Source organism: Parus major, chromosome 2 (genome assembly GCF_001522545.3).
Source record: "Parus major isolate Abel chromosome 2, Parus_major1.1, whole genome shotgun sequence".
In the NCBI taxonomy this organism is placed as follows: Eukaryota; Metazoa; Chordata; class Aves; order Passeriformes; family Paridae; genus Parus; species Parus major.
Genome location: NC_031769.1, coordinates 115612286 through 115683808, shown reverse-complemented (window position 1 = coordinate 115683808; position 71523 = coordinate 115612286). Strand labels below are relative to the sequence as shown.

The 71523-nt window shown below is 38.8% G+C and overlaps 1 protein-coding gene across 3 annotated transcripts; it reads right to left on the bottom strand.

Moving 5' to 3' along the window:
* Positions 1 to 31635: 31635 nt before the first annotated feature.
* YTHDF3 (YTH N6-methyladenosine RNA binding protein 3) lies at positions 31636 to 58481 on the bottom strand. 3 transcript variants are annotated; one of them, XM_015618375.3, is made up of 5 exons: positions 58106 to 58481; positions 56053 to 56077; positions 50791 to 50876; positions 47898 to 49490; positions 31636 to 36406 (listed from the first exon to the last, which is right to left on the bottom strand). In XM_015618375.3, the coding sequence occupies exons 1-5, from the start codon at positions 58127 to 58129 to the stop codon at positions 36383 to 36385; spliced, it is 1752 nt and encodes a 583-aa protein (XP_015473861.1). In that variant the 5' UTR covers positions 58130 to 58481; the 3' UTR covers positions 31636 to 36382. The 3 variants fall into 3 exon arrangements, with proteins under 3 accessions (XP_015473861.1, XP_033368160.1, XP_033368161.1); XM_033512269.1 differs by lacking the exon at positions 31636 to 36406 and adding an exon at positions 43842 to 44456; XM_033512270.1 differs by lacking the exons at positions 31636 to 36406; positions 58106 to 58481 and adding exons at positions 43844 to 44456; positions 56826 to 57752.
* Between the last annotated feature and the right edge of the window lie 13042 nt (positions 58482 to 71523).

Here is a 71523-nt window from a genome sequence, read left to right as displayed (position 1 = left end):
GCACTGGGGAGCACTGGGAGGATGGGTTGAGGAGCACTGGGGAGCTCTGGGAGGATGGGTTGAGGAGCACTGGGGAGCACTGGGAGGATGGGTTGAGGAGCACTGGGGAGCACTGGGAGGATGGGTTGAGGAGCACTGGGGAGCACTGGGAGGATGGGTTGAGGAGCACTAGCAGGATGGGCTGGGGAGCAGGAGGGGAGCTGTGCCATATGCTCCCTGCACACACCAAGTACCGATTGACGTGGGACAGGCTGCTGGGTCCCAGGGCCTGCTGGAGCCAGCAGCTGACACAAGTTTGTGAATTGCTACCCAGACAAGCCCATGCTGCCAGGCTCCACTGGCATACCACAACTGAGGGAGAGAAAGGAATACCAACCCAGCCAGGCTGTCGACTCTCTTCCCGATTCCTGGCATTTCAAAGGCATTTTGTTCTGCTTGAACCTCCTCACTCACGTCTCTAAGCCCTCAAGCAGACACAGGCTATCTCACCTTTATTTCTAATGTACGTGCCATCCTGGAGCCAGGAGCTGGGAAGTTTGTCCACTTTGCAGACCCTGCAGAGCACAAAAAGCAGCACGTAGGTTTTGCATAGTTTTAACCCAGATGATATCCACTCCAGGCTCAAAAGGTGACAGCTATCCCACAGTTTGCCACAAGCTGCTTGTGTGAAAATTAGAGGTAGAGATAGAAGGCATTCAAAATCATAGCCAAGCTCAAGTTCCCTTAAGATTTGGATGGATACAGAGAGGGACATAGAAGAGGGGTGGGAAGTTTGTCACACAGACAGTTATGAGTCACAAAGAAATGTCTCACAGCTGGCTTGAACCTGCAAAAGGCCCAAATTTTCCCATCCTCAATATATTAACCAAAGACAGAGAGTCTGTCCATCTAGATGGAAGAAGTTGACTGCATCATTCACTGTTAACTGCAATTTCAATGCTTTTGCACTTGCATCAGCCTGGCAACATTCAAAAATCTCTGAACTGACCTGAACACAAGCATGGAAGTGCAGAAGTATGAGCAAGGGGGAGTAGGAAGCCTTGTTGCTTCACAGTTGCTTCTGCCTTCGAAGCATTGCCTTATAATTTGCTGGGGCTTTAAATGTGGGCAGATAATTCTAGTTTCATTTCATGGTCAGTTCATTCCAGCTCAGCCACTAAATACATAAATTTTAACAGCATTATCCCATCCTCCAGCACAAGCACCTTTACCTTACAAGCCACTTGGTTTGTCACCGCTGTACAGAAAGAAAACAAGGAAATTTCTTTTAATAAGAAATATCACAAATTGGATGCCATTCAGGACAAAACTTTCAAAAAATTCAGCTCTGATATAAGACCTGAGCTAAATGAACACATTTTCATATATCCAAGATTTTCTTCAGTTACTGAATATTGGATTTTTTTTTTTCTTTGAAACATGATGACAGTTCCTGAAATAGCATTTACTGGTAGTAAATTCTCCTAAATTATCATACCAGCTATTGCAACTGATCAATTTAATTTTGAATGATATGTTAAAGTGATTATAGAAGGACCAGGCTCCTGAATATAATTGAATTTCAATAGAACTGTGGCACTTAGTTCCTTTCAATATGTAGAAGATTCCAGACCTTAAGACTAATTATTAAAGCTGCTTAAAAAAAAAAAAGCACTAAAAAAAAATTCCAAACTACCCTGCTTTTCCCTTAAGAAAGTATCTCAAATTTACATCATTTTCCACCACCAAAAAAATGACATTTCAAAAAGAAAATCATAAGAAACCAGGGAAAGATTTTATTGAACATGATTCATGAAACATTTGTTTAGCAGAACACATGGGCCACCAATTTTCACATTTTTGATTAAAAATTCTCACCCATTAATGAAAAATTAACAGATACCTGATCTAAATGAATTTAAAGGTAAGATTAAATATTTAATAATTATCATAACATACCATTAGAGGGTTGTAGATGTTTCAGAGCTTTCTTTTTCTATCACATGAGCTGAGGCAGATTAATGTGGGGTTTTTGGCACTTAAGAAAATTGAAAATAATTAATCTGTAATGGCATTGATGGAAAAAGTGTTCAAAATGTCAATAAAAGTGCTGCTTTAACAGTATTTCAAATAGTCTACTTACGCAACTTAAGAGACACATTATCTGCCAGACTACACACTTTTCCATTAAAATCTATGAAAATCTGCAGGTGTTTAATTACCTGCTCTCCCATTGTTCCTTGGCTGCAGCAGGAGTAGTTTGAACACTATGTAAAAATTAATGTACAATTTAACAGTTATTCAGGTTAAAACTTTCCCTAGTTTCTATTTTGTATGAAGAGTCTCAGACAAATAAACCATAAGTTGTTTTTCTTGAGAAAGAGTTGTTTAAATATTTTCACTAATTTCAAAACATTTTGGACTTACGGAAAGAGTTAAGTTAGCACTAATACAATTATCAACATAAGACCATAAAATACCTGGGGAAATACTAGAAGGAAAATTACATCTCATGAGAACAGTTTAAATGCATGCTCCTTTTTCCCCAAAGAAGGAGGCTGTTCAACAGATTTCTTGTTCAGGAGCTCATTTGAGTTTTCACAGAATCAAAGCATGGCTGATATTGGAAGGGATTTCTGGGTGCATTTGGTCTCACTCCTGTGCTTGAGCAGGGCCACACTGCTCAGGCTTCTGTCCAGGTGACTTCTGAATATTCCCATAACTGAAGATCCCACAAACCCTCTTGACAACCTGTGTCAGGGCTTCATCACTCTCACAATGAAAAATTATTTCCTGATGCTCAGAAGGAACCCCCTACATTTCAGTTTGGGCCCATTGCCTCTGGTCCTGGCACTGTGCAGCAGAAAAATAGCCTGGCTCCATCCTCTTTGCACCTTCACCTCAGATGAGATCCCCCTGAGCCTTGTCTTCTCCAGGCTGAGCAGCCATCACTCTCTCAGCCTTTCCTCATTTGAGAAATGCTCCACTCTCTTCACCATCCTTGTGGTCCTTTGTTAGTTCTCTCTGGTGTGTTCATGTCTCTCTCTTGCACTGGGGGAGCCCAAATGTGGGCCTGGCCTTCCAGATCACATCAGTGAGCAGAGGGCAGGATCATCTCCCCTGCTCTGCTGGCATTGCTTGGCCTAGAGCAACCCAGGATATCATTATAACATTCACTTTCTTTGCAGCAAGGGTGCATTCCTGACTCACATTCAGTCTGGTGCCCACCAAGACCATGCCAAGCTGCTTTCCAGCTGGGTAGCCTCCAGCATGTCCCAAATGCATGAGGTTCTTCTTCCCAACATGCAGGAGTTTGTAGCTATGCTTGTTGAACTTCACGAGGCTCCTGTTGGCCCATTTCTCCAGCCTGTCAATGTCCCTCTGGATGTCACCATGATCCTGAGGCCTAGCAGCCAATTTGGTGTCATCAGCAAATTTGCTGAGGGCGTGCCCTGCCCCACTATCCAAAAGAAAATATTAAACAGGACTGGAGCCAGTACATATATATATATATATATATACCCAGTATACCTGGGCATTGCCTCTAGTCACTGGTCTCTAAGCAGACTTCTGATCACACCCCTCTGGGCCCAGATGTTCAGACAGTTTTCAATCCACCTCACCATCCACTCATCCAAGCCATGCAACAACAGCCTGTCTATGAGGACCTTACAGGAGATGGTGTCAAAGGCCTCACTGAGGTCCAGGCAGACAATATGCACCGCCCACCCTTCATCAGACTAGTTGCTTCATCACAGTTTATCAAGCTGATCAAGTCAGAAGTCAGCCATGCTGACTACTCTTGATGATTTTCTGATACTTAATGTGCCTGGAAATGGTTTCCAGTATTAGCTTCTCCATCACCTTCCCAGGGACCAAGGTGAAGTTTGGTCTGTAGTTCCCTGGATCTTCCTTCTTGGCCACCCTTCAGTACTTCTAAGTCTTTTCTGTTAGAGTTTGATCAATGTCAGAAGGACTCACAGTTTGATGTTTTTGGCCAAGAACATCTAGTATCTTTGGTCTGAACAACATACAAAGAAGGTCAAGAAATCCGGCATTTTTCAAGAATCCAACCAACTTTATTTGGCAGGCTTCTTATTTTTCTGTTTCATGCTTCATCCTTTCTAGGCTGGCCCACAAAAGGCATCCAGTATCTAGATGTCTAGTTCATGAATCCTGAATCAAATATACACTTATACTCAATGACCATGAAGGACATTCCACTACATTTTCATTAACTTTGCCCACTGCATGGTACTTTAGTACCATGCTTCACCCACAATCAACAATCCAGGACCCACTTCTGGGACCAGTCATCTGCTGTCTTTCCTTACAGAATGCACCTCTTTTCTATTTCTAACACACTGTAGGGTGAAATGCAGGAAAGAAAACAAGCCATATGTTGTGGAACTGCTCAGTCATGCTAAGAAGCATTCATTTTGCAGGTTTATGTGTTAAATTCAGAGCATCACTCCACAAGCCAACAGGGTTTGAGGCATCCTCCACCCTTACCATAGAAGTTATCCTACACTAGAAAAGAAAAATTAATTAGCAGTGGAACAAAGGAAAGAGGGACCATGGATAACAATATGGAATTGTTTCCAGGATGTACCTAGACCACTTCAAGGATAGTAGTTTTAAGCCTCACTCGCTTGTCCCTTTTCAACATTTTTTTATCTAACCAGGGCACTCCAGGATTTTTCAGTCTCTCTTAGGATCACCAAGCTATCTACTTGTCTCTGAAGTGAACTGGTGGGATGCCTGTCTAAAGGGACACAGCTCATTTCTGTCAGCCCAGGCCCTTGATGCAATGCTGAAGAATCATGTTATGTTGCACCTGCCATGATGCTACAGCACTGGTTCCACAACATCTTGCAAGCCCAGTTCCAAAGTTTATATTCTTCCTGAACGTTTCAGGATAGAGGCTGTGACACCACTGCCTCTGCATTGCAGACAGACAGGCAGGTCCCTGGGCAATCTGTATGTTTTGCAATCCTTCATGAAAACAGCTCATCTTTTTCAAACGTATCCTGGAATATATTTTACAATATTGTTGCCTCTAAATAAAAAGGTACAATCAGACCTTTCACTTGGCAAATGTCCCTTATGTGGGAATTACTGCTCAGCTCTCAAGATGGCCATCAGAGGTAGATCATGCCCAAATCTGTTGCAAAAATGTGAGGTGGATGAGACCAAGTGCTTTGTTATCCATGTAGGCTGTCTGATCAAAGTACTATTTTCCCTGCAAAGAGAGCACAACATGTCCTATCAACACCATTACAGTTAGTGATGCTAACTTTAGTTTCATGCAAGTTATTTATAGCTTTCCACATAACCATTTAGAAAATGTAGAAGTCCTACTTTCCTTGTTTCAAGGCAAATTTCAGCTTTCTCTATGCTGCAATCTAAGCAAAGAAAAAAACCTGGAAGCTGTGTGGTCCTATTAGCAGGGTATTGCACCACAACTAGGAAGCTCTTAAAGAAAAAAAAAAGAAAACTCCAAAAGACAATCCAAATATTCCCCAGTTTAGGTGACAACAAGATTTTTATTAAAGTTCTCGACCTAGAAGTAGCAGTCTTTGCTGTTCAGGACTGAATGCTACCCTGAATCCTGAAAAGTGCTAGTGCCTGGCTTCCCCACAATATGTTTGATAGCACGTGGATACTGCATGAGGCAGTAGTAAACGTCTCACAAAGGGAATTTCCTCCCTCTTTATACCTGCTGCTGTTAACCACCAACCCTGACCAGCTGAAAAGACATCATTTCATGGGAGATTATGAGATTTTGCTGATTTTGCTGAAGCAAATTGCCTTATGTAATTTTGATATTTTCGCAAAGCTAAAAATACCAAAATAGGGAGTGGAAGGGAAATGATGAGGTAATCATGTTGAGAACTTTAAATATATAGAATAGAAATAAGAGAGCAATACTTGTATTTAGTAGCTGGAAGAACCTTTTGGAGCATGAGAAAGAGACAAAGACTTAAATTCAATTCTTTTCTTTTCCTATTATGCAGGACTGCAGCATCAACAACCAGCAATTGAGAGAAGAGATACATCATTAAACTTATTTATAGCATTAACTACTTTGCATTCATCCACACAAGTGAAACTGTAAAAAGAAGAAAAAATTATAAAGGGAGCGTGTGGTTCTTTCATTAGCTTGTCTGTAATGTTGGATTGGTCCATAAATTAATGTGTAAAAGAGGATGGGAAAAAAAAATAATTCAAAGCTTTGCCATTGTAATTATAGCTCTTTAAATATCAAAAGACACAAAGAAAGATTCCTTTTGAAAAGAGTACCGAATCTCTTGGCAAGCCACTATTAAATACTTGCATAAATCTACAGTCTGTATCCTGTAAGTTGAGGTGACATTGCTATCATGGCTTACAGGTCTCTTCACATGACTATTGGAGCACTCCAGTATTATTTAAATATATATATATATGTATGTATATGTATTACCAGGACACCTTGGTGAGATTAGATGCCTTCTGTCTGTCATGAGTGAAGGGCTACTTACTAGCAAATGAGAAATCTAGCAAGTAAAAGGGCCTTGATGAAAGGTTACCTAATTGATTTGGGCTGTTCCAAATACAAACTCTGGAAGTCTCTTTGGTCCAACTCAGACACTCAGACACAGTTTCATTACAGATTTACCAGTGGCTCTTCTATAGCATGCCCCATGTGCAAATACCATGTCACAGCAGCAAGAAATGTGTCTGCATCCCTCTGACTTCCAGTTCTCACACTATTGGAGCCCAGAGAGCCATCAAAGCTAACAAAATATAGTAGTAAAACATCTTCTAATATGCAGAGCAGAGTGGATTGATGGACACTGCAATTTCTAAATTAAATACTACAAAGCTCAATTCTCACCCGCAATTTATTCCCTCACAGGCCACCTTTCCTCACAGTCTCCCAGCGAGGATTTTGAAGGGTGCCAGAGAGAGCAGATCTCATTCTTGACACCTGCCAGCTTAAATAAATGTCTCCTTTGGTCTTTTACATATCACGGATTGCAAGTTTCCTCAGATCCAGTCCCATACCAGAGCAGTAGCTCAAGATATTTTCTAACAGGGCCAAATCCCACACTGCATGGGGTCTAATCATGTACTAATTCTAAAATAAATCAGAAGCAGGTTTTTTATGAAGTTGAACTGCTGCTCCCACAAGGTTGAGATCAGTACCTTTGTGAGGAGCTGCAGCTCCTATGGGTTTTTCAAGGGGCTGGTTGTTTCTTCAGGCTACCCAGAAGTTGCCCTGTTGATGCTCAATAGTCATAGATAGATCCCACATGGAGTGCAGCATCATTAAACCTTGGTTATGGCACAGCCTCTCTTCTAAATTTACACTTTCAAACAAAATCCAAGACACAGCTCATCAAATGCACAAAGGAATGAGAGAGTTCTTTGGTGAAACACAGCAACTTTTCCCCAGATGCTAGAAACATAAGCCAATGCCCAGAAATGGGCACTTGCAGAACATTTTTTACGAAGCCAGGGAACCTGGGTGCTCTTCTCTTCTTGGCCCTCAAGCATGCAATCAGAGGCACTATCCTTTCTCACTTCCAGGTATCAACTTTACTTTAAAGGATAATCCAACTGAAAAGAAGCAGGGTGACTTTGTTGGTCCCCTAATGGGAATGAACTGGACTACAAGAGGGGAATATGAGAATGGACCATCTCAGGCTTCATAACTGGGACATGGCAGAAATGTAGAGCCCAGAGGTACTGCAGGGCACACCACAGAGCTTCTTCCCATAGCTCCCACTGAGGCACTGTGGGTGAAACAGCTGATTCCTAAGTGTAATACATTTACAAAGCCAGATACATGATTTGGGCAGTATCTCTGCTGGTGCTTCATATTTGAAGGAAACTGGATTTAAGATTCAGCAGGAAGAAAAGCAGCTGCTATCCTAACCATCCAAAATACACAGTATTTTTTCCACAGGCTTGCCTGACTGCAAAGAAAAAAATGTTCAAGAGCAGACCCTTGAGGTACAGTGTACTGCTTTCTAAGAGTGACTTGACACCATTTAGCACAACCTATATGCATTCTTCTTCATGAGCTAACAAGCCAATTAATTATGAAATGCAACAGGTTTTGGCCTAAAGCCAAATTACAGTGGTGTCATTAGTCTTTGCTTTGTAGCAAAATCAAGAGTCCTGCCTGGATTACATTCTTTGAACTCTTCAGTTCAAGGATACTGTGCTGTAGAACTCTAAGTAGGTGCTGACACTTACACACACACTTTATAACAACAAGCACTATAATAGCAATAATCATCCGCATTTGTAAAGGATTTTTCACTTTTAAATGTTCAGAATCTCTTGGTAAAACCTGTGACCTCAAACAAACACTTTCCTGTGCACCTATCCACCTGAAGATGAAGAAATACTTGCTATATTAATACATAAAGTTTATCCTGGAGGAGCTGATCCACCAGCAACACTCCTATCCTATCTACAGATTGTCCCTGCTCTCAGTACTGCCCCTACTTCTGACTGCCTACACCTTGGGTTGCAGAATATCCCTACAGACTGCTTACAAATTTAATTTCAAAGAACACTATTTTTTAAAAAACAGATGAAGGATGTATATTTGAAATATATTTTGTTTCAATGAAGATACATTAAATTAGAATAATACATTAAAAAGCATAACTGCTGGATCTACAATATACATTTTAAAACTATACACTCAGAGAAAAAAAAATGTTAAGCTCTAAAGCAATAATTTTAAGCAAGATGGTGATCCCCTAAAGATTTTGCCCAATTAGGCTGCACCTCTACCGCAACACTTTAAGGTCTTCCTCCTGAGGTATCTTCACTTTCCACCTCATTTCATCACCCAACACTGCTGTGCTACCGCCCCTGGAGTCACTCTCTGAATTGCTGAGCAGGCTGGAGAAGCTGCCATGAGCCTCCCAGCCCATCAATGCAGCATGCATGGCTCAGTGATGCGAGCAGGGAGCTGCAGCCAGCCAAAAAACTCTCTGTTCAGAGATTGTGAAGGCTTGGTCTGAATCCCATTCAGCGTTATTTATTATAAAGCGTCATATTTAAGCTAGCAGGATCAATGGCTTATCTCATCAGATTCCTGTATAATGTGAAACAATGAGAAGTCACCCTGTGACTTCTGTGTTGCTGTTTCTGATAAAACATTATACAAACACATTAAGGAAAACAATAGAAAACACCTGAGATGTCTATCTACGTTAAAGTTTTATTACTTCTGGGATCCCAAAAGGCTTAGGAAACATCACTGAACATTGTTTCATACATACTCATGAAAGGGTAACGTAATAAAACCAGGTCAAACAACACTGAATATTAAATTTAATATAAAGTATGCAAAAGAGTGAAATACAGGAGGTGTTGGAAGAATTATTAAAAAAGAAGGAACTGTACTTGTGAATGGGGGGGGAGTTTCTTGGTGAGGATTTTCTGAGGTAGTTTGATGGGTTTTTAAATGGCACACAAAATTATTTTATATCCATAGAAAGATGCAATTAATTTTTTACTTTTTATTTTCTGACTAAATTTGGAGCAGCTGAGAGGTTGGTTGTTTCTATCTTTAAAAATGGACTAATAATGTTGCCATCTGTTGGCATATGACAGATATAGCATCCCAAAATTCCAGACAGAGTCACAAAAATGCAGAAAATTAAAGGGACAGATGTTAGAAATAGATGCTATAATTTGGTTCCAGTCTTCACATCTGTTCTCCTCAAATATTTTTCGGTCATATAAATCTATCCACAGAAGCTAGTACCTTGAAATGTTATGGCATTTCTGGTAATCATAAAAATCATATTCTACTAGAGTTTACTGCATTCCAAAACATCACTGGATTCATAAAAATCTGGTTTCCATCAAGAGGACACAAAGTACATAGCGACATTACCTGTCTGCTTAAGTTCCCTCTCCTTCACAAACCATGAACATGTCTCACACAGTTATAACATTATTGCAAGAGCACAATTTCAAAAGGTAGCTGCAGATACTGTGTATTTGCACAACACCTAGAAAGGGAACTGGCATCTCTTTCTGACAGTGCCTGTACACTGCCCTGTCCCTGTGGGATCCCAGAGACCATCATCACCCCTGTGCTGCTGGTGTGAGGGCTCTTCTTCTCACTGAAATGGTTGCCTGCCATGGCAAGCACATCTGCCTTTATTCACAATGTCACCCATTTCTTTTCCCCATGCTTTTGACAGGCTGCTTGCTAACGCTTCCAACAGCAACCAAGGTTTTTCCCTCTCCCTGCTTCCCTGTCCCAGCCCCTCTAGTCACACAGCACCAGCCCCTTCACTGGCTTGGATAGCCTAAGACCTCACTGCTCCCCCCAGGCAGAGATGAAGTAACCACAAAACCACTCACACAGGTTATTACTCTTCCCTCTGGTACCCCAATTTATACACCTGTTAGCTGTTTTCCTTTGGATTTTAACTTTGCATATAGTTTTCATCCAAGAAGACTGAAAAAGTACAATCCCTACTCCCCCTGCCCCTATTCTCTTCATGAGAGCGAGAACTAAGCATGCTTGCATATTTGCGAGATACACATACTCTTCCATGGGGAAATTTCTACCTCCTTTTTTATTCAGGGACAGGTTTTAATAGGGAATAGTGAAATAATGCTCAAATTCTTATTTCATTTTTGGATACGGTGAGCCCATTTTCACCTTAAGTACAACAAGCCTCCTCTGTAATACACTACATTAATTCTCTCTCAAAATGGCAGCATCATCAAAAATTAAAAGGTATAGTACAAAGCAAACAATATTGGAACTACATAAGCATGTTGATTATTCACATGAACAGGTTTTGGTATTTACAGAAAGCATTGACTGATGCAGCTCACTGGCCCTGTGAGCACTATGTTAAATCATTAAGGTGCGAGAAGTCTTTATTTGTATTGCAGTAATACTCTGTATTCCCATCCCAGAACCCCAGTGTGCTCAGTGCTTGAAAACAACAACCAAATCACGATGTGTATTTGAGAATTATTTTTTTTCTTGAAGAACTAATTTAATCTTTGACAACTCCTCATTCTTCTACCTATTTTCAATTATTTTGAAGCATAAAATAACCTGCAGGCTACCAAGTGGAAGACAGAATTCCTCCACACACCTCCTAGATGTAACATCAAAATAAGTAGAAAATCCTAATTACTGCATATTCCAGAAAGGTCAGTGACCTATATGAAATTCACTATACATAAGCAATTACATGCTCGGCTTTAGCTGACAAGTGATAATTGACAATAAACTTTCTGTTCCCTCGTGCTCCTCAGGTAAATGAATAAAAATGCAAAGAAAAAAATATTTTTCCAAAAAAGATTCTGAATTTAAGGCAAAAGCAATTTTTGTGTCAGCAGGTACTTAGAACTGCCTACCTAAACATGATACAAGTTTAAAAAAAATAAGTAACCATAGATTCTTAAGTTTCAGAGGCCAGGAAGCAGTAGGGCCGGTGGTTCAATATCCCCTCCATGGGTTGCCCTTTGCTTAGGTCTTGTGGCCACATAGCAGGGCCTTGATTTGTATTGGCACAAGAAGCTAACCCAGGGAATAAGGAAAGTACAACAAAATTAAATCAAATTAGGGTTGTCATTGCTAATATGGAATCTCTCAAAAGCATTTTGTCTCATAATTAATTACACCTAAAAGTAAATTACACTTATATACTTACTGCAATTCAGTCAGAAGACAGGTTAAGACTAGGATTTATTGCAGAGAAATATGTGCTTGCACAGTGTTGATCTACAGTTATCAGTTTCTCCACTGTTTTCATGATTTTCTCCAGACCAATAATTCTGTGCAAGACATCCCACTTCAGACAATTGCTTTTATAACTGCTTGACCCTCAAATTCCTTCTCTAATGAGCTGGGTTTTGTTTGGTGCTTTTTTAATTCTAGAACGATGGGAAATAGCTACACAAGTCAATTTTCTGCACTCAAAATCCTTGCTGTGCTAGAGATCTGCATCATCTAAATTTAGTCATCTGACCAAAAAGCTTATACCAAAAGTCTAGAGACTTGTAGTTTTAAACCTCTTTGCACAACAAAACTGCAAAAGCCTCTGGGAGTTGTTTTGATGTTCTTACGACCCTGGTCATGACTGGAGACAGCCTGCCTCTTTCCTCCACCCACGGGGAAGCCAGCTCCCGACCAGGTGTAGTGAAGCTGAGCTGCTGACTTCAGGAGCTTCTGAGAAACACTTGGTGCACTTATGAAATAAGGTGTTACATAAAAGAGAGTCACCATGATATCAGACTTCAACTCTTCAGTAAAAAGAAGAGCAAAAGCAACAGCCAAATTTGTGAGGCACCCTATTCTGTCAGTCTTGCATCTCGCCCACTGTCAGGGACATAAGCAGAGAAACAGTCAATTTTCTGAATCCTGAAAAGGCTCAAGCACAAAAAAAGGCAGTGGGATGCCTGACACTTGCAAAATGAAAACAATGCTGGCCTTGCACTGAACGCATTTTAATGTTTTTTAATTTACATACAAAAATCAGTAAACTTGTAGAGCACAGGTATATTCAGATTTAGAGAGCAGTTGAGCGGGGGGGGGTTGAGTGTGAGACCAAAACACACACTTACCTCTGCATCTGTGCATTGGCTCATCAGCAGAGCATACTGTGCAAACCCCTCCAGCCCTGACCTGAGCAGGAGGAGGCTCTGGAGTCAGGACTGCAGATGGAAGAAAGACCCATATCCACTCTTGCAAGCAAGGGGTTAACAGCTGGTTATATCTCCCTCCAATAAAGCCACTGCTGATAAACGCAGCGCGACACTTGCTTAGAAATTAAAAGTTACCAAAACAAGTCGATTTCAAATCCTGCATTGTGATGCAAACAGATTTTTTTTTTTTTTAAAGACAAATACACGGATCAGAAAATGTTCACCTGGACATTTGTAAGAGGAAAAAATGCTTGAAGATGCCCAATGCTCCTGTGTCTCTAGGGAAAGGCCATGTAAAAAGTGCTTCTGTTTATTTCATTAGCATCCATTTTCATCAATACCCAAGATGATATCATTTCACACACTAGAAAGCAATTGCCAAAAACTCGCTTTCAAAAATGTATCAATTGATCAGAAAGTGCTGATGAGATGAATCAACTTATGCAGACCAAGGAGAAATATGCTCATAATCCCCTCGCAGCTGGAAGAGACTGAGCACACAGCAGCCTGGAAACAGCCGCAGCAAAGCCCTTGGGTTTTTGCTTAACACTCCTACACCACTGCCACCTGCCGGCAAACAGAAAGGTACATTGCATCCTAAGCAAGATAAATAAATCATTGGTGGTATTTTTAACCATGAAGTGCTAAGGCTGGAAGCAAGGCTTTCACAAGGTCCAGAGCTGCGGCTAGGTACTTGTTTTCACTTGGAGACACCGCAAACTTGGAATGCACATTGCCTTCCACCAGCAGCATCAGCAGCACTCATGGATATTACTGCTCCCTTTTTGAAAGGATTCTCCTTTCCACAAGAAAATTCAAGTCTTAAATGTTCCTTCATTAAACACAGCGAAAAAACTTCCATTGACTGGTGGGAATCTACAGGTAACATTTAAAAAGCACGTTAAAAAAGTTGGATAATACTTTTTTGTTGTTTTTGACAGTTTATCTATGCAATCAAAAGAAGAAACAAAAAGAAAAGTACCATGCAAAGTCAATACACCACAACATTTTCTTCCTCTCACTAGTCAGTTTAAGTTTTCCATGAGATCCGGAGAAGTCTTTGGTGAAAGGCACAGAAGCACAAGCACACACTCCTGGCACCCTCCTGGCACCTCTTTGAGTGCCAAACCTTTTGTTTACACAAAGAGAGCACAGTGTGAGTGCTTTTTCATTTTCCCTGGCCAAAGGGTGGGTTAGCTGATCAATACAGATTGAAACATCAGCAGTGAGTTTTCCTGTGCATTTCTTTGGGATTAACTGATGAGAAGGAAAAATGTTCAGTTCTGAAAACTCAGGTATCAACCCCAAAAGCAGAATATCTTTCACAATTTTAGAACTGGTTAAAATTTTTCAATTAAAAATCCAGCTTTGTAGATAGAACAAAATAATAATAATAGTAAGAGTAACAAACAATTTACTCCCAATACTGTGATATTCTCTTAGGAAAGAATGTAGATTTTGTGATTTAATGAGTCTTCAGAATTTTTCAGTGGAACAAGACTGTGCCTTAGGAAACAAACAAACAACAAAACAAACAAACAAAAAAAAAAAAATCCCCAAATCTTTGTTCTGTAATCATTAATCTGTAAACTGTAACTCCATAAACCTTAACCTATAAATTGACACATCTATATTATTCACAGCAGGCACTACTTAGGGATGACTCCTTCAAACCAGACAGCAGTATAAAAACCAGCTGAACCTCACCTCCTGGTGGGGGTAGCACAAGATCTAGGTTATGGAGCTTCTTTTAGCTGTAGGACAATATAGGAACCTACAAAGTTTCTGAGATAACAGAAGAAGAAATCACAAATGGAGGATTTCATCCATCAGTTGGCCAGGGAATCAGCCTGGCAGCAATACCAGAAGTTCCTCTGAGCTGCCTGTGTGATTCACATCACAGAATGCAGCGAGCTGCCCCCATTCCCTGCCATGGACAGCAGGCACTACTTAGGGATGACTCCTTCAAACCAGGCAGCAGTATAAAAACCAGCTGAACCTCACCTCCTGGTGGGGGTAGCACAAAGACTTGAGCTGCCTGCCTCTGGTCAGCATCAGCCTTTCTGGTCACATCACCTAACAATACTGCAAAAAGGCAGAGAGAAGATAAAGATTTTTGAAGGAGGGCACAGAGATAAGATGGTACTATGAAAAGAGAGTGATGGTATTTTCAAGAAAACTAAATCAAAAGATAGAAAGAAATTGGCACCTTAGGTTACTTCAGAGGAAGAAGTTGGTACAGACACACTGGAAGAAGTGGTGGGTAGGCTGGGAAGAAGCTGTGAAATAGAGTTTGTGTACAACGTGCTAAAGAAGTGATAAAGTCTTAGCAATGGCCTAGGGGAAGAAAAAAATCTTGACAAAGTTGGAAACTCCTTTGAAGAAAGTAAGGCAGCAATTCCAATGCTAAAATAGATGTTATAATACACAACAACAAAAAACAAAAAAAAAATAGAAAAAAGCTACCTGTGCAACTGGACTGGAAATATCAGAAAATACGAGAAAAACAGCAACAAAAACTATAGGCTGTAATGTGCAGGAGAGGAGAAGACAATACTCAAAAATACAGTGTCCTTTACAGGTCTGAAGAAAGTAAGAAAGCAGAGTTGCCTTAAAGATAAAAACACATTGTGGATCTGTGGATATATAACAGAAAGGATAGTTTGTCCTCTTTTAATATATTACCCATATCTTTATATATATATATGTAAATGCATAATTTTTTTATTATTTATATAAATGCAAAGATTAAAAATATAGACTTTTGGGGACTTCAATGGCTTAATTTGTTTCTGGAAGGTTGGCCATTTTAGCTTAATGGCTGGCCATTCTTGAAGAGCTATCACACAGGTGAGATAGGGGTGATTGGGGAGAAGAAAGTAATTTGACAACAGAGAATAAGTTTACAATTATAGAAATAAAACCAGCCTCTGAAAAAATGACAAAAAAAAAAAAAAAGAGAGAAAAGAAGGGACAGAGGAATAGAAGCTGAAACTAGTCTGGATTTCCAAAGGATGTGTAGTCAAAGGCAGTATTATCACTGCTAGGAACTAGAAAGAAATTATCAGCTCATGGGAGTTGTTTGAAGGGAGTACAAGTGAAAGATGCAGGAAATGGCCTAGCACAGAACCGGAAAATAAAGTGACAGCAGGTAGGATTTCCAGTGATTTTGGAGAAGTGAAAGTGAAGAGGAAAGGGGAAAACCCAAGTGCTGAAATCAACACTGATAGATCTACAGCCAGAGAGTGAGCAAGGAAAAGAGAGCGTGCAGCATGTAGAGTTGGTAGTTGATGCCAAAATGAAATTTGAAGTATTAATTCACATTCAAGTCAGAGGAAAGCATGGCTTTAGTTTCTTGGCCTATGATCTAAGCAACCTCAAGAGATGAAACCTTCTATTTGCCCAGGAGCCCAGCTTCCACAATAAAATATTAAAGCATGTGTGTTATAGAACATAACTAGATAAATGGAGCATCATAGAGAAGTAAACAAGCAATATGGCATTGAGCAGAGATCTTGCAAATGAAGGGGGAAAAAAAATACCAGAGTTTTCTTTCAGTTTGAGTCTGGAATCTATCCTGAATTTGAATTAAGTGTGAAGATCAAAAGTAAGTGTAGTTAATATTTAAAGATATGCTTTGGGGGAAAGCCTTGTTTTTCTGATTATTTGTGACTAACTTTTAATCTTTAATTTTTTTATCACACTTTCTGTTGAATAAAATTTTAAGCAGTGTATCTTCTGAAGTTCCCCTGAGCTCCAAGTTGAGTGTGATAAATAACATGCTTTGGAACTCAGAAATTATCTTCCATATTCAAAAGTGAATACTTGAAAATGTTAGATTTTGTTTTTTCCTCCTCTTTTGCACAGTTTCTTTTTCTTCTTATAACTTTGAAGGACTTTTTTTTGGTGTAATGGAGAATACCATCTCACTTGCTCCCCATGCAGGCTCCTAAGCTCTATATCTAATAGAAAAAAAGACTCAAAAGTGCAATAATTGCTAAAAAGGCTTATCTAGATTAAGGATATTATTCTTTAACCCCCTTATCAGCATCAGAACAAGTGTTGATTATTTATTTCTAGCACCTTTCATTCCAAAGCATCAGCTCATTCCTCAAACTGGGGTGTTGCCATTCCCATTCAGAAAGGAGCTAATCTAAGGCCTAAAACAGTGAAGTAACAATGTTAAATCTAATGTAAAAACAGCATCTCATGACACTTCAAATCCCACTCTGTCCATTGGACCAACCTGATATCTAACATGATACAATTTACTAGAGGAGATCTTCTATCCCACTTTTTGGAAAGTATTGTTTTACTATACTAGTAAAAGGTCCCTGCATCAAGTATTTAGGAAGCAGCCATCCTAATTGCATATTATCCATATCCTTTTTCAAGCAAATAATATCAGATATCTCTTGCGACAAGTGGAACAGCAATAATTAATATGAAGTGCGTGAAAAACTCCTCAATAGTTACTGGTTTAGATCTATTGTTTGTCATTAATCAGAGAAAGAAAACTAATTTCCGAAGGTAGATAGCATCATATCATGCTTGGCCAATGGAGAGCCGTTTAACTGAGGACTTCATTCCCACACATTGTTTTATATCTATAAATGGTCCTAAAATTATACAGTTGAAAAAAAAATTCAAGTGTTTTGAAGCCAAAATTAATTAAATTAGTACAAACTTGGTACAAGCAAATATTTCAACAATGAACTAATAGACTCTGGGAGAGTGAACAGATCCAGACTTCATTCAGCTGCCCCTGAAGTAAGTCAGCCTCTTTTAATAGCATTAAGGATTCAGGATATAAAAAATTACATGGCCTGAGTAATAACCTCTGAAAAATTTGGTTGCAGGCATCAGTAACCTTTGATATCACTGGCACAGGGGAGCACTCAGCCTTCCTGAGGAGCAGCACAGGTCTCCAGTCATCAGAGGAACATTCTATTTCAGGCTTGAAGATGTATCTCACACACCTGACAGCCAGCCACAGCTCCATATCCACAAGTGGCCATGGTTTTCAGACCAGAGATTACTGCCACACAGGACCATGCTGTGGAGTGGACTGGCACTTCTGTGCGTGACACCAAACAGAATTATCCCAAACACAGCCACAAGCCGGTTTGCTCAGTTGTTTGTTCGGTGTGTCGTTTCTTTTTAATGCTTTCCTAATAAGCAGTTAAGTTGTCAGGGTTCATAGAGTGACTTCAACCTGATGATCTCATGAGTGTGCATCTGCCCACAGGAACAGAAGTGCCAACGAGATGAGTTGTTTATCTCTGGTCCCCAGTGGCAGAGTACAGCTATGAAGGTCAGACATTACATTTGCAAGAAGTGACAGAGCTTCTGCATCTACTTCATCATTTCAGCACCCCTAACTGAGAACTCCCCAGACATGCAAATGGCAATCAGGAAGGACAAGTACATATGGGAAGCTGAAGGTTGCTGTAGCATATAATACTATGTTGTCATGTGCATTTCTACATGATATCTGGAATTTCAGAAGGTCAACCCATCACTAAAACAAAAAAAAAAACCTTAAGAAAGTAATTACAATGGACAGACATGCCAGGGTGCGCCTGCTTTCATTTGATGCTGTGTCTAGGAACTAAGAATGTCATTATTAGATTGCAGAATATAAAGAATGATAGAAACAAAACTGAAGTGAAAGAGAGGTTAATATACTGCATACTGGAAATGTGTATATTAACCCAAATGTTTTTAAAAACAGTAATTCAAAATCCTTGGCCTTCTTTTCTCCTCATTTTTTTCTTTTTTAACTTACATGTTTAAATAAATTGTAAGCTCCTATTACATCAGATTAATAGGTATCTGCATTTTAAACTCAGGAGCTGTTTCAAATCAACTGTAAGGATCCATAAACAAAAAATGATGGCCATAATTTTTCTAGGAAGGCACTAAAATGGCCAACCTTCCAGAAACAAATGGATAATTTGAATGAATGAGTGGGAACAAGAGTGAAAAACAAACCAGAAGGATTACACGAAGGTTGTTTTAGTTTAAAACACTCTCCTCACACCATAAACATGCAATATAAGATTAAAGAAAGAAAAAAAGAAGATCTTTTCTTTTGCAAACCTCATTTTATTAACATTAGAAAAACTTCAAAATAAAAACATTAAGGAGATTAAGAATATCTGTAATGACTCATAAAAGGTCTCAGTGACCTTCTGAAAAAATAAAATACACTTCTGAAATGATACTTTAATTCAGGCATTATACATTTAAGTAAAACATTGATAATCTCAGCTAAAGAATTAGCTGGTATAACAGGATTTGAAATGTAATTACTGTACATAATGCAAATTTTTAATTTTGATTCAAACAGTATCTTAGGGTGCAGTTAAAAAAATTTTTTTTTAAACCTAAAATCTAAAGTCCCCAGACTTTTGCACATCCGTTTGAATGAACAACAGTGGAAAATCTGGTAAGGCAGATAATTTGTTGCTATTAGATTTCAGAAGGATCAGTCTTTAAAAGGATAGGAGCTTACTGTTCCTTCCTTGCTGTCCAATGCAAAAATCCCATCAAGTTACAGCTCTAGCAGTTAATGAATTAAAAAATTAAGAGAATACTCATTCTGTTTTACTCTGAATTTTGATAAGCCTAAATCCCAAGATATCAGTTATAAATTCAATTTTTTAAAAAATTCAAAAGCAATAACAAGTCCATGTTTTGATGTTTCAATTTCAGAGGGAATACCCAAATCCAGGTAAAAATGTAGATTGTGTTTTCATTTTTAAGTCAGTGCCATACTTATAGTAACCTAAGATTCTATAAATGCCAAGAATCTTGATTTTAATTGTGGTTTCTTTACAGAGCTCTATCTAAGTATACACATTTCTTCCTGGGAGCTTCATTTTGTTGTTTAGACCAGGAACTAATAGATCCACCAAAATAAGAATTTCTATTATTTCTGTCTAAAGAAAGCAGTCATTTTTTTGTGAGTACAGAAATATTGCAGGATCATACCATACAGCACCTCATTAATTGATTGTAATCCTGTTTCACATATTAATTTCTTCTCTTCTTGCAGATCTTTTAGCTCTGTTAGCAGCTATCAAACAGCCTTATCAAGGGAAGAGATAAGAGGCAGAATGCACCTCAGAAGCTGGTATAAGCAGGACCCTGGCTGCCCAGGTGCAGATGCAACACACCACAGCACCACAGAGGCACAGGTTACTCTAAGAACAACCCAGGCATAGGGACTCTCTAAGACTAGAGACCAGAAAGGAGAGAAGGACTAAGACTTCAAAACTCTCCTGTTTTCACACCACCTCTGTGCAGCAGCTCATGTCATCTGCTCCACAAAGGCTTCCCATGGACCTGGAAGTTGCAAACAGCAGATGTGAATACACAATGCACTTCAAAGAGCTGACATTATGTATAATACCTCTGGAAGCTTAGTTTACCATCTGATTTTCTATGTTTTGGGACGAGTTGTCAGCACTGACATACAGGGAGGTGTATCACTAGGTATAAGTGATGGGGTCAGCAAATCCTTTTGGATGAGTCCCTGCTCATGATACATTTAGTTCTACAGGTGGTACAGAAGCAGCAGTGCTAGCATGAAAACAATTTGAAGTTGTCTGGCTGCAGTTAGATGTCTATTGAGGCTCACTTCAATTTGCATTTAGTCTCTGGACTCTCATTTTTGTTTGTGTGTGTAAGAGTCTAGGTTTGCTAAACTGAGAACACAGCCTTTGGTTCCAAGTGCCTTTTTGTCTTCAGCTAAATCTCTTTCCACAGATGCCTAACAACCTCCAGTTAAATCTGTTATTATTAAAGAAGTAAACTGCACTGAAGTCTGACAGATCTAAGAATTCCGTGCACCAAAAAAATGGCTATGAACCATAATTTAAAGGAGATAGCAGTTTCCACTCTTCATATCCAAAAGTGAAAACCTTCAGCATCCTTTGATAAGAGGACAAATCTGCTTGCTCTCTGCCCACATAGGCAAATGTTAAAAAAAGAAGTGTGCTGAGGTCCAACAACACTGTTGAGTTCCAAGGTCCATTTCAATATCCATGCTCCAACATCAATGCTTGTTCAACAACAAGCATTCAGTGGCTTTAGAAGGTACACCAGAACAATTGTGAAGGTGAGATAGCAAGATAAGCTTGAAATTAAAATCTCCCCTCAAGTACATGTGGAGGGTTTAAACATTGAATCAGCATTGTGTCTTAGATATTTTCACCAGAAAAAAGGAAGAAAAAAAAAAGAAGGAAAAAACAAACAGAAAAAGACCCCCCTCCCAAAAAACCCCCAATCAAACAAGAACCTCCAAAACACAAAAACCCCACCACACCTGTGAACTGAAGAAGAATAGCTGCAATTAAAGACTGACGTGCATTCAGGATGTAACTACATGGGAATCATCATAAAGAGTAATGTGAAACTCCTACTGCTGCTATTCAACATTAGGTAACAGGTATTGCATGATAGCAGAGTCCTGATGCAAAATAAATGCAGTAGGCATGGCAAAACCAGGTGCTAATGCAAACATTATCACCTAGCTGTGGTTTAAAGCAGCTATGATGCCTGGAATAAAATCTAAACTGGCATTGATCTGCTGTAGGCAGCTCATTTCATCTTCCCCCCTCCACTTTCTCCTCCCACACCACAGTTTGTGCTGCACAATTGATTCAGGGACCACGTGCTTCAGTGTTTTGTGGAGACAGCGTGTAGCACTGTGTGCTATCATTTCATTGTTGTGCTTTCTAGCAGGTAATAGGGAGAGTCAATAGGAATTTAAACTTATTTTTCTTCTTAGCCAATTGCCACAGCCTATCAGTTAACAAGATTTCTGAAAATACAGGAAAACATTTTGAGCACACATAGCTTGCTTTTGGGAACTTCTGTTAACATTCTTGCAAAACCCACACAGCTCCAGGCACTGTGCAAACATATGGGAGTATACAGACTGAAGTAAACACAAAACAGTAGAAAGAAATATCAGTAGACGTAAAAAAATGAGGCCAGTAATAAAAAGTGATTAAAAATAACACGGATTTATGGTACAGATTTTAATAAATAACACTGCATTTTCCAGTGGAGGCTTCATGCATTTGACACACTCATGTTATTGCTTGCTGCATGGTTGTGTTCCCAGAATTTTTTTAGGAAAGTGTCCAGAACACTAATATAATCAAATATCTGGAAACATCTCAATACCGCAGGTGGCACTAGTGTAAAATGTATTGAACTAGCATGGATTTCTAGTCCCTCCACCGCCCCTCCCCATTCTAATTCAATCAAATCTGAAGGGGAAAAGTGCTCTATAACTTGGAAGTCCCTTTTTTTCCTTTAAAACAAAACCAAACAAACCAAATCTCAATGGCTCCCTCTGCTGTCATGTCTTAGAAGTTTCATTACAGTTGTAAATTCTTTTAAAAAACAGTTTTTTCCTTCCCCAGTCAGTGAATATCTGCTATTTTCACAACATCACACAGTGTGCCAGTTCTAAAGAGTCAAAGACACCTTTATCCAAAAGCAAATTTCTCAAAGTGTGATTCAATGCTTGCATATCAAGGCTGGAATAGTAGCATCCCTTCATGTTTGCATGGCAGCTACATGTAGCATCATGAAAAAATGCTTATGAATGGTTTATCACCTTTGTAATCAGCTTTGGGTTGATCTGGATTCAACCGCATAGATGTAGATTTTGACTCTAACAATACCAGACTTCTGCTAAAACAAAAAATACTCCAAAACACATTAAGCAAGCTGGGAGCTGTACTTCCTCTGGCAAGCATTCTGGAATGTTCTACGCCTGGCCCCATGGACAGATAATGGTCATTACCTGGCACAGGTGAGCAGCAAAGCAGCAGTATCAGGGTGTCTTGTCACACAGCTGACCATGACTTGTCTGCCTCTCAGCATCCTGGTAGGAAGCTTAGCAACAAATACTCCATCAGGGACCTAACTCCAAGCCACAGAAGTCAACAGGTTGCTCCAAAGAAGCAAAACCAGACCCCACAATCTGCCTTCCCACACTTAAATAATAAAGAACTCTGGAGGATAAAATTTATTCTCAGCAATGTACAAAGAGAGAGGATAATAAAAATCTGCAGTGCTCAGTCAAAACACAGAGTGTAAATTTAATAGAAAAGCAAAAGGCTTCAGTACTTCACTTTGCAGCCTGTGGAAGCACCTCCCAGGCACACAGCATGTGGTGGGAGGCAGCTGAGGAGGGATGTCCCCCAGCAGCGCTCCCCTCTCCTGGCAGAAGCGCACACTGCCGAGTGACGGTCCCTCAGCGCCCCCTGAAAGTAGATTTGGTGCCTGAGGTTAATGGAATGACAGCAGAGAATAATTCCATACTAGTCACAGAATTTGTCTCAATTGCCTCCGTCTTCTTTCCACCCCGAACCCGATGCCTCCCAGACCGGGAGCTATATTTATCCCTCGCACACAGGGATGTTCTCACGGTTCTAAATTAAGCAGCTTCTGTCATGCCCAGGACCAGCCATAACCCTTCCCTATTGGCTCTCCACATCAGAATCCTTGGTGCCTTTGCGTTGCCCTGTCTAAACCAAGCGCAGATGTACACACCGAAATAGTCCCCTCACTCATCTGGCGGTGGAAGCTGAGACAGCTGATGTCCCACACCACACATGTCCACTTTCCACACAGGATGCAGTTCAACTGCTGAGAGACAGCCTCTCCTCGAGCTGCCAGGGGGTCACTGACACCTACAGCCTAACTCTGCCTGAAGATTACACCCACTGCATCCCCCTCAGTCACCTTCCTCCAGGAAACACGCTGAAACCCATCACATCTCCAGTCTTCCCATACTCTTGCCAGCATAAAAACATCCTCTAGAATTCAACTGTTCTTTTCTTTTTTACTTTTACCCAGCACCTTTTTACAGTGATGGTAGGCTAATTCATTGATGAGAGGGAAGATTAGTTTATTTTTTCTAAAGACATACAAACACTCTAATTTATTACTAGCAACCACGTAGCACAAAATTGCTTTGCTCTCGATTTGCTAGGCTAGGCTCACACATTAAATTCTACCTATCCAAATACTGAAAATACTTATAACATCCCAGAATTAGCTTGGAAATACACCATCCTAATCTGACAAAAGAAAATCTGAAAGGGCTTTTGAAATATTCCAGTTGAAATCTGCCCAAATAATATTAGGACAGCTCCACATTTCAAACCTTTCCAATGCCTTCAGCTTACAACAATGGTAATATATATATAATATATATATATAATATATATAAAAGTCCATACCCACTGAATGTCAGACTGGTCTTATTCACCTAGACTGCAAGTATAAATTATTTAATCAGCTTCTTACAGGCAGATACTACATACCAGTATCAGGAAAAAAAGTTTAGCAGAATGTCCAAAAAAACAAATTAAAGAATGACTCCTTGTAAGGAATTTTGTGTTACCAAATACACAGTTATAGCAGTGATCTATCTACTACATACCCTCCAAATTAAATCTTTTTACACTCATGTTTGTAAGAAGTTGCATCTTCCTTTCCTTGAGCTGGGCCCAACTACTACAAGCTTTCTGGTTTACTGGCATTACTTGTGGTACTTTCCTGACTGGCAGGCTTGGAAGGAGCAATTTTCATACAAGAATTGCTGATATTACAGAGCAAAAACAAAAAAAAAACCCAAAAAAATCAAAAACATTTGGCACATTTAAACCTGTCACTTCAATGTATTTGATGTTGGAAAGCAAGGGGGTAGAAGACAAATGCAATTAGTTAATGGGAGCAGTGATCAACCCCATTCTCTGTGCTTTTTTAGACAGGGAACACAGCCTCCCAAAGCTCCTCTTGCATCTATTCCAGACTGCCTACAGAGCTGGAATAATTATCCTGACTTGGGATCAACTAAGTGTCAGAAAGCCTAAAACAAAAGTTTGTTAAAATTAACTGTATTTGCATGCTCAATTAATTTATTCCCTAACCCCTTCATGATAAAGGAGAGCCCACATTACTGACATGAAACCATGGCATGAAGGTTGAATAATGTTTGCTGTTCTACAGAAAGTCTAAGGCACCAAAAACCCTGTCCCCTCCTTTTCTGTAATGCTACTAATCCATGAATTTAAAGCAAATCTCATTTCAACCCCATGGCAGACCCACTCACTATGTCTGATGTATCTGTTTGCTCACCCCGTGGATTTGAACTGATCCTTCTTTGAACTTCCCAGATGTGATCCAGCTGTGAGTCAGAAACCTGCAGCAGCAGTCCAGGGGTACTGCTGAGCTGGTTAAATCTGACTGAGAACAATCCAAGTGGCAAAGCTCTGGGTCAGAACTGTGCTGCAGAGGTTGGCACACAGAGCAGAGGTGCCCAACACAGCTGACAACTAGATGAGCACCTGCACAGCTAACAACCAATGACCACAATGTAGGAAAAGGACTTTTTCCATTTCACAAATTAGAAACTCTCTATAGTGGAAGTAAAATAATCTCAGCTCTGTGCAAATTACAGTACACTTGAAATTCAATCTCTTATGAAGGGGCTCTATTTCAGAAAGTATTTTCTCAAGTAATTACTTGAGAAAGCAAAGGACCCAACTTGCACCTGGGAGTAGGTTTTCCTATGACAACACACAGAGGGGGCCCTACCTGAGCATGAGGGAAGAAATCTATAGGGAAGAAGAAACCCAAACCAGTAACCAACCTCACATCAAGTACATTTTGTCTTTGTAAAGGGACAGAAGCACTTGATTCAGTGGGAGTGCAGCACCTGCCCCCATCTAACTCCTATATTTAGTTCTCCTGTAGGTTGCTTTAGAATGCTTCCTCTGTAATACCAAATGCAATAAAGATGGAAACTTTGACCAAATGCTCCAAAGGTAACATTGCTGGAGCTGTGAGATATTTTTCCAAGGGAAAGCAGTGTGAAAAGTCTGTGGATAGCCCTTCTAGACACACCTAGAAACAGAAACTTTCCAACCACATTTCTATCAAGTGCAGCCCAGATTTAATTTTGCAAAGTAAATGCCATTTTGCCTGTAGAATAACATTCCATTTATCACCTTGATAATTTTTTTATTTGGTTAAAGTTTCTATTTAACAGAGAAAATCCATGCTTAACTTTGTCCTTTTGAGAGTTCTCAGTGGACTTTTTTGTTCTTGGCTCTCAAGTGAATCATATTGGTACTGCAGATGATATAACAATTTTTTAAAAAAATTACATTTTGCTACAGAATCTTCCTTCATTTAAAGGTTTTCTGAGCCTGTTCAAGTTGTGTTGAGCAACTACTTATGTAATCCATAAACCATAACGCAACTGAAATAATTCAGTGAACTAAAAATCCAGGAAGAGTCTTGATTCAGAAAGTTTCAGCAAACTGGATGTTAGGTGAGCTTGCTGGAGGCAGCTTCTGCTTTCCTTGCTCTCACACTGCTCTTCTTGTTGTCATGATTGGTTGTGGTCAGAGGCAGAGTATCAGATTAGCCAGACTTGGTCCAACTCTCATATCCATTCCTATTACTTGCAAAAAAAATGGCAAAAAAGGGCTGAGTGAAAGTTTTGAAAATATTTTTGCAATAAACTCCATGAATTTGTTAAAACCTAGGACTGAAGTATCTTTTCATACCTTCTCAACCCCAGTTCAGAAAAAAGAAAAAAAAGGAAACTCAGTTTTATTTACATATTTCACGCATCTATTTTTATAATCGTTTTTGAGCACAATGTTATGAACATGAAACAAAGTGTTTAAAGTAATTTGATTTAGAAAGAATCATGAAAAAATTTAGACTGTGATTTAATACATCTTTTCATCCAGTGTTTTGGTGCATTTCTTTAGCTATTGGGGTAGAAGACTCTGAGACAGGCATGCTTTTTTTGTGCTAACATTACAGGAAGATTTTAATTTTATCTGTATTGGATATTAATCTTTGTGACATTACTGGCCAAGGACTTTGGGCTCATCATAAGTCTGTGAAGCTTGGTGATTAAAAAGAACACGGCCCCAAAACTCTCTGCAGTATTAGAGCATTCCACATAGACTGACTGTAAGGAGACCTACAAAAGTGGATCCAAATCAGCCAACAATGAGACTTATTATTCATGTGAACTAGATGACAGGGGAAGGCTGAAACTTTATCTTAAACCTCTCCTGAAAAATTTCATACTCAAAGGTTTAGTCTCCCTTAAGACTCAGCAGTTCTTCTCTTTGAAAAGCTGCACAGACCTCATCCTTCTTTAAATTTTGCTAGCAGATTAGAGGGTAAATTACTTACCAACCTGGATGTTTCCCTCTTGACTTCCTTCCTCAGGCAGAAGTGATTCAAGGTCAAGCTCTTACCTCTGGGAGGAAAGTTGCAGCCGGCAGAGAACTGCAGCCATCCTGGGAGCTCTGGTATATGTCCACCTCTTCCCTCCTACTAGTGTGGTGGAATACTTGTACTACAATTATTTCTCCCAGATCAAGCCATAGACTCAAAAATCCTTAATTATTATCAATGATTTTATTTCAAGACCCATTTGCAGCCATTTCTGCACATTCTCTATCATTGGCACAATCTGTAGCTCCTCATTAAACCCTTTTCAGTCTGTAATACGCCTCTATTTTCATGGTCCTTTCCCTAGGATTTCCATGTATCCTACTGCTACCAACTTATATTTAACCCTTTTCCCACTACACACACAAATAAAAAAATATTTGCTGTCAGCACATTCTTCTTCCAACTATCCCCATCTCCTCAGTCCTACTTAGAAGCGTTTAAGTCTAGTTTAAGACATCCATTTGTGAAGTCTGAAGTGTCTCACTCTTTGCATGTCCTTCAACTCTCTTGTAGAAAAGGTCATTTATTGTAATAGGATTATTACATTATCAGTTAAATATAGATGAGTTTATGCCTGCTGGTGATTGAATAAGTATAAATATAAGAATTACTGTATTACATTTGTGCATTCTAGTTGAGGATCTGTTTCTCAAAAAACACAAAGTGGAGAAATTTGTGCACACCAATGTTTGCAGAAATAAAGATTTAAATATTACATGCAAGATTATCTTTGACTGCCAAGTGAACATAAATTCCTCTTTCTCTAGCAGTGTTTTGATGCCAGCATATAAGAAAAATTAGCTCATTTATATAAATAAATCTTATCATGCTGAATGACTTAAAAGTGCAGTACAGTATGCAGCTATTCTGTTTTGGGCACACCATTATCTCAGTGCTTCATCAAATCATTAATTGCCAGTCTGTAGTCAGAGGGTGTTTTTTTTCTCCCATTGCTCAGGGAAAGTAAATACTCTGCAGCAGGGATGGTCTGACCTGGGGTCCCTAGGGTCTGTGCCTCAGTGGTACTTTAACTTTTGAGAAAAAAAAATGTAAAAAATAGCAAGTTATTTGATCAGAGATCTGACATGGGCTTAACCTGTTTCAAATCTCCTTTCACAGGCTTAACTTGCAAAGTGAGCTGTGTTATCTCCCAGGGTCGTGCAGGCAGCAGTGCCTCAGCCGGACACTTCTCTTCGTGCACCCCTTTGTGGGCTGGGAGATTTGCCCCTGAGCTCATGAACTCACAGCCAATTGTTCACTTGTCTTCATTACACAAACTTTTTCATGCACTGCTGGTAGGTCTTTCTGAGGGATTTGAAGATGGAGAGGTAGGGAAGGAAAAGTACCTTCCAATTTTAAAAATAAAATAAAATTTCAACTTCTCCCCACCACAAAAAAAAATCACCTCAGATTTTTATTCTTAGACATCATTGTAACTGTAGGTTTAAGGTCAGAAACTCCTTCAATTATGAAAAGACCCCAACAAGCACCAAATATACCCAAAAATGCTAAGAGAAACTTAGCTCCATACTGAACCCACATTCAAATGTGTAGCAGAACTGCACATCTGGACAGCATTTCCTCCACTTCCTTTTACCTTAGGCTTTGCTGGTGTATTTGCTCCCTGTAGTTGAAAATACCACACATTTCATCTGTTTCCAATTTTTTGGCAAGATTTCCCGTAAACCCTCCCACTTGTTTCAACCAAATATACCAACAGCTCATTGTTCTTTCACATACCATAGGTATGATTAATTGAATTGCAAGGAATGGGAGAAAAAGAGCACAAGAAGGCAGAAAGTCATGGCGTCCTTCCATGTGAAATGTCTGTTGCAGACAAAAGCAGGCAGGTTCATTGAATGAGATTTAAGTTCCTCAGCTGCAACCTTGCTCTTAGATACAAAGACAGACACTAAGTGAGAAACTCCATCATGGTGTAATGCTGCAGAAAAGCAGTGTTTAACAAACTTTTTCAGTCAACCTAAAAAAATCTTGAACACCATTAAGACAGATTTGACACAGGGAAAACAAAACAGAATGTGCAAGAAAGTTAAGATACAAAGTGTTCAAAACACAGATTGTGTGGGAAAACGGCAGTATTTTTTTAATGTAAAGCTCCTATTTCACTGTCATTTAATCAGTATGAGAATAAAAATGATGCAACTGATCACTATAGCCTGCTCCAAGTATTATTCTCAGAAATAAACTAGTAACTGAGTAACTTCTTCAGATAACCAGCATTAAGTAGGAATAGAAATGTCACTGACTGTGAATCAGCTGACTAAGCCTTGCGCAGCAGCAATGACCTGGGCATGGCCAATGCTCTGAACACAACCAACATTCCAAGCCTTGCAAAAGGTATTGCTTACTAAAAGAAAGGGTGAAACAGGGAACTTTTTACTGGAAAGCAAATTAAGACTGTAAACTGATGGAAGACCAAGAGCAAAATGATAATGGGAAGCGAAAAGCAGAAGAAAGATTAAATAAATGGGGGGAGAAAAAAACCAAAACAAAGAACCCACCGCATGAAGACCAATTTAGTTCAGCTGGACTGTGTGAACATATTTAATTCTTTGTTTGAAAGATTCTTCCAGCATCTGAAAAGCTACACTGAAATGAGAATGAAGACCCAACTTCACAACAGTCCCTTGGCTGTTTAATCCTTTATCTCATACAGCTGTGAGTTCTCTTCAGTATCCCAGCATTTCATCTACTTCCCAGGACAAGTATTCCTGTCTCCATCTTTGACTCTCAGTTTTCAAAAAAACCATCAATACTCACTAGCAACCCAAAAAGCAGATAATGATAGTTATTTATTAACATTTAAAGTAAGCATAAATTTCAGTAACTAAAAAAAATTCTCTGAATTGTTCTGCCTGTGATATTCTTGAAATTAAAGATCAATACAACTGAAAGACCAAGCATTATCATCAAATATGAAGTTGAATGGAACACAGATCAAGTTAATAGCAATTACATTACATTAACTTGAAGAAATTAAATACAGTTTCACACATTTTTCTGATGAAGCACCACACTCACAAGACCCAGTGAAGCATCTCATGAGAACTGAGCTGCAAATCAGTTAAGCAGCTGAAAACAAACAGACAGCTATATCAAGTTTAAAAACAAAAAATTATGCAAAGAATTTATTATTCATGTTTTCCAGATAACTATCAGAAGAGGGACAGATTTAACATCCAACGTTTTCCAGGAACACATCGCAAACATCTGAATTTTAACCAATTTAACAATTCTTTATTTCTCAAGAAGAGAATCCCAGTCCTCTCACCACCTATTTCATAGAGCTGCTAATCTGAATTGATGCAAATATCGGTAGGATTCTTGGGAAACACTGAACAGCAGCTGCATCTATTAATGCTTGCAAAATAAAATTTCAGCTTTTTTTTTATTATTTTTTAACATTAGATATACAATTATAGTAGGTAATGAATAATCCACAACCTTTAATCTCAACCCTTTGTTGAAATGTAAAAGCTTAGCTCAAACTAAAGCTAAACCTCCATTTAACTTGCTCAAATGCTTAGGCTGGAAATTTTTATTCCTGGACTAAGCATAAAGGGAGGATTTCTTTTTTTAACATCTGAGGTTCTTTCAGATATTTGCAGCACAGGAAAGAAAGGATGTGTAAATTCAGAGCTCAAGTAGAAAGTGTAATGCTTCACATAAGAGGGCACAAATCAAGACAGCTTGTGCATTTGGAAGTCCATAAGCTCAACTTAAATACAATTATCAATCTAGAGTATCTTGTTTCATTTTACATGAACATCCACTTCATTCTCAAGATGCATATAAACTTGGGCAGGCAGATGAAAAGTTACGGTATCCCAGAGTGGATGAAATTCAAAGCAACATTAAAAAAAAATTAAGTTTCTCAAGAGTTACAAACTAATTTTACAGGCAAAGGATGTTAATCAGTACTAAGATGACAAGTGCAAAAGCACACAAGATAGGCAACCAACTTATAAACTCTCACTGTTAACACTTTGGTTATCACCAGCATTAAAATTCAGAAGAACACTTAGAAATGGACCCTTGTATTTTAATTACTGTGTCCTTAAATTCCAATAAAATGCTGCTTCTGTTTCCACCTTCTGAATGAAAATGCTGCAGAAGTAACTTTAAAAATGGCATACACCACATAGGAGACCGAATTAATCCAGTTATAAAATCAGTATTTCTCTATTTACATTGTGGCAAACAAGGCAGACTGAGACAAGCTAAACTCAGTCAGAAGAATTCCTCTCTCCAGAGAAGGAAGTAAGAACATTTTTGTAGATTGTGAAAGCAGCATCCAAAGCCAGGCTTCCCTTATGGGCATCCAAAGGAAACAGCTGACAGACAAAGCCAGTGGAGTTTTCACAGAAAGGGTAGGAAAGCAGAAAGGAATGCTTACTTAGATGGGAGCAGGAAACTCACTGTCTCTTAAGCATTACCTAAGAACAGACTTCTGGAGGAAGATATGTGAAGACCCACCCATCTGCACTCTGCCTGCAGCGTGGCAGAACAAGTTTATTATGAAATGCATAGGTAAATTGATTGGAGAAGACATCCAACAGGTCGTAGACTCCCGTTTGTTGCATTTTCACTTGCAGGAAGGACAATGTCAGAAAAGAACAGATAACGCAAACATTAGGCATCTCCTAATATTAATAAGCAGCAAATTTTATTATTATTATTTTGCTTAGAGAACCCTGGACACTGACAGCATCATTAATAAGAATGCTTCATGATTGTTATGAGACGAGAAATACTGTTGAAAACCTGGACTAGATACAAATTTAAATTTGTGAACTGAAAGGTTCATATTCATTATATTAAAATGCACTTTATTAAAATATGTAAAGTAGAACAGACAGTACAGAACAGATGCTTTGAGGACAGGCTGCCAGCTGTACACTAGTATTTGTATATGAGACCAAACTAATTTATTTAAAATTCCTATGACCCATAGAGAAATTCATTCCTCTCCAACGCTGAACTACAATGAATGTGTCAGGTGGAAAACAGAACTAAGGATGTGAACAGGAGGTTGCTTTTGAGGAAACTTTCAAACATATTAAATAAGATCCAATGGTCAACTTTCATGTTAAAGAATTCTCACCTAAGTCACCACTCTGTAATGATACAAACAAAGCAAAACAACCCACAAAATTGAAACCAAGTTTTGCTACACCTAGATGGAAAAGAACCAACCACTCTCTTAAGGATAAACAAGACACTAAAAATCTTTGTGCATTTCCTTAAATAGTAGGGAAAAATTAGTAGAAATGGCTTTGGAAAGCTATTCCTAAAGGGTGGTTTGCATTTGAATGCCTAGAATTATTCATTTAAAAAAACAGTGCTGGAAAAAATTCAAAGACTGTCTCCGCTGTATTTTCACTGAACTAGAATCAAATGAAGTAGATTACAAAAAAAAAAAAAAAAAAAAAAAAAACCACCACAAAAAAAAAACCAAGAAAAAAAACTGCACACTAAAAAAAGCTTTCTGGTGAAAGAGTCACCAGTAATTTTGAAAAATTAAGGTAACTGCTACTTATAGAATTCAAAACACTGTTGCTTCAACTCAGGTTCAGCTAAGAAAAACGCACGGATTTGATTACAAATTTTCTAGGATGACCCTGCTTGGGCAGGGAGGTTGGACCAGATGACCCCACTGTGGTCCCTTCCACTGCAACCCATTCTGTAAATACATTTCAAGTGTGCAAATTCTCCTATGGAATAGAAAGCAACTTCAAAATAGAACTTGGACCAAACAGCGAAAAAATATTTAAGATGCTTCCTCCTAAATATTACATTTTTTGCACTTGACCTCATCATTATCTTTCGCTGGCTGCCAAAGATTTGTCTGGAATAAGAATGATTTTGGCAACAGGCTTTTGCATCTAAATTTTGCAGACAGTGAACATTGAAAATACCAGAGTAGTCAAAAAGAAAAAACCAGAAAGAATGTAGAAAGCACTTCATAAATTAAGCACAGAATAACAATACCTGAAGAAGTGAAATTTGTCTATTTGTGAATATAGACTTTCTCTCAACCCAAGTTCTTCAAAATAAAGCAGTGCTCAGGTTTTTCTTAAGCCAGCAATGTGGGTGTTCAGTTGACAGAAATTATTCCTGTCAAATAGCAAAAAAACTACTACTGATGTTAAAAAGTCAAAGACACTCAAAGGTGAGCAAAACTCTTACAATCTTAGTTTGTCCCACCTGTGTTGGTAGGACAAGCTTTTCCACAGCAACTTTCCATGACAATTCTTAGGCCTCCTCAGACTGGAAGAAGAAACCAAAATGGAGAACACTCAGCATTTCCTCCCTCCTCCTCATATCACTAAATGTGTGACAACATTGTATCTCAGTTGTGCACTATCAAAATCTTACACTGGAAGAAGAATTGGTTTGATTTTTCCTCCCCTGGGGAGCCTTTCCCACTTTTAAATATTCTGCTACATCTCTGGCTCACCAACCCCAGTTGTGGTGCAGCTATGTGCAACAGTGGGTACCTGCTTCTGAAAGAACAAATCTTTCTTACCCTCCCACCATCTCCCTTCTACACATTTAACATCACAGAGAACTGGCCAGCTGTTAAAGCAACAGAAAACTGCTTCAACTGGCTCAGTTTGGACCACAGGAAAACAAAAGCTGGCACAAAGGAGGAGGCATCAGGAACAGAAACTGGGTTCCAATGATTCCTCCATTAGCAAGTTAGAAAGCAACCATTGTAACACCTTCACCATATTGAAAAATCAGACCAAAAAAAGGCATTTCTACATTTATTTGAGATAATAAGCACCATTCCTTCTCTTTCTGGAGGAAAAGAACTTGTGCACAAGGAAGCTGAAGGCTAGAAGCTTCACATGTCCATTAACTAATACAGCACTCCACAGCTGATTTTACAATGTAATATACTATTTGTACAGTACTTTATATGCACATAAAATTCCTTTTCGTTTCAGCTGCACATACTAAACTCTCAGCAGTCAGCAAATCGGTCGCAACATGACTAACACCATCAGCAATCAAACTCTTCTATTTGTAGATTTGCTAACAATCCTGGAACAGTGCAAGAACTGTCACAGCTCTCTAAATGTGATCACCTCCTTCTCTCACAATCCTGTCTCATCTTCCCAGCTTTCAAAGCCTGCAACAGAGTGATGAACCCACTTGATACTAAACCTGATTCATTATAAGAGCAATGCTCATGCTATTAGAATAAAAAAGGCATGGGGTAAGGCAGGAAATACTAACAAAGCCTGCAAAAATATGAATACTGCAGTGAAAGCAAACTAGGGTTGCACATGCAATCAATTCCTGAATGCTTGACTCCAACATTAGCTTTCTGGTAACTGGAAACTTCTGGGAATTTTCTTAAGATATTTTTGAAACAGAGTCAGAAACATGCGAATACCTTGAGGGATCACAGACAAACTACATTCCTTGGACTCACAACACTGACCTTTGCCACTTCAGCTGATCAATGACAGTTGGAATAAATCAGCCCACAGAGGGAAACAAATAGCTATAAAACCTGTTAGCAAGAAACAGATATGCATGGAAGCAGTAATTTTTGGGCTGAAGCCAAATTTCATAGGGATTAGGGCTTGAAACCTTTGTCTCCCAGTCTCCTCTTACAATATGCACTTTGCTTAACCCTCCCTTATCCCACTTGCTATTTGTTACACATCTAACATTTAAGTGACATTGCTTCTTTACTCCAAAATACAGGAGCAGCTTCCCTTTTGAGCTTCCAGATAACTGGCAGTAAAAATTAAGATTCATATCTGCTACTCTGCACTCTCGAACAATATTTAAAATAATGAGCAAGAAGTGTGCATTGAACTTCTTGTGTTTGCATGTCTGTAAGAGTGCAAAGGGCTTAAGAACAGAGAAAGCAAAAGTCAGCAAAATCGTCTGCATTCAAAACAAACCTTTGCTACTTAAGCTCCAGAACTTTGACTGCCAAAATCTGTCAATGAAGGACTTGAAACACAATATAAACATCTGTGTTGGACAGTAAGACATGAAACATGTTCAAATAATATGTGCCACTGCTATTTTGAGCTATAAGATATCTGACTTCTACATTGCTGTTCTAAAAAGGGAAAGCTATCCCTGGAGTTTGGTACAGGTTGTTCAGTAAATTTGTACAGTCAATACACCCGCTTAACAGTTTTTCAATATTCTTTTCCAGCGGACAGAATGTGTTGCTGTATGAGCTGAAACCGAAGATATAATCTCTAGAGGTTAAAAACTAGTATAGAACTGGCCTGTTTAATATGTATTCTAAGATTTGTATTGCATGGTTCTAACAAAAGTCATCTTAACATGGTTATGAATATGTCAACTCCATAGACCAAAGTATTTTTCTCAAAATGTTTTCAAATGCGGGGAAAAACACCTCGACGTTGGCACAATGAAACAAAAAAATTTGAGAAACAGAGTATATGCTTGCTAAACAAGAATTATGTTTATTTAGCTAGTGAATCACCTAGAGGAGTAAATTTTCACTTTCATGATAGCAATCTGTCAGGCTTGCAAACACCCAGAAATAGGAATTAAAGATTATTTTAAATGTAGTTATAAAGGTCATAAAAAGTCTGATTTAGACTGAGGTACATTTACTCAAAACTGAGATTCATTGAGTGGTAGCAAACAAACAGTTCCTCAGACAAATGCACTTTTTTTCAGTATACATGTTACAGAAAAAAAATAAAGAAATGTGCATTAACTGGTGGTGTCCACCAAGCTGCATATTAATATTCTCTTACACCAAACAGTTTGAAACAAGGGAAATGTCATTCTATTATAATTTCATGTTACGATTCATTTGGCTAAACTGCAGCTTAAAGTTGCTTTGCCATATTAAAAGATTACTACAATAATTTTCACATGAACATTTAGACTTGAGTTTTACTCCAGGACTAAATATGGCATGATTTGCTTTTAATCTGTTGAATAGCTAAAAACTGACAATTAAAAAAACTACAACAAAGAAAAAAATTAAGTTGAAGCAATGTGAATCTCACATCATTGAACCACTTCTAATGGTTAAATGTTAGTATTTAACAAATTCAAAGAGTTAATGAATCCTTGCATTCGTTCGGTCTCCTGTGCCTTAGCTAGGATGCATAAATACAAAAGACAGCAGATACTGGTAAAAGCTTCAGGACAGAAAGTGCTTGACGAAGGTACAGTTCTCAAGTGTGTTTGGTGAGAGAGTATAAGGGCAGATGCACTGATGAGAACCATTACAAGAAGAGTCAATTTCGTGTTAAAGTGTTCAAAGATGTCACCTTAAGCAGAAAAAAGCTTTAATAACGTCTTCTTAGACATATTAGGCATTTCCAGAGTCTACATCATTAGTGTTGTATTCTAGCAGGACATCTCCATATAGTTATTGTTTGTTTCTATTTCTCTCCTGAAAAAAAACAAAAACAAAAAAGGACAATCATGTTAATACACACCAATCATCATTATCTGCTTTTCTTTCATTACAGCATTTTCATTGCTTGCAATTTAGCTAAATCAGGCAACATGCTTGCAAGGAAAAAGCTTCAATTATTTCCAGGAATATGAAATTATACAATTTAAGTCAACTTCTTAAAGAGAAACACAGAAGTATATGTCAAACTAAAAGGCAAACATGTTCCAAAATCTGCTATCCAAACAAGGACTTATAATGTCAGTTTTAATTCACTTGCAGAAAAATACATTGTACAAAATGAACTGAGCAAGGAGACCAAGGGACCTACAAACAAGGCAACATGTCTAAATCTTTGGCTTAGCTTGTCAAAAAATGCTCTACTCTCTATCCATTACACCCCTGAAAAAATATCGTATTCCCAGGTATCTCCCTCAAAGCCCCATATAATAAAATGTTCCAAAGTGCTAAAGATCAAAAAGTAAACTAGCTGGCCCAACACCTCCATACAAATGCTCAAATGGCAACAAAAGTACTTTTTTTAAGAAGGCCATACATTAGAAATTACTTTCAATTACAAAATGAAAAGCCAGTGAAATAGGAATGGCTACAAAGAAACCTGACTTCAGTGTGAGCCTGAGCCACAGTGAGGACCATATTAACTAGCCAGCCCTCACAGCTCTGTGAGATGCCACATTTGGCATTTAGGGCTAAAATACTAAAGGCACTGTAACTATCAGGGACTAGAAAGTCTGTACTCTGTAGTACAGGTTTAACAGAATAAATGACACTTTCAGGGCTTTATCATCATCCTCCATTTTCTCTACTTTGTTCAAGATAAACACATACTTAGGCATTATGACTACCTCTAGGAAAAAAATAAAAACTGATCAACAAACTATATACTGTTGCCTTCATAATACATCTTCTAGCCTGTAAAAAGACACCAGTCAGTGTAAAACACTGAAGACATTATCTTTCCATAAAATTTTCCTTTCTTTATATGTACAACTGGGCACATTAAAGAAATATACAAACCTGCATGGAAGAGGGGTAGGCTCCCATCCCCATTAAAAGAGATAAAAATATATAGAAAGTATAGAATACCTTTCCATATTTTTATTCTTATTGCATACTATAAATGGAACAATAACATAGCAGGGAAAACAAAATAATCCAGGAGGCATTTGAACAACAACTGCAAAACCACTCTTCTCCAACACCACATTGAAACTTTATTATTCCAGAAACTATTTAAGAAAATTGCAAATGGGCATATGGCCCCACAGAGATTCTCCCAACAAGACAGTCTATTGAAAGAAGAAGGTATGTAACATTTATATTGGTTATTACTGGTGATCCAGCAATGACCCTTTCTAAGACAGATCTCCAAGCTGCTTCAAGATGAAAACCAAAACAATAAAGCCCAGTGCTGGTCAAAATGAGCAGCTCATGGTCCCAGCAGCTGTGTGTCTAAGACTGGACATGTACTACAGCAGAATTTCAGTATATTTAAAGTGAAAGCAATACTTGCACTATCCTCCTAGAAAATTATGTTTCCTAGATCAAAAATACAAAATTATTTTCATAGTGAGATACTGCTTTTTAGGATTGATAGTAACAGTCATTAAAACAAGCTGATATCTTAACAATGCACTCCTGGCAGAAAACAGACGATGACTGGCCTCATGCCTCACTATGCATGTAAGGCATGCAAAAATAGCCTGCTCAGGCACATCTCAGATTATTCCTCTAATATTAGCAGACTTCAACTGCAAGAACTACATAAAGTGTTGAAAAACCCTCCTGTGGTATCAAGTAGGAGCCTATGAAACTGCAATGTTAAAACATGTAACAATTTTAAGTACAAAAAACTTATATAACAAAAATCATCAGTTCCTTTTCATTTGCAGGTATTACATACATAAGCACTGACTCAGGCCATCTAAAGACTCTCTGCATTTCAAGCTGCTGTACTACAAACTGACCAACACTATGCTTTGTGAAGCCCTCAACTCAAAATATATTTAAATTAATAAAAATTCAAAGTAGCAAAGGAATGATACCCTGACTACCTTCTTCCACTTAATGAAATAAAGGTGATTCAAATTTTACATCCACTTTGAATTCTACAGAGAAAAAAAAGGCTTCAAAACATCAACACATCTTTCCTGTAGTCTCAAAATGACATATTACTACATTTATATTTAAATACTTCAAGCAGACATGCAAACATGACATTCTTCAATGCAAGTGAACAGCGCATTCTTCAAATACTAGTATCAGAGACATTTGGCACTCTGTACTGCAAAACAGAGAGAAAAAAGACCTCATTTACTCAGAACACAGGCAGTGGTATTCCTCTCAAAACCAAACCCCTCCCCAGCTCGAAGTCAGATCACACTCCTGGACCACTGTCTTCCCCTATCTCAAAAAGTAATTTTCCTGGTTTTTTGTTTTTTTGTTTTTTTTGTGTCTCGGGTTTTGTTTGGGTTTTTTTGGGTTCTTTATTTGTGGTTATAGACAAACTAACAGAAAACTTTACCTCCAGAAGGTTTCCAGCACCACAGTGGAAGTTTCCAGCATAGCCACTTCTCTTCAACCCTATTAATTCCATTTCTTATATTCAGATAAGCAAAACTTTTGTCACATCTCTTGGATGAAAACTTTCTCCTGTGTATTTAAATTCCCTAAAAAAGGGTCAACTTCACTTCAGAACTCACCCTGGTCAGGTTACCCAGCTTTAGGGGGAGTTTATGAGCAGGACATGGAAATTAAGTACCATGCAATCAGGACCATGTGGGAACATATTGGTTGGTTAAAGGTACTGTCAGCTGCAGACCATATGCCGAGCAGGTTTCACACATGCAAACAACTTTCTACACAAACCAAGTAAAGGTGAATCTAAAAACTGCTCAGGCCTTAGAAATGTGCATCAATCTAGTACAAACAAAACTATGAAATTAACTTGGTCTGAACAGCAAAGCTGACTTACTTCCCAGTTTTAGTTGTCTGAATTCAGAGCATTAACTGAATGATCCCATGCTGAGAAGTAGCTGCAATGTAATTTATTCTCAGATATAATGAAATCTCTGTGCTAACAAAATTTCAAAATTCAAAGCAACAAACATTGTCTGATCTGATTTGAAAGAAACTACTGAGATGCAGACAACCCTGACTCTGGGATTTCTTTGCCAAAGAAAAAAGAAGGTAAATGAAAACTCCTTTTAAGTAGTCTACACGTAAATGCAAATGTAGCCTAACAAGAACAAGAAGCTACTACAGTCTTAGGCTGTACTTTTTTTTTTCCCAAAAGTCCCACAAACTGAAGTTCAAGGTCAGGAAAAGCAGATCTTTAAAGAATGACTTTGGCTGATTTTTACAGCAGTTGCAAGTGCAAGCATTTCAAGGTGTCCATCTGGAAGCTATCCAGGGTTGCAAACTTACACAGGCCTATTGCAGAGTTCCCACACACCCTCCAGCACTATCAGCTATACCTGTAAAAAAAAAAAACCAACAAAAAACAAAAAACCCTAGAATTTTGCCAAACCTCTGCCTCTTACTGCAATGTTTAAAGCATTTATGCCTGGAGCTGTCTACTCTGCCCCTCTCCCAAGAGGGAGCATTCTAACAACAGCTTCAGAAGCTGCCTTACTGCAAACTGTGATTTAACTAAGAAGCCCTGCTCATCTGCAATGTAAGCTAACATGTCACACTGCATTCTGTGAAATGAGGCGCGGGCACTCATCTGCTCTGCCAACTGTGCTGCGTGGGCAGAAACACCTGGCAGAGGCTGAGCAGGCAGCTGTAGAGGTGGTGAAAAGAAGCCACAGCAAAGTTCATGAAATCTCATTTACTAGTGGCATCAGCCATCATCTGCAATTTATTTCGCTCCAGTGTACCATTAAAGCTAGGACAGTGTAAGCATTGACCTAAATGCTTGAGAATCACAATGAAAAACCCATTACTAGAAAAGTGAAAAATGCCAGAAATTATTTATTCCCTTTATATCACTGACTGTTAATGTAAACTAGATTACTGAAACTTTAAGGTTGTCTAAAATATCAGTCCTTTTTAACATCTCACTCTTGAACTTGCAACTAAAGAGAGCACATCTCCTCAACACAGAAACTATCTCAGAAACAGATAAATATGTTTACATACATTTCTCTGAGAAGCACTTCTGGGAGTTCTGGGAAGAAGTGAGGGAAGGAATAGATGAGAAGAGTCTCTAGAAGTCTTAAACGAACCTAGAATTTTTTTCAGAGCAGATGCCATTCCCTCTCTAAACACTAATTTTCTTCTGCTCCTCAACCCAACATGAAAACCACAAGGCAGAAATTAAAAATCAAAGTTAACATACAAAGTCAAATAAGGTTCTACAACTTCAGACTAGCTCCTTTCCCAGTCAGCTTTATGAATTAATACCCATCTGAGATCCTGCTGCTGCAGATCAGTTGAACTACAAACAGTATAAAAGGTTCTCAAGCACACAAATATTAAGAAATTCTGCAAAAGCCAGAAGACCTAGACTTCTAATTTATTTATTTTTCCTACTAGTTTTGATGGCATTTTACTTAGTCACTGAAACATACTTCTAAGTATATTGTCCTCTTACAGGAAAAATGTGAAAAAAATTATCATAAAAAGAGAAATAAATTTAAATTTGATCCAACTCGGGCACTGTTAGTAGAACATGAATAGGCCATATTATTTTACTATGGTAATGCTAAAGGCAGGAAGAAGTTAATCCCCATCTGAAATTCCACATTCAGAAGGCAGAGGTGGAAAAAGAAACCCAACCACTTCAAGACACCATATGACAACACACAACAAGGAAAGGCTCTGCAGAAACCAAGCTTGAACTCCATGAGCCAGAAAAGCCCTTCCAGTCTTGTCTTCCCAGGTGGGTACTTTCAGTGACAGATCAGCCAATTCTAACTGCAAGTATCAAGTGCTTTGCTGCAGCGCTGTACATCTCATACACTGAAATATCAGACTTTAATTATCTGCAAGACAGCCATTTCAGCAAGATGATTAAAAAGAAAAAGAACACTAAGCCTCCAGATCCTCACGATTATTTGTTAACAATGCTCAGAGCATAACATTGGCTTTTCAAGACTGACAAGAGATAGCTTCTTACCAAATCTATAGAAATTGCATTTAGTGATGACCTCTGTCCCAGCAAAACAAGCAGGAAGATGACTCTGGCACTTGGTTAATTTTTCTCAGATGCCCATGGGCAACAAGAACACATTATTTAATTGCTCTGCTAAGGAATTTATGATAGTCTTGGAAGGGAAATAACATTCACTGTAGGGCTTACAAAATAAACTGCCTGGAAAATTCTTCCTCAATGTTTCTCTAAGCCTCACCACTCGTACTCTTTGAATTGGTGTAACTCAAATTCCAATCTATCATGAGAAAAAATGAACTTACTTTATCTTGGCTTCCTTTTTATATGAAAATGCAGTGAACATTGACGTTTACATTTAATTTTTACAACTGACTATAATATGTAAGGTACAGAAGAAAACAGTAATTACTCATCAATATTAACAACCTATCAAACCTCTGAAAAATTGACAAAACAGGGCTCAAAAAACCTATCACCTGCTAAGTTTTGTAATGTTTCATTCCACCTAGAATACAAGATTTTAAGCAAATCAGTTTTGATATAAAACAATCCTAGTTCAACTGACTGCAGGAATAGTTATAATAGACATGCAAGACCTGTATGTTTTAAAGTCCCATTTTTTCCAGCAAACCATTTCCAGGAATCTCTACTCAGTTTCTGCTAGCTAGCCCATCTGCAATATGAATCAATGAAGCAAGGCTGTGAACAGTCATATAGGCTGGGACTTTCTTGCAATACACAGACATATTTCTTTCCAGCAAACTGCAGGAAAAGCATCACTGTTCTAGACAATTTGTCCTTAATAGAGCACTGAAATCTGCGGAGATGAAGCAGGACACAGAAGGCTGCCTCATGAATTTTTACAGCTATCTGTGTATACTTAAGATTCTGCTTCTGCTCTTGAACAGAGATTTAGGATTTCTCCTTTGCTTTAAAAAATCACAACTTGAAAGACATAGCATTTAGAACAGGTACAGCTGTTACAGATCCAGCTCAATTACAGTCCTCAGTCTTGTCTTAGGTAGCTGCCTTGATATTCCTAGCTTTTCCAATAGGGGTCCCTATTTTACAGGGGAAATTGGTCTTTCCACTCTCAGAATAAGAGTTGAATCCACTCTGTAAAAAGGACTTTGTAGGTTTCATCTTCAGGTAGGGATTTCAAACAAACAAAAACGAAAACATGACAAGATCCATACAGGTGTTGCTATGAACTAAGACTGCCTGCGAGTTTAATTACTTTCCACCTCTTTTATTCAACAGTCCAATATTGTGTTTTCCTTCTTGCATCATCACAGAAGAAACAGAAGCAACATCACTGCTCAAACTCTTACATGGTCACTCTGTAGGAGACCACAATATAACATCTATCCCCATCCTCAAATGAATTCTAAACTATACCTTGCAACAGAAACAACTGACTCTACCAAATGCACAGAAAACAGGCACATTTGAAATCCCTGTGTCTGCATGAAGGTAATTTTCAAGTTTTTCCAAAAGACTAAAGATGCAAAAGCAAATAAAGACACTGCAAATAAGCACACCATCATGGAAAGGAAATTCTGGAGCAGAATGTTTAAAATTATCCTAGCTCCAAATAATCTTCTCCCATGACCCATAATCATCTCACAACTATCAAGGGAGGGGAAAAAAAGTGTTTCCTGTTTCTACTTTCTCACTTCCAATTATGAAGATGACACTCTTGATAAATATGAAGTTCAAGGAAATTGCAAAATAATGTCCCTTGAAACTTCATCAAAAGCATACAGGAAATGAACATGTTTCTCAGAAGATATTAATTACGTAACGCTCTTTTAGATAGTTTCATTCTTATTACATAAATGTCTTTCAGATGTAAATATACAAACTTAAAAGTTGTTCAGAACAAATATCATTTAAGTGCATTAAAATTTTTTTGCCAATCACTTGTTTTCCTTAACTAAATGGATCTGTATCTGATTTTGACATTATAATATAGTAATTGAGGGTTGGGGATTAAGAAGAGGAAGAAGCAGCTACAGTTCACTTTTAATAGATGTTTTCTCCAAGATATTTTTAAGAAATATCAATTCAAGTACAATGTCAGCAATGTCCTAGAAAGGAAAGAAGATACACTGCAGCCTGATAATGACCCAATTATCACAGAAACAAAAGTTACATTGGTATCTGAATGAAGGGGAAAAAAATCACTCCTTTTGAGAATCAAGAAGTTCTAGCTACGTCAGCATTTCTATTACAAGATACATAATACAACAGAAGAAAGCAAAAATTTTTAATTGCTTATTTATTTGCCATTTAAAGGCTGCCTGAAAAGTAAAAAAATCCAAATGCAAATTAGATAAACACAAATATATACTAAATTCTTCTATCTTACCTCATGAATAAAAATCAATTACTTTTCTGGACTATGGCACTAAGAAAACCTCCTAAAGCACTCTGCAATTACATGAAACTGACTTTTTCCCCACTGTATGCTATAAAACTAGAATTCTCCATCAAAAAGCACCAAAGAGTCCTAGGACAACAGGTAATAAACCACCTTCTGAAGGCAAGGAAGTTGTAATCTGCCAACAACTGCCTCTTTAATCAGAGCCACATTTTATTTTCACCCGTATTCTTACCGAAGACCAGATGCTAAGCTACTACAAATGATGATTTTCTTTATTTTCAATACTTTTTTTTTTTCTAAAATTAATTATGTCATCTTAAAAAGCAAAAAACACCTTTTTAAATAACATGCACACAAATCAGCACATTTACACCACAAAGCAGCAGTTAACAAAGGACAAATTGAATTCCAGATTATTTCAGTGTATGTCTGACAGAACTCATGAAAAGCATCACTCATTTCTCTGATCCTTTGGTAAAAGATCACAGCATTAGTATGTTTAAAATAGGAGTCTGGAACCTGAGCTGTAAGAGAAAGGGAATGATTACTGCACAAGCCCAGCTGTAGATACCTTACCCACAAGCAGGGTTACATCAAACAGTGCTAGACACTACAGTTCTAATATTTATGCTTAAAGAGACTATTCTTTGTCATTTTCAAGTAATCTTTATCAAATGGCAAAGTTACTGAAGCTTTATGTTTATCAGAGACAATTCCTTGCACTTTCAGAAGTATACTGCCATATTTTAATAAAACACACTGCTAGGCCATATTGGAAATTAATTATTGATCCCCCTGAGTTGTCAAGATTAAACTTTTACAACCAATTATTGTAAGATAAATTAGCTGTAATGATGAACAGTTATAAAGTAAATTAAATCCCTAAATCATTTGCTGTTTATGATATTTAGATAGCTGGCTGTATGAAAGTTTGTAACCACCTATGTAATAACAAAACAAACTGAATTTCAAGGAACATGGAAGGACTACTGCTGCCTGATGCATTTAATACTTTATTAACATTTATAAGCATATTTTTCATGACCAAAACACTGGAAACAAAGTGATTGCCACAGCTGCCAAAGAAAATTAACACAAATTTAATTTACACAGTTCTACTGGCAGTAGAAAGAGCACATATTTAAATACAGCTCCATGAGAGCTTAGCTGGCACTACGTAATAAAGTTATTCAATTTACCATAAACCAGAGCTTACAATACTAATTGGTGCATTTACAAACTTGAATCATAAGAGTTAACAATTGTATGTTTACAATTTAAAGACAGATTGTTTGTACACTGTGTGATAAAAGAAAAAACAGATTTTTTAAATCAACATTTAGTCATAAGAGAATGCTAAAGATAAACTCTCAGTAGATGTCATTAGTTTAATTTAAACTCCCTATATTTTAAGTCTATTTTAATTTGCTTAAGGCACACCTCAAGCCCATCTACAAAGAGAAAACCTCATGACTAACCTACACAGTTCCAAAGCCATTTTTCATAATTGGTTGTAAAACCAATTTGTAAGATGCTGTAAAAGAGCCAATGGCCACTATTGCAAGTGTCTTGACAAGTATGTTTTCTATCAATAGTGTTGGAAAAGGTAACTATTTACAACGAAATGATTCATACAAATACTGTATGTTTCTCTGAAGATATTATTCAAATAGCAATGTTACTTTTTTACTCAAATACCCATCATCAGAGTTACCTAGTTCAAGACCTACTAAATGCTAAAGTCAGTACTTTGAATTTTAAGTTTAGCACACACAGAAACACTTCCACTTATCTACATTGCTCCTCTTCACTACATTTTGTGGCTTTTACCTATTACTGAAGAAACAAAACCACAAATAAAACTATCTTCCTGAGTTGCTAGGGCATGTCTGAATTATGACTTGTTTGTGAAGATGCTTTTTTTTAAAAAAAAGATCTTTTTGAAAGAAGCCAGCTATTTGTGAAATATCTCAAAATTAAGAAAATACTGAAACATAAAGGCTACAGAGATACATTATAATCTTAGTACTTTTGAAACATTACAAAATCACAAAGAATCACAGAATCGAAATGTCTGGAAAGAGCCCTTGAAGATCACAAAAGTACAACTCCTAGTTCTGCGCAGGACAGCCCAAGAGTTGCACCATCTACCTGAAAGTATTGGCCTAACACTTCTTGAACTCTCTCAGGGTTGGAGCTGTGACCACTTCCCTGGGAAGCCCATTCCAGTGCCCAATCACCCTTTTTACTTCTATCTGATCTACATGTTCCCTAATACAGCCTCAGGCCATTCCCTCGAAACCTGTCACTCATCACAAGAGTGAAGAGATCATGCCTGCCTCTCCACTTCCCCTCATGAGACCACAGTGAGGTCTCCCCCTCAGTCTCCTCCAGGCTGAACAAACCAAGTGCCCACAGGTTCTTCTCACAGAGCTTCCCCTCCAGACCCTTCATCATCTTTGTGACCCTTCTGGATGTGCTCATATTGAGACACTGAAAACTGCACACAGGACTCAAGGTAAGGCTCCACTAGCACACGGTAGAGTGGAACAATCACTTCCCTTGACTGGCTGGTGATTCTGCACTTGATTAAATTGTACCAAATCCTCAAAAAGTCAAAGTTTGCCCCTTACACTGAATACTATTTAAGAAAGCAGCCCATCACCTCATCATCAAGATACCATGAAAGTAACGATACTCATTTAGGGCATAATCTATTTTCTTTTCTGGAAAAAAATCCAAAAGGCATTACACACCCAACTGGGATACTGAGCTAGCCTCCCTACAACAGAAAACTTTCAACATAACAATTTACCGCAGAGTCCTGCAATAGAACTGCAAAATTGATTTAGGGTACGCCTGACACGTACAACAGGGGTGAAACCACCCAGGACTAGACACCTAAGAGAAGTAAACATTTCACCTGCTTTGCAGCTTCTTTACGTGTCAGCTTCAAGTGAACAAATTCTCAGCTTCACATGTCTCAAGGCTCCTAGCTGGCACAAACCCTAAACTTTTGGGTGTTTTTATTCAGTGAGTGGTGTGATAAGATGAACAGGTCATTAGCAACAAGCCGTACTGATGGCAACTCCCATTTTTGAATATTTCCTATCATCTAACTGGTAAAAATAGCTCCTGAAACGTTTCTAACCATGAGACAAATCATACATTTACAGTTACTGTCAAGTCTGGAGAAAAAGCAAATAGAGGAAAAGTAAATATTGTGGCCAATGGTGAGCACAAGTGTTATGATTAGGGAGGGTACACAAGACAAAGTAGACCATGCTTGATTTAAATGCTTTTCCCTTGTCCGGTTTCCTGAAATGCCTCCAAAACTAAAAGTTTCTTTTCAGAGTTATCACATTTACTCTTCCTTGCAGAAACAAACTATAAATTACTTTTTTTAGGAAATGCACTATCAGAAAGGTCAAAAAAAATTATTTAGACACTATACAAGCCATCACTGTATTACTTCTGTGTTTCACAGTTTCACAAAAGATAAATGGAATCGAGGAAAAAACCTGCTTTTCACACTAATCATGCTGTTAACATTTCATTAAAGCAGAATTTGAATTGAAATGTTATGTAAAATACTGTACACTTCTTCTCTAATTTCTCGTCCTTTTTTGTAATAGCCAGAAACTGTAAAAATCTAAGCAAGAAGACTTCAGTTATGGATAACAGACTCAATTCAGTTTTCATTTGCATTGAAGAAGTAGAACATGTCAGATGTCTGCTTATTCAGGCCTACCTTAGAATTGTGATTAAACAGATGACTGAACTAACAAAAAAATTACAGGAACTTAAATTATTTTCATTAAGAACCAGTTATATCAAGTAGACACTAAGTAAGAAGTACCACTTTCTGATTTACCACTTGAAGACAGAAATTCCAGATGAATGAAAAACAAGGTTTCTAAAAACAGAAAAAAAAAAGAGCTACTGTAACAACACTGATTTCTTACCCTACGCATGGCTTCCTCCTCCTCTTGACGCTTCTCATAATGTGCAAAGTCATCAAAGATTGAGGTGGTATGCTTGAAAGTAGCAATTATTTTAAGCACTTGCTTGGCTTTTTCTAGGGGTACCTCTTGAGTGTCCCTCGAATTGGTAACCGGTTTGTTGTCATTGTTTTCCAAGCGAATATGTCGCAGTTGGTTATTGGGAACGTCTTTGACAAAGATCCATTTGACATCAAACTTCCCCTTCCACTTATCCTGAGACCAGACACCAGCATATGCATTGTAGTCCACAACAGACTTCATCTCAGCCACTCCACAAAAGTGTCCACTGCCATTCACACTGAAGAGTAAATAGAGTGGGCCTTTTCCATTCAGGGACCGGTAAGCAGCATCCAAGCGCTTATTCCCATGCTCAGTACTACACCAGATAGAGTACTTAATGGAGCGATGAATATCGTCCTCTGAATAACTTTTGATTATAAACACACGTCCATTCTTCAGATTCCAATCGAAGTCTTTGGGATTGTAGTTGTTTATGGCCTTTAGTTTCTCCAGCACTGGGTGCACTTCCACACCAGAAGGTGAGGAGCTGACGGATACAACACCTAAACCAAAGTTCTCGCTACCAGCTCCATTGTTCTGGCTGAAGCCCACACCCCTATTACGTGGAGCTACCCAGCGGTTTTGAAGCTGTTGCTGCTGCAACTGGTGAGGCTGGGCCTGCTGCTGAGGTCCTTGTTGCTGTTGTGGTTGCTGTGGCTGAGGCTGCTGTTGAGGCAGTTGGCTTTGCACCAGTGGTGGTGGTTGAATTAATGGCTGAGGCTGCTGGATTATAGTCTGAGGAGGCAGTACTGGTTGAGCTGGGGGTGCTTTTACCACTGACCCTTTGTCATCCCAAGTTCCAATATTCATGTTGTGTTTTATAGGTGGTGGCGGTACAGCAGGGCCCCCAATGCCCACATTACCTTTAGGCTTGAGTTTCGGCTGAGGTTTAGCAGGTTTCCTTGCAATTGCAGCCCATGAGGTTGGTTTAGGTGCTGAACTGCTAACTGGGGGCACGCTGTTAGCTGCAATGCTTGTCATACCTGTACTGCTCAGAGCTGAACCTACTGTCTTAGTTACAGCAGCCGTCATATCTCCACCAATTTTCAGTCCAGTCATGCCTTGCTCAATGCTGCTAATCCCAGGCACCTTGCTCAGAGTGTCACTGCCAAATCCAGCCTGTCCATCTGCTATGGCTCTCCCAAGAGAACTAGGTGGATAGCCATAGCTGCTGCTGTAAGCAGAGCTTTGCGTTGATTGTCCCTGAGATCCACTTGTACCCCATGTAGAGAAGTCTGCATTCCCAGGAAAAAAATTAAATCCATGCTGCCCAAGAAATGGAGGGGTATTTCCTAATGCCCCAGGTTGACTAAAGACACCATCAGGTATGTAATGGTGTTCACCATTGCTCATCTGTCCATAAGTTGTCAAATATGGCATTGGAGGGTCACCTGCAGTTGACCATGCTGCTTCACCTAAAGAGTATGGAAATCCAATGGATGGAGCATAATAGCTAGGCATATATGGGTCTGACATTGGTGGATAGCTGTTACTCTGCAAGAAAATAGAATTTAAAAAAATCAGCAATATTGACAATTATGCTCAGGGGGAAAAAAGAAAACTGTAATACAATCCAAAACATTTTTAAGGCTTATATGAATGCATTTGTAACTTCCACCATTCCTCACAACATAAAAGATGAGCGAGGTAACTGTCAGATATAGCCATTTCTTCAAGACACCTTCTCAAAGCATGAAAGGGCCCCTTTTTTTTCTAGAACATTATCTTAATTTTTAGCTACTAAGCTAGGTTTGAAATGCCTCCATGCCAACAGTATCAAGAAAAAAACAAGCTATTCTAAAACAAGTCATAACTGTAACTTTGCAACTAAAGAAAAATAGCCACAACTATGATTTAAAGTTGCGGTATTTCTAGATTTTGTCATATTTCTAAATTCTAACTGGACACTCCAACAGACTATTACAGTGAAATGGATGTAAGGATGCCTGTTTGTTTCAGGAGTAGCAACAAAAAAAAAGGTAACATATCCATGCTATAGAGAATGGGCATTAAATCAGTACTACACCAGACAGGCCCCTGGGAAATCACACAATTTACTCCTTGAGACATTTGAAGGACTACCCCCATATGATTTCTGGTGTTGTTTTGTAGATAAAAATTACACATATCATCCTCTAGCTGATGCTTCCTTAATGTTGTATTATTAGGGAAAAAAAAAAGTGAAGGAAAGCAAAATTCTTAGTCTTTTACTAAATTGCACTCTTTCAAGAACACTCCAATTTACAAACTTAACATAACTCATTAACTTTCAACTACAGAGGCAATTCATAGCTCTGGAAGTCAAGCCATTAGTTTCTTGGCAGAAGAGTTGTACCAAGCTGTAGGGATATTAAGCTTCCATCTATTATGCTATCAGCTGTGAGCTACTTCTACCACCTTTAAAGGAAATCATGTCCAAGCAGTTAATATATTCTCAGAGCCAATAAAACTGTTGTTTTGGACTGCATCCAAAATGATGATTCTGTTTTAAATGTAAGGGTTTGGGGTTTGTTTTTTAGCTCAAGTTTCTTGTAACTGCATCTTTCTGAAACTAAAACAGAAGCACAAGAGCAAGAGACATCAAAGCAGGCTCTTTAACTGAAGCTTTCCCAGAATTCCTAAGAATACTTCATCTCCTTAAGGTATCATATGATGAGACACAATACAATATAAAATTATATTTCTATGTATATTCAGGCAAGTCAGCAATGTTAAGAAATATCCAAAAATTAAGTCTGGAAGTCAGCTGAATGTCAAAGTTAACTTTTTAAGGTAGTAACCAATGTTCACTTACCTGATTTGTCTGACTACTTAGATATGGCTCAAAATCATCATCATTTACTGCATCCTTTTGATGAATCGAACCGTTTTGTACTGAAACTAAAAATAAATCTGTATTAGAATACTCTCTGGAAAATCTATGCTGCACTTTCAATCTAGTTAACACTTCTTAATCACCTGTACATTGAAATACATACTATTGTTAAGCACCATTCCAATTTAAACAAAACAGCTCATTCTACTGATCATGAGGATCAATCTCAGGAGAAGTCTGCAAAGATGGCAGCTAGGACAGACTACTCCTGACTCTTTCCCGAGATCCCCAGACAGATGAAGAACTACAGGCACACCTTATTTGCACAGGCAGTAAATCCAGCATTTCCGGAAGTACCAGACCAAGTGCAAATGTGCAGACCAACCTGATCTATAGACATATTCAATAGGTGTACGGAAAGTTTCAACATACAGCTTTCTCCTGCCAGGAGGAAAGGCAGTTACCCACCAAGACAACCATGAAGGACACCACTATTCAGCTATTTAATCCTGTATTTCCTACATAACTGTACTGCATTAGTGACATCTCTGAAGCTCTGAGGTGACAAAGCAAGACCGAAATAAAAGCTTAAGTCCCAAAGGGTGATTACAAGCCTTTCACAACACACATGCCACTATAGGCTGGAATCTCTTCCTACCTGCTCTTCTTGGTCTTCTATTACCTTTCATTTCATCTAAGGCATTACACCTACCTGGGATTCTCCAGCTGCCCAAATTACTTGAAGTGTCTCTCTACCATCCCCCAGGCTACTATTCAAACAAAGCCACACTGTGCAAATTTCTGCTAAGTTCCACTGTTTCCCATGGTGCAAAGAAGAACAGGGACTTAAACCAGCACTTTCAATTACATAACCTGAAGATGAAGATCTGTTCTCAAAAATAAATTACTGGTTATCCAAATGCATTTTTTCTTTTTTTTTTTTGGTCAAGGAGGTTCAGTGGGGGAAAAAAAAGTCTCAGGACGATCAGTAAGATGCACTGAAAAACCACAACGGCACAAGCAACAATAAAACATCAGATTTTCTGAAACTTAAAAAAATGAGTTAGGAGCCAACTTTAAATCTTCCCTCTTTTAGAAAAAGCTTCTGAAAAGCATATACAACCATGTAATTAAATATTCAACTTTGCTGAAATTAGTGTTTAAGAGTCAGGGTTTTTTCCTTGCTTCATTGGGGGTAGGGGGGTTGCCACCCAAAATTCACATTGTAAGCCAAATAAGAGGTGTTTGAGGTTTTTTTTCACATTTGACTTCAACACCCCTAAAACAAAACTGCCTTCAGTGAATTAAACTAGTTGAAAGAAATGAAAAAGTAATAGATATAATCATAAGGAACAATCAAAATCCTGGAAAATTTTATTAACTTCAGACAGTAATAAAAAGAGGTAAAAATTCATAATTTAACACAGAAGGTTGTTTTTTTTTTTCAAAGCAATTATCTGGGAAGGAAGCAACCTGTGTTTTGAATACCTTCTCGAAGTTTTAGAAGAACACCAGACACTTCAGTTATTGCAAACTGCCACACTGCATTTCAATACTAGCAATTGTCAAATATGACCAGCAATGCTAGCACAAAGTAGCTTAGAACTGGACAGAACAATATTCCTAATTAAACACCACATTTAAATTAAACATTAGGTGTTGGAGGTTCTTTTCTCCAATAAATGCTTTCAGTTAAGGTCATGTATCTTCCTGAATTTACTCACAATGGTAACATATTAATGAACTGGTATTCCTCTTTAGAATTGGCCCAGGTACACACAGGATAAGCCTCAAAACATTTTGTCTATGTCATGTCCACTGCTCAGACTCAATCAAATAGTACAGAGAACACAACTCTCAAATACAATTCTGTTATAAGGAAAAACATGGGTAGCGGCATATTAATTTCTTAAAAGCATACCACCACAAGGAATAAACAGATATAAGTCAAGACTAGAGTCCCATCAAAATTAATCTCCTCATACTGACAGTTAATCTTCAGAAAAAGTACATCTGCTGTGTTTACTGTTCCACAGGTATCTAAAGGTCACTGAACACTGAATTATTTTTGGTATGACATTACAACTAACATAGAAAATACATTGACAAGAATATTTTTCTTATTCATTCTGTAGAATGCTGAGATATTAAGTCAGTGACACAAAATATTTCTAACGCTGATCTTTTTCCTAGTGAAATATATACATTTCCCAGTGAAATAGCATAATTGGAAGCACATCCCTTTAGCTTTTCATTCTAACTTTACATAACATGTTAATAGTGAAGAATGTAGCCCACACAGACATTTAACAAGAGCAAATGAATGCCTCATTCCCAAAATCTCATGTTAAGTGCTCCAACTGAACAGGGCAGTGATGAAGAATACTAATTGAAACTAATCTACAGATACTAAAAATATCTGTATCAATACAATGCTATAAATACCATATGTTTCTGCAAACACTGTGAAAACATACAGCATAATTAGATATTGGAAAGAAGCAACTCATCCAATAGAGGAATTTAAAGCTAATATTCTTTTAACTGCTACTACCCTTGGAATAGCCACTTATAAAAAATGATGGGCAAAGGCACGAGAATAACTTTTTTCATTAAAAGTCATCATACACTAATGTGACGAATAAACACTACAAGAAACATGAAACATTTCATTCTTGTTTTAAACCTAATAACTACATTTAAGCCTCCTACAAAACTAAAAATTGTTATACACCTAAGTGTAAAAACAAGTCAGCGCCTTCCTAAGACAGATTTGATACAATGGCACAAAAAACAAAAGAGGGGGGAGAAAAAGTTCCAGGAATGCCTTTTTTCTCCATGCCCCTGTAAGACATAATTTGATGGATGTCAGCTCTGATGTTTTATGTCAACTGTTCAGTACAGTAGTTGACAACTAGAGCAAGAAAACTTTCATGACAGGATCATTTACTCATTCAAGTCTCTGAAACACCAACATGAATATCTGACACAACAGAGACAATACTGCTCTACGAACTGTAACTTCAGTCCCACAAATTATGGTCAAAGGAAATAGCACAGTACACCAGTTTATAATCAATTAGAATAAAGCATCCAAGGCATTTTACTAGACAATAAAAATCAGCTACCTACCAATATTATTTGCAGGTCTGGTATTTTTCATTTCAATATGAAGTATGTATACACTCCTTTTATTGCTCACTCATTCTCTCATATGCTCTCTACCAGACATGTGGGCAGCTTCTACCATCCTCCTTAACATTACTACTCTTATGCACAGAACCAACTTCAGAATGGTCTGTTAACTCAGTATCACATCTTCCCTCAAAGCTCCTCTAAGCTGACACCTATCACGACAACTGAAAGATCACTGTCAGCTAACATGTGGTAAGGACTGCTGACACTGACTTAATTCAGCCACTTGAAAAAGCCTCTAGCCCAAAGCCAACAACTTGTGCTGCACTGAAGATGGTAGCACAACCTCCTAGACCTTTAATCTAATGCTAACTCATAACTTATTTTTACTAAACAGACATTATGCCAAATAATTTAACAGAACAGAGATTAATTGTTCTGTTTCACTATAGTTTTAATTTAGGTCATACTCTCACCAAGCGACTACATCATAAGTATTCATTATTTAAAAGGATGCATTCCATAAAAAAATCCAAGTTCAGAAATGCAAAAATCTCTTCCTTACATAGCAAACAGAGATGTGTTTTGATTCAAACATTCCACAGCAGTGACAAATTATAGAACACAAAAATATGCTAACATAAATAAGCCAAAGTAAAGCTGACTAGTGCATTTTCACACACTGCAACATAGCACCCAAATAGAAACGCTTAATACTTCCAGTCTAATTCACATATATAGAGTATAGCTCAAAAACTACCTGTGTGAGTCTCTAACAGATCCATCTAATTAACCTCACTTAAACTGAGAAATGATAATTTAAAGACTGTGAAGACAAAAACTATTTGATATAACGAGTCTGACTTCTTTTCTCATTTAAGGGTAACATGAAAGTTGTAACCACAAACTATTTCAAAAACATGGAGTAGTTAGTAAGTGCACTGTGGGCAAAAAAAAAAAAAATGCAGAAGTATTAGAATATGAGAGAACAAGTATTCAAGAATGACCAAACTAGGAATGTCTGAGGAGCTAAACACATTCTTTTTCTCTCTGAATACAGAGAAATTAAAAAGAACAGGCCAAATTCGATGAGTTCTGGGAACCTCACAAGCAATATATGTAACAAGAAGCAGATAATCTGCACGCAGACAGAGTAACAGAATAAGTATGCTGTGGATAACATTAAATGACAGCTCAGAGAGAACAATTAGATTAGTACAGATAATGAACTAAGAGGGGCAAAGAGTACCTGAGCTCAAACAAAAAAAAAAAAAGTTTCTTATCTGCATAAGTATAATAAGCATATTAACACAGAGAGGTAGCTGTGTGCATGCTATTCTATAGCTCAGTTTGCTGAGCAGCTAAGAATTAAATGGCCACAAGTGCACTGTTTAGGCAGAAAGAAATTCCAAATAGAATATTAGTGAGAAAACAAATTCCAGACAGAATACTGCAAGATATAATCTGAAATGCTGTTTACAACTGACTTGCCAAGAATTTTAGAGAGAAGAATATCAAGTAGTTAGTAGTTCCTTCCTTCTGTGGGAAAGAAATCCCACTGAGTATGGTATTTAAAAACTAAAGACCTTGACAGAAACATTAAAAAAGCAGAAGGCCTACACACACTAACAAAAGATCAGTAACTGGTGCTAAAATGAAGCAAGACTACAAAAATTCTGAAAATAAGGAAGGTGATGTTTTCTGCTCACAGATATGAGTAACTAGTCACATGGCTGTTGTCTAGCAAACTAAGGAAGCTGTTCAAAAGATTCTTACTGATGATTCTACTCACTACACAGAAATGCCCAAGGTGTACTGTTAAGGAGAGATTATACAAGCATATCACAAAGGCAGCTAAAAAGAAATAACTATTTCACTGTCTGACTTCTGACATTAACCTTTTGCAAAATAACACATTGTAAACTGATGTACTGCTGTGCCATAGTAAAAGTGCTGGGAAGTAACATTTTGGCACACCATTTGCTGTCATCCTGCTCTAAAATAAAAGACATCCTATAGCTACAACTTCTTGCTATGACAGTCAGACATTATCCTCCATAAAAGCAGTATTACAGAATTATACAGAAATATGAGGTATTAACTTACCTTTATTTCCCTGTCCTTTAGGTCTCTGTATATAGGAAAGTGGGGGGAGAGGGGGGAAGCAAAACAAGTTCAGTTAGAATCCTCTAATAGCAACTTCAGTTTAATTCTATTTATTTGCCAATTCTGCCCTTTTCAACTTAAATATCATTTCAAAATATTACTAAACCATGCTAAATGAAAATGTTGTGACATTACTTAAAGTAACATTATAAAATACTACAAAACCAAAACCAGATAGAATTTTATTAAAACATTGAAATAATCTATGATTTAACAGCATGTGAAACTTAGATGGTACTGAAAAGCTGAACAAGTGAATTTCAATTGCCCCGGGCCTGAAAAAAACATAAGCAATAATCAAAAGTAACAGAGAATTAAAAAAAAACCCCTAAGATTACTGCCAATACACAAATTTCATTATGATGGGTCATCTTTTAAATTGACTGACAGGTACTTGTCAGAGAAAAACAATGCCTTGCTTTTTAGATATACAAAGCAATAGGGAGTTGTATCATATGCTGAACTTCAAGTTGTGCACTCCTCACCTAGGCAATTATACTGAGAAAATTATACAGCCTGTACAAAGCTTTCACACAAGGAAATAATTCCTTAAGGATTTTTTTTTTTTTTAGGATTAGTCATTACAAAACACTGTTAATCTGTCATGCACTAAGAATCAATGTAACATTATAAATTACAGTATCCTTAAAGCCTCTACAGCAAGATAAAATAACTTAGAAAAACAAATGCTAGTCCATGAAAATCTAATTCACCTTCTCATATTACTTTCAACTAAGCAGGAGTGGGTCTCCAGGTTCCACCACTCTCTTAACAATTTTTAGTCTTAAAGAGCTCAGTATTCAGAGGTTTGAAAGTTTGTGAGGTAATCAGCTCCAAGTTACTTCCATGTGCATTTGTCTCAGTTACCATAACACTGCTCAACACTGCTTGATCTAGAGATGCACTGGTTAGACACTGCCCTCTCCCAAAACGGGAAAAATCTCTGTAACCTGAAAAACCTCAACCACCTCATCTTTTGGGATAAATCTAATCCAGACACAAAGGCATGCAAAGGCCAGCAAGAGACACAGAATTAGAAAAAGTTGGGAAGAAGCAGCCTTCATGAAAGACAGAACAATAAAAGGCTAAGAGATCACTGAGCTAGAAATAAATGCTTAAAAGAAACTGGAGAGCATGCACAGAGACAAAAGAAACAAAACATTAAAGGCACAGAGAGAAAATAAAAGGAAGCAAGAGACTGCAGGACTAAAACTTTTGGGGAGTGGCAGAAACCCACGGACGAAGCAGAGATCAAGACAGAATAGCTTCCAGCCAGAAAGGACAAGCAGAGGCCTAGCAAAGGTAAAAAAATAACAGATTCTAAGCTCCGTGAAGGACCAAGTTTTAAAAAGTGCTGTACAGCGCAAGGAGAAAAACTGAGAACTGCTGGAAAAAGCGAAGGCCGGGAGAAAAGGAGAAGCCAGAGGCCCGAAGGGAGAAACGGTGGGCGAGAAGAGCGAAAGGCAGGAAGAGAAAGGATGCGGTAACGAGGAGCCTGGGGGAGTTTGGGGTGCGCAAGGAGAGGAGACGGCGCTAGGCGCCGCGGGGAGCGCGGCTCTACGGCGCTCCCGGAGCGAAGAACCGGGAGCCCGGGGGCCGGGAAGGGCCGGCTCCCGAGTAGGTCACACACAAAGGGGGCCGCGGGCGGGGGCCGGGCCGGCAGCCCTCGGGCTGAGGGCGGCGGGCGCTGCGGGCGGGCGGGGAGGCGGAGCGCTCCGGCGCGGATCAGCGGTTATAAATAGGGGCGGCCGGGCCGGGAAAGAGGCCCGCCATCCCGGCTGCGACGGACAGCCGCTCCTCATGGCGGCGGCGAGGGAAGGAGGGAGGGAAGGAAGAAGGGAAGGAGGAGGCCGCGAACCGCGCCGCCCCGGCGGCGAGGGAAGGTGCAGGTGGCCGCCCTGCCGCCGCCCTCCCCCGCCGGGGGTAACGACGGGGCCGGGAAGAGGGAAGAGGAGAGAGCGGGCGGCCGCCCCCCCCGCCCCGCGGGCGGTACCTGGTCGACGCTGGTGGCTGACATTCTTCACGGGGAGCCGCGATCCCCTCGCTTCGCTCCGCCTGGGCCTCGAGTGATTCCGCACGCCGGGGCCGCTCGCTCGCCTCCGCCTCCTCCTCCCCACCGCCGCCGCCGCCTGATTGTCGCCGCCGCCGCCTGGGCTCGCTGCCGCCGCCGATCGGGTTCCCGCTGGAAGGAGCCGGCCGGCCGGACGCAGCGCCGCTTCCCCCCCCTTGCTCTGGGCTCCGCTTCCCCACAATGGCGGACGAGGCTCCGGCTCCCACTTCCGCTCCGCGCCGCCCTGACCTTCCGCTCCCCCCGCCGCCGGCGTCGCCGCTGACCTTTCCCTTCCCGTCCCCGCCTCCTCCATGTCACGTGGGGCGCCAAGCCGCGCCGCGCGCGCGCGCCCTCCCGCCGCCCAGCGGCTCCAGTGGCGCGGGGGGGCGGGGCCTGCGGCGGGGGCGCGAGTGCGCGTGCGCGCGGCGGGAGGCGGCAGGCGGAAGGAGCCGCGGCTGTTCCCGCTCCTGGCGTCCTGGGAGCGCGTGTGCGGCTCGGGAATGCCCGGGAACGGGGCGATGGAAAACGTGGAGGATTCTCTCCGCTCCACCGCGCCTGTGCCGGGGACCTGCTGGGGCAGGGCGGTGTGGCGAGGGCGACGGGCAGCCGGCCGCGGGGCCGTGAGGCGACCCGGCCTTGGCTGCCCAGAGCGGCTGTTGCTGCCTGCGGAGGGCTCGGGCGGCCTTCCCGCGGCCGCTCCTGTCGCCCATCCTCTCCTGGGTCACAGAATCACTGGACAGGTCAGGTCGGAAGGGACCACAATGAGCATGTGTTCCAACCTCCCTGCTCAGGCAGGGTCATCTCAGTGCACATGGCACAGCATTGTATCCATACTGTTCTGCAATGTCGTCAGGGAGAGCAGTCTGTTTTAGCGCATGGTCACCCACACAGTAAAGAGATTGATATTCAAGTGGAACTTCTGTGTCTCGGTTCCTGTCGGTTGCCTCGTGTCCTGTTACTTGGCATTGCCTTGAAGAGCCTGTGGATCCATCCTCTTGACACCCTCCCTTGAGTTACTTGTACACATTGATGAGGCCCATCTCAGACATCTGAACAGGCCCAGCCTCCTCAGCCTTTCCTCATGAGAAAGATGCTCCAGACCCTTGAAGCAACTCTGGAGCTCTCCACTGGAGCTGCTCCAGGAGCTCTGTGGCTCTCTGGCCCTGTGCAGCCCAGAACAGCACACAGCACTCCCGGGGCTGCTGGCACCTCCACAGCAGGCTGTAAGCAGGGTTCAGGGCACTGGGCTGTCTGCACTGGCTGAGCTCATGGGTGACAATGCTTGCTCACAGCCCTTACAAGCTCACCCAGGCTGCTCTGCTCCTGCCCGCCCACCTTGTCTGTAGTGTAGGTTTGGTGCCAGAACTAACGGTGCTTCAACAAATCCAGGTTTTTTTACCCAGCTGGTTTCAACTCTATTGCTAATGAATTACTTACTATATTACTTATTATATTACTTAATTGATGGGAAACGTTCAGCAGTTGTGTAGGGGCTTCCTGCAGCAGCCACCAGTAAATTCCAAGACCACTTCAGCAATGTTCCAGGGGGGAATTAAGTATTTATAAACTTGAATCAGAAAAGTCAGCATTGTAATTAATATGCTGCTTTGAGTCTGAAGGCGAGAATGCCTTAAATCCAATACGATTGTCAGGGCAATGGGGACAGCATCCCTCGTGACACTGAGTCAAAGTCCCTTTTAAAACTTGGTGCATGTGTTTTTTTCTTCTCAAATTAAAGTGTTCTTGTTCTGTTTTGGGATTTTTTTTTTAATAATTGCACAAAGTGATCTTGGGGAAATAATACTTCTGGATGAAGAGTCAGTTTATAGTGGCAAATCATTTCTTAAAATTTTCAGAAAGTGAACATTATACTGGAAGTTAATGTGTTTGTAGGAGTTGTAGAATGCTTGTTTACTCCGTTGCAGCACACTATGTAATTTTACCCACTACCCATGAAGGAACACCTGGCAGTACAGAGGGAAGCAACAAGGATGGTGTAGGTCTGGATGTGGGAAATAGGTTCTAAAAGAAAAGACTGAAAGAAATGGCCTTGGCCATTCTTTGGCCTTGGCCAAGAAGAATGAGGCTATGATATCATAGGAAGAAAGTAATCAAATATTTTTATGCATTTAAAACATCAAGGACAAGGACAAAATATCATGGATTTAAATTGGAGCTGGCAAGGTTAAAGTTGATCTTTTATGATGCCTGGAAGGACTAGTTGACCTTTAGTAGATCTGCAAATTTAACTTTGGATAAGACCCTTGAAACAATATCCACAAGACTGCACTCATGCCTGTAGTACAACTGTTAAAAAGCAGGTGGAACCCTTAGATTCAGTCATTCAAACCATATTTCTTTCTCTTTTTTATAGTTTTTCTAATCCATAGACAGGTGTGGCATGGGGGGATTTTCACTTCTTAGTGAAGTGTTTTAACATGCATATAAAAAGATTGAATAGGCAGAAGAAAAGTAAAAGTGAGCCAAACAGAGCACAGGCTCTGGAAGGAGTGCCCACATTAGACAGTGTCATTACTCATAGTCTAGGCATTCATTCCTGCCTTTGGTTTGTTGGGGTTTTTTGTTTGTTTGTTTTCCTGGCATCTTCTGTCCTTGTTTCATTTAGGCACAGTGAAATAACTTCAGCCTTGGAATGCATTTTGGTGTGATGATGATAATACTACCATGAGAAATGTGGGTGCTATTCTCTTCCCAGTGATGAGAGAATTCAGATCTCAGCATTTCTTAGGTCATGGGGACTACTGGCCATGGGTACATCCCTCCAAGTTATATGGTGAATATTGCACTGAAAATTCCAGTTGCAGTCTTAGAGACCTCAAATTTGACAGCAGTAATACTCATAATGAATCAGCCACAGAACTCCATTAGGGAATCTGGTCCAGTGAAACAACAGCCTTTCAACCATCTGGTTCATAGCAAATTGCCAGTTTTCAAGATTTTATCCTGTGATCCAGGATATGTGGCTTAATCCTATATTTTTTGAATAATAAAATAATATTAAAAAAACAGTGTTTCAAATGGTTTTGGCCCTCCTGATTAGACAAAAAAGTCTGGAAAGAAAGCAGCCAATAACTTAAAAAATGGACATCAGGAAAGGCGAACTCAAATTTATTACTTAACGTGTCATTGCTTTTGACCCAAGGCCATTTATTTTATGAGACTGACAGTTGTTTTTGATTATTTGGAGTTTTAAATGGTGTTTCTTTTGTAGAAGTATTGTATTGCCTCTGAGACAGTGCTGGCCCCTGGTGACTTAATAACATGTATTTAGTTAAATATGCAGTGTAATAGGGGAATAAATAAATGCACTATATTTTTTATTCACTTTATTGTGGTTGCTGTAATTTGTATGACAAAAATTCAATGTGCTGCAAATATTTCCAGTTTTTGATAATGTTGGTGTCTGTGCTTGCAAGTGGTTCTACATTGCTCCTCCTTATCTATACCATTAGGAATGTGGTAGAGTGAAAATTATCCTTAAAGAAACTGCAAGTTCAGCAGGATTCCAGTCTGCACTGCAAGCTTAGGCTCAAATGAACCTTTTTAAAGGGGAATAATGCAAGCCTCTGAGGACTTGCTGGAATGCTCTGTGGCAATTAGTTCTGTAATATTATAGTTCAAGTTCCGGCCTTATGTGGCTCTGGAGACTTTGGAAATATATACAGTTCATTTTTCAAAATGCTTTTAGGCCTCTTTTTTATCCCCTCTAATTTTCCATCTTCCAGTAGTTAACGTTCAGGAATATTGTTTGTGATCTGAACTATGATGGTTTGATTCCACCGCCCTTTGCCATCAGATTATCGTACTGAGCGTCTGCGTCATCTGTGTGCATGACTTGCAGAGTTGGTGCCAATGGAGCCATTTCTAGGCCACTCTGCTGGCAGTTTTCTGAATTGACTTAATTGGACAGGGATTGCCAACCAACAGGAATATTCTCGTCAGGACTCCATTTCCTCATGGTTCTTTGAAATGCATATCAAATGGACGTGCTCATAACCCTGAAAAGGGCTTGGGGCCCTTCTAGAAATGTAGCTCTAGACTGCAACAGTGCTCAGGAGGAGGACAGTTTTCTTTTGTTTAACCTTGAAATCAGTAGGTCCTAATCAAAGTCTTCCCTGTGACATTCAGCAAAACCTTTTGGATTTTCCCATTACTGCTTCTGGCATAGTTATTGTGGCAGCTTAAAAGCAAACTTTAAGGATGACTGTGTTCACCATTTTGAGATACCTTTTTCCCTTTAGCTTCACTGGACAAAACCAGAAGAAGAACATACATATTTTTAAAAGTCAGGAAAACTTTATGGTAACAATTTCTTTGGGAATGATTGAGATTTAATACACAAGTTCTGAAGTGCTCAGAAAATGTGATGAAGTTTCTTTTCTCAACCATTAAAATGCAAAAAAACCCACCATGATTTTCTCATACATATCCACTGGACTGTAAAACAGGTGCTTTGTCAAGTCTTGGCTACACACAGAAAGTGGCTCCAAGAATCTTAAAAACTAAAACTAAACAAGAGACAAACTGCAAATAGCCTGCTGCCTCTGTTTCTCAGTGTAGCCAAACTGTAGCTCAAAAGAATTAATTTCAAAAGAAAATATTTGTTAAATAAGTAGAAAATACATGCTACTAGTATTCTTCAGTTTCTCCTATCTCAAAAAAAATATAAAAAATACATCAGTGTACTATGACCTAGTCTTGGTGATAGACCATCTCCAAACAGCAAGCTGGACTATGTAGCCTTCAGATATCCCCTCTAACCAATACTTTTATTATTTTCTGTGATTGAGAGAACCTGTGAAAGACTCATGAGACCAAGTCAAAGCCCAGGTGTTGGTGACTGCTGATGAACATGCCTTCCAGAATGTCTGAGTTATTAGCACTTGTCCCGCTGCCCCTTGGCTTTAGCTGGGGTCAAGAGATTGTGATGCCCAACTTCATCTGGCATAAAGGATCATTGAATTAATGACAGTCCTAAAAACATAGGTTATAAAGGAGTGACAAACAGCTCAGCTGCAGATAATTTCCCTCTGTGTGTGAGACTTAATAGTTCTGAGCTGTAAAATATAGCAGTAAATAAAAACTTTGTCATACATCATTTACTCACTAGTTATTAAACAAATACCTGTCCTGCCTCCTGTGAGAAATTAATTTCTATGTTGAAGTCCAGGGCAGGTCCCAGATTTCATCAAGCATTCTTTTACAAGCTTTGAACAGGTCTGAATTTACAGTAGCATCTACAAAACTATTTCAAAATATGGATCAGGCATTCTGATTCTGATTTTGATCATAAAAGCATGATAAAGTTATACAGTATGTTAATGTTGTTGATGCACTTTTTGGGAATGAGGAAATACAAGTTTGCCCTAAGTAAAGAATTTGAAGTAAAACATTGTATGAAACAACTGGAGACTTGTATGATAGACTGTAAATAATCGTAGAATAAAATTACAATTAATGGACTATTAAATAGCTCAAAAGTAGCACTATGACAAAGTAAAGCAGCTAAATCAGTGTATGTTGTCTTTAAAGCAGAAATTACTGCATTTAACCAACAATGATTTCACCTCCTAGATACTTTGATTTTATTTCCTTTGTTATGCAGTGTGTTATTTTTAGTGGGCTCCATTATCTGGGAGCATGAGGCAAGACAGAAGCTTTTCACACTGGCAAGCTTTTCTCCACAGAGATGCTAATGTATACTAAAGTATTGCTATATTTGATACCAGGTTGTGCTAGATGTTTGGCTTGAGGGAACATGTAGCCATAGCACAACAGGCTTTGTCTACAACAGTGATTAGTTCCTGACAGCCCTTTTCTCATTAGTTCTTATGAAAAACTGTCTTAAAAATTATATATACATGCCCTTTATTACTTATATAATCTCTGTGAAACCCTCCTGTCCATCAGTCTATTATTTTAGTTTAAATATCACTCATATTTTGTGTAAAATGAATGTCTCTTGCTGCCTTTGCTCCTAATCACATAGACCAATCTATATTTTGGTGTACAAATTGCTCATCATTATTGCATGCTTGAAACTGGTCTCTGCCATCATCCTGACTACAGCCTGAGGGCTACAGAGGATTCCCAGTAGATGGAGTTTATATAGCTGGGTTACTTCTGCTCTGCATCATAGCACTATTCAGACTGTACTTTTCCCAGTCCATTTGCAAACAGCCCATGGCCTGTTCTTACCTGGCTCAAGATATTCCATATGCCAGATCAGAAAAAGCATGGAACTGTTGTACACTGCTAGATACCCCCCTGTTTGTCAAAGTATTTTTAGGTGACCTGTAGTAAGAAAAAGCTTCTTTAGTTCCATTTAGGCTGTGACATTTTTACTCCAGCACAGCTGCTTATGTGTTTCATTCCTGTCTCAAGATTTGGCTTCAATAAGCTGTAGGTAAATATACACAAAGCTAGTATTTTAGGAGCCTCACATGTCAGCCTGTTTGCCTGAGAATATGCACAGAGTGCTATTCTCTAATTTTAGATTTTTTTTTAAGAAATGGCAGAAAGTTGTGTCTTTTTTACAAGATTCTCTGGTTTTCATTCTTGCTCAAGAAGTCCTGCAATTTTTGTCTTTGGTAAAATGAGTGGTTTGGCTCTGTTCCTAGCAACAATACCACATCCCATTCCATTAATCTAATATCTAAACTTGGGAAATTTTCATCAGTTTTATAACCTTACAGAACTTTCTAAAATCCTTCTCTCAGTGATACTTGCATTTTTTTCCGAGATGCTTTTTTTGCTGTGTGGTTTGCTTAGTGGTTAGATTTGAAAGTTGTACAGCACAGTGCTGTAGGTGTTAGCTGCTAACCAGAAGAAGAGGGACTGGAAGGTTATCTCCAGCACTGGCTCCAAGCTCGCTTGCCCTGACAGATCTGGAGAGAATTAAAGTAATCCCTCTCTCCAAACCCTGTGTCTAGAGCCTGCTATCTATAAAGGGATGTCTGTACAAGATGAGTTCTCTGTCAATTTTCTTAGAAGGAGACCTATGAATCAGAACATTTGATATTTTGTATTTGTGCCACTCTAGAATAATCAGGAAAAAGAAGAAGTTTTGTTTTCTTTGAAATATGTAAGCCCTCCACCTACTTTGTCAGCACAGCCACTCAGCATTCCCAGGATTAAATTATTTATAGCACATTATTTTGGCACAAAATAAATATGTTTTATTTATATTTTAATATCCAGATATTTACAAAAGAATACCATGAACAAACAGGCACTAAAGTGGGATTCCCCCATTAGTATAAGTAGGAGGAGTGCAACTTAAATTCTGCTTTAAAGCAGAGATATCTTGTAATGTACCATATACAGACAAAACCAACTTAGGTAATTTCAAAATAAAGATAAAGTTGTGTTGATTGGTAGATAGTACATTCATCATACACATCCAGTCAACCCACAGTAACTACATTTCTTCATTAATGACAAATGTCTGTTCTTTATCTCTGCTTGTAGCTCTGTGTTACTTACAAGAGTGGATTTATTTCCTGTCATGCCTTCCTGTAAAATGGCAAGTTAAATCTAGACTCTGAGTTCAGTGTAAAATGTGTAAAAAATACTTCCAATATACAAAAGTTAAGAATGAAGACCCTTTTTTCCCCTAAATATAGATTAATTGAATGAATTAATATAAAATACAGCTGAAATAGCTAATTAGATGATGGAAGAACCCATAAGCCATTGGCTATTGTGAATCCATTTTTATTTTAACAGCCTCATCAAAGAGAGATATACAATCCTTGCTATATTTCATTCCAGACATAGAAGCTGTCTGTTTTTTTAAAGCTTTTCATTAACTTATGTAACCAAACGTCTGATCAGCTGCTGGATCAACACCATTAATTCTTGTCCACTCAAAAGTGTTTACAAGGAAGAGAGCTCAGGATTATTTTTTTCTAAGCAGTGGTTTTTGCTTGCAGTTACTTCACTGATTTCTGTTTGCAGTTGTTTTGATCTTTCAGCTCAGTACCTGCATCTCATAAATGCTCATGCTGATTCTGGCATGACAGTGTTTTCTCTTATTGTGACACTTCACAATATTCTCTCTATTTTAGTTGGCTAGTCATGGCCATTTCTATTACCTAATCTCAACTGCAAGGTCTGGAATTAAACCCCCTAATTAGATCAGGCACTCAAGGTTTGGTCCCAGTCCTGTGTCATGGTGAACTTAGTTTACTTTAGGCTGATCGCCCACCACTTTAAAGATCCCAGTGTTTATTATTTTCAATCAAATCTCAGTTTCTTGCAACAATAATTCTGAAGTCTTGCTGAAAAATGCTCTTCATAGGTAATATGCAATGCATGAATTATACATTAAGATGCACTGCTCAGATCAAGTACAGAATTTAAAATAAGTAACCATCCCTCTACAATTAAATTAAATCAGCAAGAAGGATAAAAGTATTAACAGTGTATTGATTAATGTTATATTTTCTTTATTTTAGGGAATTGCTTAGATAGGATACCTATCAAATGTCTCTAAGCTTAATATACTACATTTTAAAAATTACATACTTACATAATTATATGGCCGCATTTGACTGCCTGGTGAACATGATTAGAAATACCTTCTTTCTTTGATTAATTATTTTCCAGTATTATAATCATGACTACTAAGTCTTTCTCACTGGTTTTCATTTAAAATAAATTTATTTTTCTTTACTCAGGGAATTCTGAAAATTAAAGGACATATCCATCTCAATATTCTGGGCATAATGAGTTGGGAAGAGAATGTCCTACAGTGAGGCTCAGTATGCCAAATTTTGTGCATACTTGTTCACCTATTTTAACTTAGAGTTTTTCAGAGCTGTTATGACTTGCTATGAACAAGCAATCAAATAGCAAGTTTTAAAGAGGGGAGACTTACAGCTGCCATTTGTACCTTGAAAAAGGAAAAATATTTTGCTCCTTGCTTTTGTTTTGATAGCTTTTAAATAGATCCACTAGGTGGTGCTTGAAATACAGGGGCAACTGGAAATCATTGTGACTAAGAAATATTAAATTATAATTCCTTAGTCAACACTCCAACAGGAATATTCTTGGCAACAGGAATAAGATTGCTGTCCAAATGCTTGGGCTTCTCATTTTCCAGAACTGAGTTTTCTGTTTCACAAGTAAAACTAGATGCTCACCATTATCGAGATGTACTGCTCTCCATTATAAATTTCAGTGGTTCTTCACCTTTGGTACCCTCAGAATAGATTGTTTTCCATTAGTATTTTTGGCATTTGAATAAAAAGTTTATGTCCAGACTCTAAGTGATTTGGATAAGTAGTTCTTTAAATACATTAAATTAAGACAAATCTTGGCATTGCCTGAGTGCTTTATGACTCAGAAGAGAAGTAACTAACTTCCAATAAGGAAATGTTAAGACTGTTGTGATGTTACAACACACGGCCAGGGGGAGGGGCAGGAAGGCCCCTACGGCCAGTTATGCAGGTATGAATTATGGACACTATTCCAATTTCCTTATGGAGATCAAGGCTTGTTTTCTCAAGCTGTTCTTTAACCACGTGCTGTGCACTCACTCACCCTAATGTAAACCAGCTTCTTTGGAGCTGTAAGAAAAGTACAGCTGCCCCAGCTTCCTTGGTCACCTGTGCACCAGTCAGTTGCCCAATAGTTCTCCTACCTTGCAATCTGACAATAAAAGCTTCTGGCAAAATTATTTGTTCCTAACACTGCTTCTCTATTAAAGAGGGTGTTAGTCCTGTCAAACTGCTGTCCAGTGCCCCAGTGGGAACTCTGAAGTCCCTCCAGCTTCCAGGAGAAGCAGTGACACCTGTAGCCTTCAGGCCACTCTGGTTTCCTTTCCTTCTGCCTTGAAGGTGAAATTCTGGTGATCCAGGCCTCCCTTGGCATGTGGTTTTGAGGAAAGTGCCTTTCAGAAGGCATTTCTCCGTTTCTTGCAGACTCCAGGAGAACAAACTCCTTTAGTTCATATGGAAAGGGGAGGATAGATGGAGGAGAGGGAGGAAACACGCTGAACTTGTGCCTATCCTTTTTCTTGCCTATTCACCTCAGGCAAGGTGGCTGAGGACACACACAGCACCTGTTCAAATCTTGCCCAAGGAGTAGCTGGCAAAGGTGACACCATGAGAGGGATCTGATTGATGGGGAAGTCTAGGAGGGCTTCAGGTCTGGGGTGAGGGAGCTGAAGAACTGAAGTGGGGGAGCCCAGTGGGAAAATCAAGGTAAGACTGAGGGTGGGGCAGGAATTGGAGGTGCTGCTCTAGGAGTTATTGATGATTAGGAAAATCAAGTTAACAACAGCAGGAATAGTTTAAGAGACACAGGACAAATTTAGAGTTAGCCAAGCTTCTGTTATTCATAGAAAAATTGTTTGCAATTACAGTATGAAGGAAAATCATGTGTGAATTGCCAGTGGAAGAGATTCTAGAGAGGCTATTATTACTGTCTCTAAAGGCTGCACATGTGAACCTGGAGAATTCAGACCTAGTAACTGCTAAGTGCACTGCAGTGAGATTTCATCTGTCATTTAGGTGTAACAAAAAGTCTGATCTGCTCATGGCCGAAGCACAAAGGCCCTTTTCACTACAAGAGTGAGAAGCAGAATAAGGTGTACAAAGTAGGATGATGTACCTGGGAAGCTAACATTTCACCTCTATATGTCCGCATCATGTCAAGTATTTTTCACATTTAAAATATAGTCTATGAAGAAACAGCCTAAGGATACCAATCATAAAGAAAATTAAGGATTTAGGTCACTGGAAAGCTATAGAGAGGAAATTAATCAGAAAGTGAGCATTTTGTGGAAAGATAATTTACAGGACATGAAAAAATAGACTTAATTATCTGCATTGCATCTTGGAATAATGATGATATCTATAATCTTAAATGTGCAAATTAGAAAATGGTAGTGCAGCCCTTAATTAATATAAAGTTGATTGTCCTCCTTCTCATTTTCTTTCTTATTGTAGATTTGAAATGGATATACAAGTTTTATAAAGACACTATTTTATTTCTTTTTTTTTTGTTGATGCTGCTCAAGTTTAACACCAGTTTTAGTTTGGGCACCTGAGTGCCTTCTTTTCTCAATACGCCAAACTGCCAAAAATCAAAGATTTTCTTTTAAACCAAGCACATTTGGGTGGATCCGTTTGTAGATCTTATTCTTTATTTAGCTTATTTATTCACTAAGTTTGTGGTGAATTTTAACAACATAGTTCTTATTTTTCCTCTTCTGTTTCATTTTCTTGTGAAGGGGCTGATAAAATCTTTGTTCATGGCAACATGAGTCTGCTGCAGGGCCAGAATGGTAGTTTGTCATCTCAGCAGAGAGCCAAGAAGGAAGCCCTTGGCTCTGTGAGTCCTCAAAGCAGGGAGAGAGCTGCTCCCTTTGCCAGTCTCAGGATAGACCATCCTCAAATCAAGACGCCAAATGATTTAACATCAACAAGATGCCAAGTGGTTTAACATTGCACTTATGACTGTGATGTAAGTTATGACCTGTGATGTTATTTGAAGGGAAGTACTTCAGGTTCAAGAGCTGAAAATAGATCACTTTGGTAAGATCTCAGGGACAGGAAAGGGTTAATTTCTATTTTATTGACATAACATTAACTAAATTTTCACTTTTTTAAACAAGCGATTTAGTCATAATTTTTTGTGAAAAGAACTAAAAGCAATTAACTAAGCTTCAGGATCAAAATAAGACTATATGGATATTTTAGTATTTAATGCTGAGGTAGGAACAATGATGTTTTCTTCAATTAGTTTCTAAATTTTCCAATGCATGCTAACTGGAAATTTGTTCAGGTTAAGTATGGAATTTTTTTCCCCTGCCATGTTCCAAAACTGCTGTTAGTTTTAAAGCAGGTCACATTCATTTTTTGTGTAAATCTGTATAACTGAGTGGTCTTGGTGTTTTAGAAACATTTCCTGGAGTGATTTGTAAGACAGAAAATGAAAAGTTTACAAAGAAATCAGTCTGAAGACAGAGCTGCAGAAATATTCCTTGTTCAAAAGCCAGGCCACACAGCCTTTGCAAAGGGGAAAAAACAAGTGTTTTGCTTAGCTTTTTAAAAGCTAAAGAAATAGCAGGTAAAGATATCCTAAAAGCATAGTTTCTGTACTTTTTCATCAAGCTCTCTCACAGAATGAAGATGATTAAAGAGGATGAACAATCAAGGTTTTTGCAATGAATTAAACATTAAATATGTAAGGAAAACAAACAAGCAAACAGAAAGCTGGAGTGAATGACTGTACCTCCAGATAAAAGGAGGTTAGTAACAGACCATACCAGATATATGCATTAGGATCATATTACTTCTGTTTGGAAGCAAAACTTTTTACCCACTAAATGTAAAAATGGGTTAATATGAGATGAAAATAACTGTTAGAAATCAAAGATGAGATGCCTTACTGCTTTGCACAGGACAGAGCTGACTAATAACAGTTCTGAGATAGCCTACAGTATGTGATCTGTTTTGTACTTGTATTGCCATCAGAGGTATCAAATACCATTAATTTCTATGCAATTGGTCATGCTTTTCTAGGGTTGTTACATCCACTTCTCACTTCCAAAACATTTATCTGGCAACTAATGTATTCATATTGCTTCCAGGCTTCCTCTGATGGATGATTAACCAACAGCCTCACCCTCACAGCATAACCCTTCTCTGCCTCTTCCTTGATGCTGTGGCAGATGTCATTTCTCTGCCTGTCATTTTGGCTATACCTGAACATCAAGCTCTTCCATGTTTTCATCACTTGATCATACTTCTTTTTATTTTTTTAATAATTCACTCTGTATAATGTGTCCAGGATAAAATTCTCTTTGCCTTTTCATAAATTGAATCTTTCATTCACATTACAGTTGTCTCATGTATTGAGACCTTGTTCTGGTTTTGTAAAATTCAGTCTTGCCCTGCTCACACACACCAGCATGGCTGGTGTAAAGATTGTTTTTTTGTGCACATCTGAAAGTGTCAGCTCTATTTGTGTTTCTGTATACTCCATCTGTCACATCAAACCAAAGATGCTTTTTCTCAAATCAAAGCACTTTTTACTGTGGCCATTTAATTATGGCATCAGCTTTTCTTTAGCAGTGAATTAGAAATAGGTGCAAGCCAGCTTCTGCCTTACTTTTGGGAAAAGCTCTTCAAAAGGAGTCTACTGCTTTCAGCCCCTTCTTGTAGCTCTTGTCTAGGCCATTTCTAGCCTTCTCTAGAGCTAGGCTGCAGGCAAGCAATAATTTAGGCTTCTTATTTTGACCAGTATGGTTCCCCTGTTTTCTTGTCCTCTGTCTAATTCTTTCTTTTTGTGTCTTTCTTATATATAGAAATAGGCTGCCTGAGGCCAGA

Coding starts and splice junctions, on each gene's coding strand:
- YTHDF3 (XM_033512269.1), bottom strand. CDS start 58,129: ATGTCAGCCACCAGCGTCGACCAG. Junction 56,078..58,105: donor CAGCCACCAGCGTCGACCAG/GTACCGCCCGCG, acceptor TCCTATATACAG/AGACCTAAAGGACAGGGAAA. Junction 44,457..47,897: donor AGGAGGAAGCCATGCGTAGG/GTAAGAAATCAG, acceptor TTTCTCTTACAG/CTCAGGTTCCAGACTCCTAT.